Source organism: Ornithorhynchus anatinus, chromosome 16, assembly GCF_004115215.2.
Source record: "Ornithorhynchus anatinus isolate Pmale09 chromosome 16, mOrnAna1.pri.v4, whole genome shotgun sequence".
NCBI classification, from domain to species: domain Eukaryota; kingdom Metazoa; phylum Chordata; class Mammalia; order Monotremata; family Ornithorhynchidae; genus Ornithorhynchus; species Ornithorhynchus anatinus.
In genome coordinates this window covers 30,943,685-31,015,284 of record NC_041743.1, presented here as the reverse complement: position 1 = coordinate 31,015,284, position 71,600 = coordinate 30,943,685, and the positions used below count along the sequence as shown (strand labels likewise).

Genomic DNA, 71,600 nt, shown 5'->3' with positions numbered 1-71,600 from the left:
TTCTCCCACTCCCTTCTGTATCACATTTGCATGTGGTTTTGCACCACCTTCATCCTGCAGCACTTATAGACATGTCAGTAATTTATTTATTGATTGATTTATAATAATGTCTGTATCCCCTTCTGGACCATAAGCTTACTGTGGGCAGGGAACGTGTCAACCAACTCTGTTATAGTGTACTCTCCTAAATGCTTAGTACAGTGTTCCGCATGCAGTAAGTGCTCAGGAAGTATGATTGATGGTGGCTCACGGAAAGGCCTGAAACCGAGTCCTGAGTGGAGTTAGGAAGCAGCCCCAGCCTCAGGGTTCAGCCACCTGTACCGACTTTGTATTGAGTTAGGCAGGGATGCAGGGAATGAAGCTTCATGGTCAGTACTGGAAGGCAGACATCTTTCTAGTTAGAACCAGATTGTCTGTCTGTCTCTCTTTCCCCCACCGCCTGCCCCTTCAACTTTACTGTTGCTGGTGTCCCTTGCCTTTTCTCCTTGGAGACTTGCCCACATTTTTTCCCCATCATCCTGTGGCAGGATGCAGCTTTCATGACAATAACAAGCCATTCGTCTTGTAAAAACTCCGCCGTATCGTCGCCGTACAGTTTGGTAAGAATTCCTGAGATCTTTCCTGTTAACTGTTTGCACAAGACTTGGAAGGCTGATTGATTTTTAGCAAAAGGTCAGTGAAGAAAGCAGGGAAGCTGTGTGGGTGGCAGCATGCCCTCGTGGAAAGAACTCGGGACTGGGAGTGAGGCGATCCTCGGCCTGCTGTTTGACCATGGGCAACTCTCTTAACCTCTCCAGGCCTCAGTTTTCTCAGCTGTAAAATGGAGCTATGACAAGTTGGTAAGCCCAGTGTGAAACAGGAGCTGCTCCCAAAATGATTATCTTTGATCTACCACACTGCTTAGCAAAGAATAAGTTCTTATAATAAATGGCATAATTATTTACCAAGTCCTACTCGGTAGCAAAGAGCAAGTGTCATTTGCCTATAGAAGGCAGGTACCTTCCATATCCAGAGATAGAAGCATAAAATTAGGGTAGGTTTTCGATTAAACTGTAAGCCCGTCAAACGGCAGGGACTGTATCTGTTGCCGACTTGTTCATTCCAAGCACTTAGTACAGTGCTCTGCACAAAGTAAGCACTCAATAAATACTATTGAATGAATAATATGATTCGGCCACCTTCAAACTCTTTTAGCTAGCCTTCAAGACTGCTGCCGTGGAGGAGTTTTGTAAATACTTTGAGAAAATTCGGCAATCCACTAGATTTCACACTGGTAAACTACCTTCCACCCTCCTCCTCCCCCCCCCCCCCTCGCCTTCCAAGGACTTATAATTCCAAAACAAATATGGAGTTGTGGGCCAGGGAAACAGAGACTTAAGCTATGTGTTGATACAAAGCAAAAACATTGAAGTGGGACATAATTGGGAAAACCAGTACATTTGGGAAACAGATTTGGAAAAGCAGCAATTACAACAGGAGGAAGGGCCTCAGAGACTATCTACTGGAGGCAACCACAGTAAACACCATCTCCTAGTTTTCCTGATATAGTCCTCTCTTGGTTCTCTTCCTCTCTGTGGGATCCTTCTCAATCTCTTTCAATGGCTCTTCCTCTGCCTCCCACTACTTAACTGAGGGTGCCTCTCTGGGTCACCTCTTCTCAATCTACACTCACTTCCTTAGGGAATATCATCTGCCCCCAGGTATTCAACTATCACCTCTGTGCAGATGACTCCTAAATCTATCTTGCTAGACCTCTCACCTTCTCTACAATCTCACATTTCCTGCTATTTCTAGAATACATGGATGTCCTGCTAGCACCTGAAGCTCGATATGTCCAAGGCTGAACTCTTCATCTTCCCTACCAAATCTTCTCCTCTACCTAATTTTCCAATCCCATTAATCAAACAACATCCTCCCAGTTTATCAACCCCATAAACCTTTGTATTTATCCTTAAGTCCTACCCCGTTTCCCCCTATCAAACTCAGTCTGATGCTAAATCCCGTATGTTCTTTCTCTAAAACATTTTCAGGATCCGTCCCTTCCTCTCTATCCTAACGGCCACCACTCTGGCCTTAGTACCACCTTGACTACTGCATCAGCCTCTTCACTGACCTCTCTGCCACCAGTCCATATTTTACTCTGCTGCCCTGATCATTTTTCTAAAACATCATTCTGCCCAAATCTCCCTAAGCTGCAAAAACCTCCAATGATTGCCCATTCCTCGCCTTACCAAGCAGCAACTCGTGACATTGAGCTTTCAGTCACTCCTCCAGCTCTCTTCGTATTACTTATCCACTCACTTCTTCCATTATACCCCAGCTCATACTCATTGTTCCTCTCGAGGGTCCTTACTTACTGTTTCCTCCTCTCATCTCTCTGGCTGCTGACCTCTTGCTCACCCTACTCTGCCTCTCCAACTCCCTTTCCCTTCACTGTAACAGACCACTGCTTTTTCCATCTTCAAAGTAATTCTGAAACATTACCTCCTCAGGAGGCCTTCCCTAATTAATTTCTAATCTCTCCTCGTGCTATGTCTCAGCATTTTTATGCCACCTAAGCACTTGGATACCACCATTTATGTACATATATTTATTTTATATAACTTACTCCTATTTGTAATTTATTTTAATGTCTGTCTCTTGTCCTCCCAGCACCATACCGCCCCACCCCCTGACAGATTTTAACTTCTTGAAGGCCAGAATCATGTCCACTAGTTCTACTGTGCTCTCCCAAGCACTTAATGAAATTCTCAGCACATAATAGGTGCTCGATAAATTCTTTTGAGGATTAATTGAAGTGAGTTTGTGTCGTAACATGGCTGAAAGGAAAGCTAGGTCCTTATCTGCCCTGTTCTTTTAAAATCATTTCATCTCAGAAAAGGAGGACTTATATATGAGCCACATACTAAGAAAGATAGGAACGATCTGGAAAGACCTCTTCAAAAAGGAGCACAGAGAGTTAAGTTGTTGTGTGTAGATTAAAGGCAAGGAGAAGTTACAGAAGGTAGAACTCCATCAAGCAGTGCTCCAGAGGAGGGGGAGAGGAACTATTGAGTGTGAGAGAGGAAGATTTTGGAAATAATGGGATTGTGTTAAGAAATGGGGAAATAGCTTAAATGCTAAGAGGGTGGAAACTTCCCAACTGTGGGAAATGAGCTGGAAATACTGGAAATCAGTAATCCATAAGGGCAGCAGCAGCGGCCTGAGAAGTATCCCCCTCTAGACCGTAAGCTCGATATGGGCAGAGAAGGGGGTATATATTAATTCTGTTATATTGTACCCTCTTGAGTGCTTAGTACAGTACTCTGCCAGAGTGAGTGATCACTAAATATGATTGATTGATATTTGAAACTGGGTGGGCTGAGCAGAAAAGGTGTTCTGCATGCAGCAGCCAACTTGTTATTAATGTTGACTTTTGCCTCTAGGCCTGGGTCAAATCACTGGGCTCTCTTGGGACCCTTTAGCAGCCCAAGAAATTAGGACCTGCCACCTTGTAGGGAAAGGGAAAGGGGAGAAGGGGCTTGGAGATCCACCTAACGGCCCCCAACCCACCTCCCCAGAAAACTTCAGTTTCTCTCTCTACCTGGATTTGGTTGCCTACCTACAGAGGTCTGAAAGACTGAACTGAACCAGTTTTTGTTAGCATTCATTACTTTTACCACCTCGTTAGGTACCACCCTCATCCACATCTTGCACATTAAGCAAGATCAATTTTTTTTTAGGCAGATCTGTTCAGAGTAGGTGGGCTGTTATTTATTTTTGAGCTTTAGGGGGGCAGTGTTAGCTCAGAACATCATATTAATTTGGACAGCCCAACTAGCCGGAGAGACTAACCACAGCCATTATATAACGTCTGGGAGCAGGAACTGTCTCTATAATGTTCCTTCCCTGATTGTAACTTTGATACATCCTGTGGACAACATGTGGGCTCTCCAGCATGTTGATATCACAGTGACTCAGAGCAAACCCAAGCCTGCAACTTGCATTAAATATTTATCTCTCCTTTTGGGTCCTTTCCTCCTTCTCTCCTGTTTAATGGTCCGGCTCACCTTTATAGAGCATCAAGCGGAGATTCCCGTTTGTTCTGTCCTTTATCACTTAGACCTTGGAAATCTGCAGCCCTTTCGATTCACATTAAGACAGTGAAGACTTCCTGAGCATGCATCCGCTTCCTCCTCCTCATCGTTTTTTCAATAGATCAAGGGGATTGAGAACTCATCAGAAATGAGGTCATTATTCCTTGGTTCAATTATGTGCCAGGGATATTGTTTCACTGAACAGAAACGGATGATCTGTGGATGCCAGCTCCTTTCCAATTCTGTTTCTTTGCCTCCTGGCGTTTTTGTTAAATGCAGCGGTTTGCAGTAGGACTCCCTTAGTCAGTGAAAACATGTGACTACTATTTCTTTACAATAGTGTATTTCAAGAGATGAATCTTTAATGCTGTTCCTCCACCCAGTTTCTATCCTAATTAAATTCAGAGGAAATCAGATTTATTATACTAGTTAAGCGCTTACTATTTGCTGAGCACTGGTCTAAACACTGGAGTAGATATAAATCAATCAGATTGGACACAGTTCATGTCGCACATGGGGCTCAAGTCTTAATCCCTGTTTATACAGTTGAGGTAACAGAGGCCCAGAGAAGTGAAGCGAATTGCCCAAGGTCACACAGCAGACATGAGCTTTAGCAGTGGATCTTTATGTACATGTTTTAGGCTTTCGCCTCCACCTCCATGAGCTACCTCCACCCCTACCTCTGTAGCCTGACCACTATAGGCTCTAGCCCTACATTGCCATCCCATGAGTTTCTAGGCTATGTAATCCTAGTATTGTTGACTGTTAATTAATCAATCAACCAATTGTATTTATTGAGCACTGTGTGCAGAGTCCTTGGGAGAGTACAACATAACAGAGTTGGTCGACATGTTCCCTGCCCACCACAAGCTTACAGTCTAGAGACAACAGTCTAGATTGTTGTCAATGGCCCACAATAAAAGGCTTCCTTTCCCTCTCTCCCTCTCAGCCCCCGTGGTCTCGCTTTGTCAGGGAAATCCTGCATCCCTATAGTGAGAGTCCTGATTGTATGTTTTCTGACTTGCCTTCTCTAGTAAAGTTGAGGGTGTCTTCTTTAATTTATATCCCTAATTTGGGATATAACAGGTACTATACACCATGGGTTTTCTGGGGACAATTGAGGTTCCGAATACAATAATGAAAATAATCCTACTCTTTTCAAATGAAGTGGATTTCTCTCTACAATAATAATAATAATGATGATGATGGTACTTGTTAAGCACTTACTATGTGCCAAGCACTGTTCTAAGCATTGGGGTAGGTACAAGTTAATCAGGTTGGATACAGTCCCTGTCCCACATTCGGCTCATACTCTTAATCCCCAGTTTTTACAGATGAGGTAATTGAAGCACAGAGAAGTTGTGACTTGCCCCAGGTCACAGAACAGACATGTGGAGGAGCAGGGATTAGAACCCAGGTCCTTCTGACGCCCAGGCCCATACGCTGCCCATTAAGCCACTGTCCAGGAACTCCTACTGAAGTCGAGTCCAAATAAGGTTAGAATTCAAGGTTTCAGAGTTAAGTTTGAGCTTGGTTCTCCAGATTAAATGGCTTCCAGATGAAATTATTCATTTTTCTGCGCTACACCCTTTTTTGGTCATTTCTTTTTTTTCCACAATTTGCCTCACCCATCCAATTGTTTTCCACCCTAAAGTTTGAAACTAGACTGACCAACCAGCCCAATTCAGGCGCATCCAGGTGCTGTCTCCCTCCTTCTGACCCTCCCTTTAGGTTGCATGTTTGTTGGGAGTGTCCTGAGCAGTCTGGGCTGTTGGAGACTCCCAAAATCCTAGAGGAGTAGGGGGAAGGCCAGAAGCAGCATGGCCTAGTGGAAAAAGCATGGACCTGGGAGTCAGAGGACCTGGCTTCTACTCCCATCTCCTCCACTTGTCTGCTGTGTGACCTTGGCCAAGTCACTTAACTTCTCTGTGCCTCTGTTACCTCATCTGTAAAATGGGGATTAAGACTGTGAGCTCTACATGGGACAGGGAAAGTGTCCAACGTAATTATCTTGTATCTACTCCAGTGCTCATTACTGTGCCTGGCACATAGTAAGTGGTTAACAATACCATTTTTTTAAAAAAATGAAAAGAGAAAGAGCAGGAGGGGAGCCAGGGCCAGTCAGCCAGGGGCCTGAATTATAGCGCGGGAGGAGTAGAGAGTCGGTCATACATCACAAAGCCAGCAGGAGTGAGACCTCTTTCTGCACTGGCATATGATGTTTTGGGGAGCCAGTGGCATTCTGAGAAAATGCCCACCCACCTTTTGTCCTTTTCCTTTCCCTGGTTAAACTCCCAGGGAGATCCTGGAAGTTTGGGCCAGGGGACTGTGGGAGTATGAGTACAAGGAGCCTCAGTTTGTCCCCAAGGGCTTATTGAATCTACCGATCTTCTGTCTTCGGCTCATAAGACCCAGTTTGTTATTGTTGCTATTATTAATTACGGTCCCATCCAGTTAGAAAAGTGAAAAATATTCAGCAGTCAAATAACAGGCACAGGCCTCCTTGGCCTCCCCCAGTGACCTCTAGGCTGCTGGTTCTGAGGACCACATCAAAAGAATCCCCTTTCATGTAGGGCTGACCTCCTTATCTCTGGGGTGAGGAGGGAGGATCTCCCACTGAGCCTTTCTAATAAAGTCCTTAGAAATTTTCAAAGCCCTTTACAGCTATTCATTAGGGGGCCCACACAGTACCCCTACAGGGAAGGTGAGTAGTATTAACCCTGTTTTACAGGTGGGAGATAGGGCCACGGGGAGGTGAAGGGAATTGCCAGAGGGAAGAGCTGAGATGAAAACCCAGAGACTGGGTCACTCCCACAGCCAGTCCGGCCCAGCTGCTTCCCATAATCCTCTGGTTTAGCCTCCCTCAGCTTTCCCCGGGTGGAGCATTGTGTTTGCTTCACCCACACAGACACACCTCCCACCTACTTCACAGGCCCTGGGAGAAGGTTTCCGGCTTTAACGTTCAGTAAGCCTTTTGGAGATTATGAAACAGACCAGTGTGTGAGCTGAGGAATCAATTAGTCTTATTTACTCTTGTTACTTGGGCCAGATTTACACCAGCAAATTATCCAAGTAATTTAGGCCAAGATATAGACTCCTTGGCCTAAATTACCCAGATATTTCTGTAAAGAGGGACAAAAGAGGGCATGAAATACTTAGAAAACTGAGGCTGGTCAGTTTTTGGGAGCCTAAATTTACTGGATAACTTGGTGGTAGGTTACTGGCCTTTTTATGGGGATGTGTAATCCTCCCACTCACTTCTGTTGCCCCAGGAGAGCACCCCCCCACCCCCATTGCCCCATGTGAGGATATGGAGATGTGGGATGCTCCAGATCCCAGACCCAATATTTCCTGTCTAACCTCTGAGGAGAAAGGAAAAACATGTGTTCCAGTTGATTTCTCTTCAGAGTCCCCTCACCCAACCAGGGGTGCCAGCTTTCCATTTTGAATGTAGGGGCAAAATTGGAGGTGGGGTTTTGAGGGGGTGGGGATTTGAAGGGAGGAACCAAGGAAAGAGAGGGAATGGAAGAAGGAGGAAGAGTACAGATGGAGAGAGACAAAGGGAAAGGAAGTGGAAGTAAAAGATGCAAAAAAAGGCAAGCCTCCTTCTTTCCCCACTCCATACCACTGGTCGTCCCCAGGCACCAGGGCCAAGCACAAGGGACTCTCTTCACCCCTGCCTCCTTGCCCCTGCATACCCATTGGGTACCCCCAAAGGATCACATAGTGCCCGTTCTCATGGCAGCTGCAGACTTTCATTACCCTTCATTCTCTCTCTTGTTGCGGGGCCCCCAGCCCATGCCCAGCACCTGCTCATGCCACAGAGACCCCAACCTATATTTGTGCCACAAAGATCTAACCCCTTCCAGCCCCTGTTCGCAATCTAACTCTCACTCACCTCCTGCCTGTGCCTCAAAGATCCTAGTCTTTGCCCAATGCCTGCTCATGCTGCAGAGACCCAGCCTCCATTTGTGCCACAGGGATGGATCCCAGACCACCCCAGACCCTGTTTGCACTGCAGAGACCCCAGCCCAGATCCCAGGCCCACCTGTGCAGAGACCCCCCCCCCCCCAACCTATGTCCGGTGCCCGATCAATCAGTGAGATTTATTAAGCATTTGTGTCTTCCTAGCGGGGAATACACAAGCATTAAAATGAATTACAGGTAGGGGAGACCACCAATGTTAAGCATATATACATAAGTGCTGTGGGGGTGGGGACAGAGGGGAGTATCTAGGTGTTCAGGAGGCGTATGAACTCAAATGATGCACGAGGAAGAGAAAATAGGTCAGGGAAATGAGTGATCAGGCAGAGAAGGCTTTCTGGAGGAAATGAGTTTTTAGTAAGACTTTGAAGCTGGGAAGAGCAGTGGTCTCTCAGATGTGAAGGAGAAGGGAGTTCCAGGTAGCAGGGAGGGTGTGAGTAAGGGGGCAACAACAGAGAGATGAGAGACTCCTGCCATGGAGACCTGTTTGTGCCACAAGTGCCCCAGCCCAGCCCCTGTTTGTAGCACGAGTTCTCCCATCCTCCTTTGCATTGCAAGGACTCCAGCCTCAGCTGGCAGGGGCCATCACATCTCTTCCTCTGACTCAATTTCAAATCCAAGGGCGGGGCGGCCTTGCTATGCTACCTTTCCTGCCTGAAAAACCATGTAGGTCAAAGGCAGTGATATCACCCCGACAATAACAAACCCCTGGGGGCTCTGGCCCCCATGACCTCCAAGAAGCGGGCCTCTCTGCTCTCAGCCCTTCACACCACCAACCCCGCCACTGTTTCCAGCTCTTAAAACTGATCAGAAAAGCCCCCAACCCATGTCTGTGCAATCGTACCTGCCCTACCTCTTCCATTATGTTGCAACACCCTAGGAGGCACGGACTGGGGCTTGTTCTCATCAGCTTGCCTAGATCAGGGCACTGCCCATGGTGGCACTGAGCCAGTACTGATGACTGGATGATCGACGGATGGGTTCACGGGATTCCGAAAAGCTTCAGTACTCACATTTCAAACGTGCTCAGCCTAAATGATACAGGGAGGGAAGTCATATTGGAATGAAACTCTTAACCAGATGCCCAGCTCCCTGGACGTACCTTTCACTGAGTTGGAATCATGAAAGCCGGAGGTGTCACATTCTTTAGCGAGTGACCCAAGTTTAAAAGTTAGGTGAGAGTTGAAGGAAGGGTGGGAAGACCCAGGGAAAGTTCGTTCACATGGCCCGGCCCTCCACATCCTCAGTTAGGGCAACTCAAGGGGCTTGGGAGTTGCTGTCTCTCAGTGGAGATGGGGCCCGTTTTTATGTCCACGTTTCCCCCGAAGCGTGGGAACCAGGAAATGAAGCACACTGGCCTTGTTTCCTTGAACTATGTCCAGTGAAATACACCATGTAAACCAACCAGGTCAGACAATGAAGCAGGACTGAACAAAAAGAATTCATTTCTTTTATGATCGAAGGTGCTTGGCTAATCAGGAGGAGACAGTGAAAAGACATAGGTAGTTAGGGCGATCACCCAGATTAGCTTTCTTTTACATTCCTTCTGCCTTTCCCATCTTTTGAAAGGTTTATAAATAGCACCTCGGGGTAAGGACTTCTGGCTGTTGCCAGCTGGGAAAGTTTGGTTCACTGGAGAATCTTCCCAGCAGAGTGGCGGTAAAGCAGCTTATATGTTAGAAGGCTATTTCTGGCAGCTTCCACAAGACCTCTTACTTAGAGGGGCTAGACTACCAGCCGGTTGAGGTTAATGTTAGTTACAGAACACTAATCTGTGCTGCCTGCTCGCCTGGGACACTTATCAGAGGGCTGCCGCGATTGCTCGTGCTAATCTTTGGAGCTGACAGTGCCAGGTCTACGTCTGTCACCCTGGCAGCAAGGCGGAGGGCGGATTGTGGCCCCGGTTCATTTTCCCTCTGAGCGGTTCCTCCTGACAAGCCCCGGCAACAACTGCCAGCTAGGAGAGGGAGAACCGGACCTCTTCATCTGGCCCTTGGGAGGAGTGGGGCTCCGGGCCAATAACAGTAGCAGCCTCAACAGCAGCGTTCAATCAGTCAGTCAGTCGATTGTATTTATTGAGCACTTACTGGATGCAGAGCACTGTACTAAGGGAGAGTACAATATAACAGACCCATTCCCTTCCCAGCCCAATCTGGGGACACAGGTCCCAGTTTAGCTCCAGGCCTGAAGTGTGGGGAAGGATAATCCCTCAGCAGTAGTTATTGAGCACTTTGTGCAGAGTGCTTGAGAGAGTATAGTCGAGCTAGAAGACACAATTCCTACCCTCAAGAAGCTTACAATCTAGTGGGGATGACAGATTCTAAAATAGTTTACAGGTAGAGTGAAGTAAGAGTGTAAAGAGGAGGCCATAAATGCTGTCAGGAGAGGAACCTACAGGTTTAGAGGGTGAGGGCTCAAGTGCACTTGAGACAGAGTAGAGGGGGAAAAGTTGGAGAAATGTGAGATTAGTCAGGGAAGACTTCCTGGAGGAGATGTGATTTAGTAGGGCTTTGAAGACAGATAGAATAAGAGAGTATCATCAGTCTAACTGCAGAGAAGTGGGAGGAAGCTCTAGGCAGGAGAGAGGGTGAATACAGATGAATAAATTCTGGGTGATGCCTGAGAACAGGTAGGAAGGAGATAAAAGCACAAATTTGGACCCATCACGAGGAGGTCATAGCACAAGGGGAAGGGCTCTAGGGAAGCAGCATGGCCTAGTGGAAAGAGCATGGGCCTGGGGCTCAGAAGACCTGGGTTCTAATCTCTCTGGGTCCTGGGTGTCCTTGGGCAAGTCACTTAACTTCTCTGGGCCTCAGTTACCACATCTGTAAAATGGGGGGTAAGGCTGTGAACCCCAGGTGGGACCAAGGCTATGTTGAACCTGATTCTCTTCTATCTACCCTAGTGCTTAGGGTAGCTTAAGTACTTAACAGACACCAAACACGAACACTTTAGTGGAGTTTTGCCCACAACATGCCACTCGTGGTGTCTTGTGCATTTCATCCTTCTGCCAGAGTCCCCGATTAGGTAATATTTATTCTCAGCTCACAACTAGCAAGTCAATCCTGGGAATGATGACTGAACCAATTTTGACCCCAGCCAGAAATGTGAACCAGATTCATTCCAGCTATTTACAAATGAAAAATTAATCTTGCCTGTGTAGACCACTTGGCAAGATAAATAGGACCAGGGGCATAGAAGGGAGTTATTAACCTAAGGCCGACCCCCACCCCTCCCCCACCCACGACTTCCTCCACAGCTCTCCCTTTCTCTACACCAGCTTTCCATCTGTCAGGGAGGTATTGTTCTAGACCTTGACTTCTTCCTGGCCCCATGGCTGGGATGAAAGGGAGCGAGAGGAGGCCATCTGTAACCTGCGACGAGCTCCCGGGACAAGGGGGCTAGATGGAGACCAGGCCCGTTGGCCGGTTCCGTGGGCTCTGGTGAGCTGGGGGAAGTTTTCGGCCTATGGAAATCACCGGGCAAGTGCCAAGCCGGGTTATTGATGCCCCGGCTGGCAGCCTGCTGCTCTGCTGCTGTGGCTTACAAAATTCAGGAAGAAGGGGGTGGAGGGGTGAAGTTCAGGGCTGCATATGGATGGACTTCCTGAGTGGCAGTGTTGGGAAAGTCACTGATGTGCGAGCTGTGGGGGCGACCCGTGGGCAGGTCCCTTGGCTCTGGGATTGGCTTGTGGGTGTCCGCGGTCCCGGGAAAGAGAATGGAATGCATTGACTGGAGCAGGGAGTGGGTGGGAATGGGGGGAAGGAGGGAAGGAGAGCGGCACTCCCTGTGGGATTGAGGCCCTGGCCTGATTCCATTTTTCTAACCCGTTCCCCTACCTCTTCCTCTCCTTTGGTGAAATGGGAAAACAGCTCTCAGGGAACAGGCCTCAGAGAGTTTCTCTCCTACAAAGCTTCCTGTGGGCAAGACTAAGGTACCCCCCCCCACCTCACCCCCAACCACCTCCAGCAAAAGCTGACAATCCAGAGTGGACATGGAGAAAGAGATGGTAGCTACTTGTACTCAGTGTGGGAACCCTGAGCAGGAACTAGGTACGCTGCACACACGGAGTGTGGAGGAGCAGGACTCATTTGGGAAGCATCAAAGTCCTGGTCTTTGTTAATCCCCTCCACAAAGAACCAATTTTGGTCTGCCCGCCTCTTCATAGGAACAATTTCTACTGGGGGTGGGGCGGGGGGGCTGTGTAGAGCCAACTGGAACTCCTTCCCACGGGTTGTTTGTGCCAGAGCTTCAGGCAACCAGTTCCCTGCCTGTGATTCCCACCTCTCTCCAGTAGAATAGCAAAAATCAGTAAATCAAAGAATCACCTGAAAAGCCAGAATTGCCCCACAGGAAGCCAGAGACAGGCGACTCAGTGACGTCTGGCTACCATTTTCCTCCCAGTAGTGGAAAGGGAATGGGGGAGGAGTGGGAATGGAGTCAGGAGATGCATCTCTAACCTGAACCCAGAACTGAACCTTGGCTTCTCTGGAAGTGGTTGGGGGAGAGGCTAGGCTCTGAGAATCTAAGGACCCTCGAGGCGATTATTAGTTCCAAGTCACTCTATCACAAGCCGAGGGTGACTCACAGGGAGCCTGGACTGAACCAGAAATCCAGGCTTGCAGAACCAGAATCAGCCAGTGCCCTGAAGTTCCTAGAGTCTGGGTGTCTCCCAAGCCCAGTCGATTCCCTTGGGACCCACCGCCTAAGGGCCTGGGTTAGAATCCACTGAGCCCAAAATCATAGGGAGGGAACTGGCAAGCCAGCAATTTGTTGGCTCCCTGAGGCCATCCCAACTCCATGTGACTCAACTGAGCGGAAGATCAATGTCGGTGCAAGAAAGCATTGATTTATACCCAGCCTAACCCAGATTTCCTTCAGAGAACAGGGGAGATTGTACAGTTTGGCTTTAAGGACTACAGAGCTTGTCTTCAAACAACTCCAGTGGTTGCTCATCCACCTCTACATCGAACATAAGCTTCTCACCAATGCACTCCACCACCTTGGCCTCTCCTAACTCATCTGGCTTCTCTTCTTCTACAACCCAGACCAAACTTCACTCTTCTAGTGCTATCCTTCTCACTGTGCCTCAGTTTCTCCCATCACACCACCAACCCCTAGCCCACATCCTGCCTCTGTCCTGGAGCACCCTCCCTCCTCAAATCTGAGAGACAATTACTCTGCCCCCCTTCAAAGCCTTATTGAAAGCTCATCTCCTCCACGAGATCTTCCCAGACTAAGCCCCACTTTTCATCTCCCACTCCCTTCTGACTCTGTGTCCCCCGCTTTGACTGTAAACTCATTGTGGACAGGGAATGTGACTGTTTATTGTTGTATTGTATTCTCCCAAGCACTTTGTACAGTGCTCTGCATATATTAAGTGCTCAATAAATATGCTTGACTGAATGAATAGTAATGGAAGGCAGGGGGGTGGGGCGAGGCCTCCCAGAACCCCTTCATAATCCCAGGGTGACTTAGTCTACCCATCTGGGAAATGGGGTTCGCCATCTCTCCAACCCATGGGTGAAGTATGGAAGAATGAGCCATTTTGTGTCTAAAAAAGCTTGGCAGGTACTAAGAATTATTTTAAAGTGCATACTCCAAATAGGATTCTAGATAAAACAGTCCTGAGCATATGGCCCCCCCCAAAAAGGAATTGGCTTGACCTGCAATGAGGAGTGACAGGAAGGGAGGGGAAAGGGAGAAGAAAGACCGAGTTATAGGGAAGAAAATGGGAGTGATCAAAGTGTAATTTGAGAAGCAGTGTGGCCTCGTGGCTAGAGCATGGACCGGGAACTCAGAATAAACTGGGTTCTAATCTCTCCTCTGACACTTGTCCACTGTGTGACCCTGGGCAAGTCACTTCACTTCTCTGTGCCTCAGTTATCTCATCTGTAAAATGGGGTTTAAGACCATGAGCCCCATGTGGGACATGGACTGTATCCAATAATAATGATGGCATTTGCTAAGCTCTTACTATGTGCCAAGAACTGTTCTAAATGCTGGGGGGAAACAAGGTAATCAGGTTGTCCCACGTGGGACTCACAGTCTTAATCCCCATTTTACGGATGAGGTAACTGAGGCACAGAGAAGTGAAGTGACTTGTCCAGGGTCACACAGCTGACAAGTGGCAGAGCCAGGATTAGAACCCATGACCTTTGACTCCCAAGCCCGGGCTTTTTCCACTGAGCCATGCCACTTCTCGTCTATCTTGAATCTACCAAAGGGCTTAGCACAGTGCCTGGTACATAGTAAGTGCTCAAAAAATACCACTAAATAAAAGTGTGAGAATGATCCCAAGTGCTACGTCACTGGTACAAATTAGTACAGGCTCTCAGCCCTGGGCCTAAGAGAAATCATGCTGAGGTGCCAAGCAGGACGTTGACAAAAATGGAAAAGGAGCCCCTCAACATTCATTCCTTCATTTGAGCACCTACTGGGAGGCACAGAGCACTGCGCCAACTCTTTGTGCCCAAGGGCAAAGCCGGCCCTGCTCCTTCATTGCTTTTGGGGTGTGGGGGGTGGGGTGGGAACATAGAAGGAGGGGTGGCTTGCTGGAGATTGCAAGCTGGAGGAGTGGCCCGGGGTAACCTGGGACCCGGATCACTTGTTCTAGGATCCATTATTAATTAATCATTCTTTGAAATGCTTTCCCCAAGCAGCTGACAAACATTCATTAGGCCTCGAACACCCCAGGGAAGCAGGGTAGAGAGGAAGTACCTGCATCCCTCCTCAGGCTTTGGAGCTCCAGGACTGGCCCTAGAGCTCTTTTCCACCCTTCACCCCAGCACCTAGGTTTAGCACAGGAAATGAAGACAGTGATTATTCCCAATTGGAGCTGCCTATCTAAATTCCAAATGAACCCAGGAAAGCATAATTAATGTCATTAGCCCAGGAGGAATTTAACCAGGGACAACAGAGCTCAGAACTCACTCACACCTCTGCTTCTGAGCCTGGGAAGGGGGACATGCCGGGAAGGCTCTTTAATGGTCTGAGCTACACCTTTTCTGGCTGGCCCCTTTCTGTTAACCCACAGACCCCTTCACCAGAGGAAGCCCCAGTGTCCAGAACGAATGATGGGCTGGGTTAGTGTGTCCCAATGTCGTTTCCACACCCTGGAAAATCACTCTTTATTTTCTTCAGCAGTTTGTCAGTCAGTTTTATTTACTGAGCACTTACTGTGTGCAGAGCACTCTCCCAAGCAGTTGGGAGAATACAATATAACAATATTGTATTGTTATATAATAACAATAACAATGTAATAACAATACAATAAGATACAATATAAAAATATTGTATTGTATTTGGGCAGGCTCGTGGTGAGTTGGAGGGGTGTTGTGCCCATCTCCAGGATGGAGAAAGGGTGACCGGGCTTCTAGAGAACTGAAAAGCAGACACTTCTACCTCAGTCTCCTTCACAGTCCCTCCCCTCCCCCATCCTTCATCCCTCTTCTGACTCCCCTCATCATGGGCTTTGTGTCAGATTCTGACTTCCTGCCTGTGTAATTAGCACTGCTCATGTCTTCTCCACTATTCTGTAAATCTCTTGAAGGATGAACTGTGTGGTTCTAATATATATATATATATATATATAATCTATCTATCTATCTATATTATATATCTTCCCTTAACGTTTAAGATGATGCTGTGATCCCTGTATGGGTTGGGGCGAGGAAGAAGATGAGGGGAGTGGGAAGCAGTCTCCACTTTTCATCTTCCCACAGCCCCAGCACAGGAGGACAAAAGAGGTGTTCGATCAATCTGTTGACTGACAGATGGGAATAGGCTAAGACCTATCTCACTTCCTCCCTTCAACCGGCCCCTCTCCACCCCCCACCAGTCCCCCTTGGTTTAACACCCTTTGTTGGGGCTACTCACAAATGCTAATGAATCTTTCACAAATGCATAATTCCCTTTGGCTCCCCTTAGACGGCAGAGTCTCTTCTGGGACTCAGAAGGGAGTTAGCAGCCAAATACAGAGTCAGGGAAAACAAGAACCTGCTTATAGCCAATCTCCAGCGTGTCCTCGCTAACATAAATTCCCAAGAACACCTAAGCCAAAAGTAATATTGAGCCTCACTGCCTGATTCCATTTAGACCTTGGACTTTTGCTTCTTGGCATGTTCAAGCAAAGGTATGAAGCTCCCTCTAGATTGCTGGCTCCATGTGGTCAGGCAATGTATCTACCAACTCTGTTATATGGTACTCACCCAAGCACTTAGTATAGTGTTCTGCACGCAGTAAGCACGTACGCTCAATAAATTAATTCATTCAATCATATTTATTGAGCGCTTACTGGGTACAGAGCATTGTACTAAGCGCTTGGAAAGCACAATTCAGCAATAAAGAGAGACAATCCCTGCCCACACTGGGCTTAGTAAATACCACTGATTGACTGAAATCAGGTGCCCTAGACTCGATGAGGCATAACCTAGTTTAGACTCTCTTTAGTCAAAGAGATGGTTGGGGACAGTAGCAGACTGCCAAAAGCAGATAAAACTAATACGTAACCCTGCCTTCCAAAAATATGGTTAGACCGGCCTACTGGCCAATGCAACTAAGCTTGTACCTTAAAAGAAAAAAAAAATCAGCTCTGGTTAGAGACTCTGTAGGAAAAGCATTTCAGACCTTGAACACTAATTTTCATCTTTCCCTAAAGCAGAGGTGTTTATAGGGGGATGGAAAGAGGGAGAAACCTTAGCTTCCATGTGTGTATTAATGTGCCTGCCTGGGTGTATCTGAGTAGGAAAAAGCAGATCCTGTGTATATGGTTGTCAGTGGCATAGATGGAAGGGTGAATGAGTAACAATGGCCCGCTGTGGGTGTGCTGTGAGTATGGTTTGGATATGACCAAGTAGACCTGCTTTGAGTACACTGGGAAACAACAGTTAGAGGCCATAGTGGCTTAAATTGACACCCCTCTTCCTCTAATAAATAGCTCGCTCCCCTAACCCTACCTAGAGAGCCTAAGACTTCCAGAAAGCCAACCTTAATAGCCCTTATAGTCTGACCCTAAACCCCACCATTTATTTACACACAAAGGGCCTTATCTCTTTCCCCCATGTGCACTTCCCTGAAGCTGCAAAATTCCCTTTTGGCTAAGAATCTAGAATAGACGCACTCAATAAATACTACTAGTTGACTGATGGATGGTTTGTTCATCACTCCCTTCCTTTTCCCTCCCCCCTCATCCTCCCTGCAGAGATGGGGATGGGTAGAGTGGAACAAGGAGGTTGTAAGGAAAGACCGGGGAAAAATAGAGAGACTAGAATGGGTTAGAAGGGAATAGGGAGCTTTTGGCTTTTGTATTTCAAAACCACACTGCTGACGGCGTTCATTCCTCCGACTCAGAGACCATTCGGATAACACATGTGACCTCATACAGTGTATTTGTTTGCTCTTTTTATTTTAGACACGTGTGCATTCACTGCTTCCAATCTGGAAGCACCGAGTGGTTTTTATAAAAGAAAAAAAAGGTAGAGAAAAACACTGTGTTCATCTTAAAGAACACGGTCACCTGCCAATTAACACACGTCAAACCTCCACCCTTGAAAACCACCGAAACAGCCGTCTGTTCCGGAAACATCCCAGCTAAAGTAAACATTTCCCCCCTCCCCCACCGCTCCCCAGACCAGCAGCCAAGGGTTTATTGGACTGGGCCTGCCTGTGCCTGGATGACAAGCCCTGGAGGGCAGCTATGTTCCTTGTGGTCACCTCTCCCAAGGTGAGGACAAGGGGGGAAACTCCAGCACAGTGGGATAAGTTCACCCTGACCCCTTTCCCTTGCATTCTCGTCCTCAGTTTCCCCCTTCCGTGTCCCCCTCCGTGTCCTGATTCAATGCAGCCCAATTCAATGTGCTTAGGCTTTTGACAAAATTGTTTTCAAATGAGCCAATCATTCTCCTTTTATCTCCCATTACCCCAGATTTTCTTTGGCCTGAGAGGGAGGGAGAGGAGGCAGGGACTGTGTCTGCTAGTTTGGTTGTGTTGTGCTCTCCCTGTTGTATGTGCAGTGCCCTGCACAGAGTAAGTGCTCGATAATTATGATTGATCGATCTGTTGATAGGTGTTTTGGAGCATAGAAAAATTTCATTCTGCAGAGAGTACTGGTGTCCTACCTCCATCACCTCTCCTACCACCTTCAGGAACACGGAACAAAAACAGTGGCTGCAGCAGGAGGGATTGGGTTAGAGATCAGGAAGGACCTACTGAGAGATCCGATTGATTTCTGGATAGGTTTCAAGGGCTGTGTGTGTATAATCTCCATCCCTGGAGGGCATTTTAAGAATGAAGCTGTGTGAAGTGCCCCCCTCCTCCCGCTCTGCCCTGACCCACAGAAACCCCTGTAACAACTTTTCAGGGCAAAAGTGGGATTATTTAGGCCAAGGAAAGCCCTGCCAAAACAGTAAGAAGCCCAAGGGGTTGGTCCCTCACTTTTCTGGTTGTTGTCCAATTGCTGTTTCTTTGTTGTTGCATTTTAGATCCAGTCAGTCAATCGTATATATTGAGCATTTACTGTGTTCAGAGCACCGTGCTAAGCACTTGGGATAGTACAATGTAACAATATAACAGACACATTCCCTGCCCACAACCATCCAGCCTCTTGGTGGGCCCCACATGGGACCTGATTTCTCGTACCTTTCCTCCAGCACTTAGTAAAGTGCTTGACACAAAATAAACAGCTAATAAATGTCAGACATCAGTAACTAAGCCGCATACCCATCAGGCCAGAATGGTTTGGATTTGATTCTGTTCTAAGGTGGGAGGATGGACTCAATGACACCCAGAATTCCCTCTCAGTTCAGTGGGTGAATCTGTGGAACCCCTGGCTGGAGAAACTGCTTCCCAGGAAGATGGCATACCTATCCACCAAGAATTGTTTGGCTGAAAGAAAATGGATAAGGAAAGATTCTCAACAACCCAGGTACCGTGAAGACCAAACCAAAGGGAAAGAAAATTTATGGGAGGAAAGAGAGTCTCACGCACCGATTTGATGAATCAATGAATCAATCATATTTACTGAGCGCTTGGTATTTTTTCTGTGAACGAAAGAAGTCTTCAACTAACCTCATATTCCCACTGAGCTATGAGAGCTGGTCAATATGGGAGACTAGAGAGCCAGCATTCCTGGGTTCTATTTCAGCTTTGCCACTGACTCACTGTCTGGCCTTGGACACGTCATGTATAGCCCCACTCTGTCTCAGGTCGCTCCCCCCACCCCCAAATCCATCCGAAAACCTTCTCTGACAACCCCCACACAAGCACACCACGCTGTTGTTTTTATGACTAAGCTTCCGAGAGCCTGTGGGTGGGCAATCCAGAAACCTCTCCAAACTGGAAGAACCCAGAGAGAGACTGGGCACAACTTTGCAGGGCAGGAAACACTTCCAGCAGAGATGACCCTGGAAGAGGAAACCCTAGTACTTGTTTTTCTTCTTTTCTAAGTTTCGTGCTCCCAAGCATTTAGAACGAGTGATTGATTGATTGATTGATTGATTGATTGATTGATTACTCACATGGCTACAGAAGCAGCCATGTAGCTAGAAGCAGCATGGACTAGTGGATAGAGCATGGGTCTGGGAGTCAGAAGGACCTGGGTTCTAATCCCAGCTCTGCCACATGTCTGCTGTGTGACCTTGGGCAACTCCTTCAACTCTCTGTGCTTTACCTCATTTACCTCATCTGTAAAATTGGGATTAAGAGTGTGAACCCCATGTGGGACAGGGACTGTGTCCTACCTGATTGTGTTGTGTTTACCCCAGTGCTTAGAACAGTGCTTGGCACATAGTAAGTGCTTAACAAGTACCATTATTATTATTATCACAGTCACGATCATATAAATGTAGATTTGTGCTTACTGATGTGAATTTCCATTTTCTTTAGTATAAAAATGCACCAAATCACTTATCTTCAACCTGCTCTTCAACCCCAACTGCCTTTGCTTTTGTTGTTCTACTATTGTTGTTTCAGTATTCACCATTTCCCTTAGACTGTGAACCAGGCACTGCATCTGATTGGATTGTATTATATCTATCCCAGCACATAGCACATAGTAAGCGCTTAACAAATACCACAGCTATTATTATCATTTTTCTTTTTTACTATTACTATTGCAGCAGTTCTAGTTTTACTAGGTTAGGTAGGGCTCAGCCAGTCAGGACAGCTGCTTCACCAAGGCACACTCTTCTTCCTCTGCAACACTGTTACTTCCCACCCAGAGGGACTTGAGACCAGAGAGAACAAATCAGAAAGGGTCTGAGGGGGCTACTTTTCAGCCTACTTTAGGCTGCTCCTCCACCAAGAAGCAATTCTAGTCTGTCTCTGCCTGAGTCTCAGAGAAACACCTTGGAACAAAAAAGGTAAACACAATCAGTCTCTTCCTCCTCCACCTCCACAGGGTGATCTGGATTGGACCGAAGAGGCAGGATTTGAAGCGTGGCGTCTTCCTTGGCACCAGCTCTGACTCAGCAGCCTTTTGTTGCCATAGCTTTCATCAGTGGAAACAGGAGGGGGACCCAGGGTACAGATGGTTCCGGCTTCCAGACATCTGAGTTTGGAGCTCTCGGGCAGGGGCACAGGCCTCTGTCGTTGGGCCCCTAGTTCACGTGGCGTTTCCCACCTGGTGAACCCCTGGTTTGCTACCAGACTAAGAGGATCATCCTCGAGCTGGTAGACGCTTGAAGCAAAGGCTCACCTAAAGGCCCGCAGCGGTGAGCCAGACTCTCCTCATGCCTAAATCACGTTCAATCAATCAATAGTATTTATGAAGTGCTTACTGTGTGCAGAGCATTGTACTAAATGTTTGGAAGAATATAGTAGAACAGAGTTGGCAAGAAGTGTTCCCTGACCACAACGAGCTTACAGTCTAGAAGAAGAGACAGACATTAATATAAATAAATTCATTATGGATTTGTAACTAAGTGCTGTAGGACTGAGGGAGAGGCAAATAAAGGAAGGAAATTCAAGGGCAAGGGTGACGTAGAAGGGAGTGGGGAAGAGGAAATGAGGGCTTCATGGTTGGGAGATCTGTCCCGAAACTTTGCTGACTCTTCCCGAGCACGATGGTAGTACTGCTTAGTAAATTACAGAATGTCTCCCAGGGCTGCAACTGAACACCTCTGCCTCCCAAACCCATTCGTTCATTCATTCATTCATTCATTCAATAGTATTTATTGAGTGCTTACTATGTGCAGAGCACTGTAATAAGCGCTTGGAATGAACAAGTCGGCAACAGATAGAGACAGTCCCTGCCGTTTGACGGGCTTATAGTCTAATCGGGGGAGACGGACAGACAAGAACAGTGGCAATAAACAGAGTCAAGGGGAAGAACATCTCGTAAAAACAATGGCAACTAAATAGAATCAAGGCGATGTACAATTCATTAACAAAATAAATAGGGTAATGGAAATATATACAGTTGAGCGGACAAGTACAGTGCTGTGGGGATGGGAAGGGAGAGGTGGAGGAGCAGAGGGAAAAGGGGAAAATGAGGCTTTAGCTGCGGAGAGGTAAAGGGGGGGTGGCAGAGGGAGTAGAGGGAGAAGAGGAGCTCAGTCTGGGAAGGCCTCTTGGAGGAGGTGAGTTTTAAGTAGGGTTTTGAAGAGGGGAAGAGAATCAGTTTGGCGGAGGTGAGGAGGGAGGGCGTTCCAGGACCGCGGGAGGATGTGGCCCAGGGGTCGACGGCGGATAGGCGAGACCGAGGGACGGTGAGGAGGTGGGCGGCGGAGGAGCGGAGCGTGCGGGGTGGGTGGTAGAAAGAGAGAAGGGAGGAGAGGTAGGAAGGGTCAAGGTGATGTAGAGCCTTGAAGCCTAGAGTGAGGAGTTTTTGTTTGGAGCGGAGGTTGATAGGCAACCACTGGAGTTGTTTAAGAAGGGGAGTGACATGCCCAGATCGTTTCTGCAGGAAGATGAGCCGGGCAGGAGTGAAGAATAGACTGGAGCGGGGCGAGAGAGGAGGAAGGTAGGTCAGAGAGAAGGCTGACACAGTAGTCTAGCCGGGATATAACGAGAGCAGCAACCCACACCCCACTAGTCACTCTGCCTTCTTTCCTCAAGCATTCTAGTCCTCCCCTCTACCCAGTAAGCTGAGCGGGGCAGTGGCCCTGGCAGGGAGGCTGACCTGCTCCCTTTGGGAGTCCCATCACAACTCACCCTCTTCCCCCATCACAGAAGAAGGAAGGGAGGCCCCCGCGGCCACAATCCCCACGTGAGGCCATTGTCTAGTTGCCGCGCTATCGACCCAGGCTTGGTTTCTCAAAGATCGCCCGGAAAGGAGACTTCTTTGTCTCCCCTGGTTCATATTCCCAGAGCTTCACCACCCTCTCTGCCTGTAAGGAATCTCCTAGAGCTAATCTTCATCCTACTTGCTGCAATCTAAGCCCATTTCCTCTTGTTAGATAGGAAATGCCACATACATATAGAGTACATTAGTGCAGAACCAGCCAGTGCCCTTTCTTAGCCAGGATGCTTGCTCCTCTCTTTCATGGAACATTTATAGAGCTTGGGTTGGGAGGAGAGTTTCAGGGCCAGGGAAGATTTCCCCATTTGTTTTTTGTTTTTGTCTTTTTCCTTCCTGGCTGTTCATTCGTTCATTCATTCATTCATTCATTCATTCATTCATTCAATCCAATCCCCAGCATCCCAGACAGCCTGGAATCCTTTCTCCTGGCCCCGTTCTTGATCACTGTTACTTTAACGTCATGATTCCAGGCACAGGTAGAGTTATTTCAATAGGAATTGGATATCCAGGGACAAGCTTGGCTGGATCTTTGCCACCCCTGCCTGCTCCCACCTGCCTGCATTGTCTTGCCACCATGTTCGACGAGGTGCTGATGGATCTCTGACTGCTTGGGCTCTTCTTCTCCACCCCTCATCTTGTGGCAGAGCACTAAACTGACTGAAAATAACTTAGCCCAACCGGTCCCCGGCCCTGAGGTACAGTGATTAGTTTGGCATTAGAAGTTTGGCATTTGACATTAGTTTGGTATTTGGCATTAGTGAAGTGCGTGGGCTGGGTTGTAGTAGGAAATCAGAGAGGTGAGGTAGGAAGGAGCAAGTTGATTGAGTGCTTTAAAGACAAGGGAAAGGAGTTACTGTTTGCTGCAGAAGTGGCTGGGCAACCACTGGAGATTGTTGAGGAGTATTTTTTTTTTTTTGGTATTTATTAAGCGCTTACTATGTGCTGAGCACTGTTCTAAGCGCTGGGGTAGACACAGGGGAATCAGGTTGTCCCACGTGGGGCTCACAGTCTTCATCCCCATTTTACAGATGAGGGAACTGAGGCACTGAGAAGTTAAGTGACTTGCCCACAGTCACACAGCCGACAAGTGGCAGAGCTGGGATTCGAACTCATGAGCCCTGACTCCAAAGCCCGTGCTCTTTCCACTGAGCTACGCTGCTTCTCAGGAGTAGGGGAACATGAACTGAACAGTTCTGTGGAAAAATGATCTGGGCAGCAGAGTGAAGTATGGACTGAAGTGGGGAGAGACAGGAGGCTGGGTGGTCAGCGAGGAGGCTGATACGGGATAGGATAAGACAGGCAGATCAAACTCATCTGGCTTGGGCTGTGGCCTGGGCAGGGAGATTGAATGCAAAGAGGGACAGCCATGTGGATCTACGTTAGCTGTCTCCCTCTTATGCCTCCCACATGCTCCCTGTCCACAGTCCTCTAGATGAGTAACGTTTAGGGGTGGGGATAGTGCTGAGGCCATCGCTCCCTTCCTTGAATATGTTGCCCCTCTCTCCTAGCACAGGAAGGGGACATGATGGTTGGGCACCCCTCCATTACGGGAAGTGCAAAAGGCGTCATACCCTCGGCATGATTGACTCACATCTACCTCAATGACTGGGTCTTGGATTTCATCCTGTTCTGTGCCCTTTGGTGAATGGTTGAGCGGCAGCCTGGCCAGGGAGTTTCCATCTGCTTACAGAGCAATAAGGACAAAGCAAAGGGCTGTTGGGTGGAACCAAACCTAATCACCCTCGCCTTATGCAGGGGCTTATGCCATCTCTCTCTTCCCCACAGAAGAGCTGTTGCCTACACAATCTTCCCCAGTCTCTCTCATTTTCCTGATAATAATACCGGTGGCACTTTTTAAGTGCTTACTATGTGCCAAGGCCTATACTAAGCTCTGGGTTAGATAAAAAATAATCAGATTAGACACAGTCACTATCTCCCACTGGGTTTACAGTCCTTAGTCCTTAGAGGAAGAAGAGTAGGGTTTGTATCGTCTTTATAGAGATGGGGAAACTGTGCACAGTGTGGTTAAGTGACTTGTCAAAGGTCACACGGAGGCAAATGGCAGCACCTGGGCCAGAACCCAGATCTTTTTTTTCTGGTATGGTCTTTGTTAAGTACTTACTATATGCCAGGCACTATACTAACTTCTGGAGTAGATACAAGGTAATCAGATTGGACACAGTCCATGTCCTACTTAATCCCCATTTTACAGATGAGGTCACTGAGGCACAGAAAAGTGAAGTTACTTGCCCAAGGGCACACAGCAGACAAATGGCAGAGCTGGGGTTAGAATCCAGCTCCTTCTTCCGACTTCCAGAACCGTGTTGTCTCCACAAGGCAACGCTGCTTCTTCTGACTCCCAGTCCTTGGCTCTTTTCACTGACCACGGCAGGGGGCCTGAATGTGAACAGAAGAAACAGGGTCATGGGTTGCAGTTTCCATTTTTATTATAATGTTTGCTTTCCCTACGTCTGGTTTCTTCAAAGCCTGGCCTAATTTCTCTTCTAGCTGAGGAGACTGAAAGCTAGTACAGAGGGGCCATGGACACCACATCTGGCTTTACACTTTACTTCCCTTTTGTTGGAAAGTGTAGTGTCCTCTCAACCAGGTCAGGGAAGGATGGATTCCCCCTTCTTCTGGGACAAGTCTCTGGCCAAAGGAGACAGAGCAGGACCAAAGTGCAGGAGCAAAGAAGGCCTAGTGGCAAAGTTCCTTTAAGCACACTTCCTTCTTTTGGTTCCTTGTTTGTTGACACCTACACCTCAAGAGAAGGCCATGGGGTTCTTAAAAGGCCAAAAAAGGGCCTCCGCACTGGTCCTGTTACTGTCAAAGAAGTGATCTAAGTAAGGAAGGGACAGTTTCAGTAGTGAGTTCCTAGGAAGTAATGGGTGGGATTAGGGGAAGCAATATAATCAATGACCCCACCAAAGGAGCGCATATTTCCGTAAAACACCAGGCAGCACGAAGGATCCCAAGCCAAGTCTCCTGTCCGAGCTTTGTCAGAAATGCTTTACTCCAGCCAAATGCTTCCAGAAAGCATTGTGGGTTAGCTTGCTTGAGTAAACTTAAAGGTAACTAAAGAAGCATTCGTAATGGCCATGCTAAATAAAGACATGTGATCAGAGCTGCTGACAGTAGGGAGAGAGAATCCTTCTTTCTCCTGTACATCTCCCAAAAGAGTGGGCAATATTTGGTCTGTTTGAAGGTTTGTGGGTGGAGGAATCAGGGGTAATAGGCCTTGCGGAGGATATGGTTCTATCCTTGGGCAAAATGGTGGGAGGGGGTTAACAAAGATTTATTCTGCGTCCTCAAAAGCTCAAATGAATTTATTTTGAAATGCTCCAATGCTGGAGTTAGGGCTAAGTGAAGGGTTGGGAATACCTAGGCACAGAGGGCAGAGAGGGTGGGAGAAAAAAAAAGAGAGAGAGCTAAAGGGAGAGAAAGAATGGGAGGGAGAAAATTTGGAGGAAATGTGCCAGTAAAATTCTCACAATATCACGCACTTCCTGATTCCCCTTTAGATGTAGAACACTGAGTGCCCACCCTAGAACTGATCTTGGCCAGACTCAGGGATTGTTTTATTAAAAAGCCAAATTATCCGGAAGCTAGAGTCTGGAGTAATATGCCATGATTGCTGGCAATTGGACTTAGCACATTTCTTAGCACACATCTGTGCATGTGTGAGGATGAGTGCTTTGCACCAATTATTGGGCAATGCCAGTTTAGTGCTTAGCAGCCTGCAACATGGAATCAGAAACAACAAGAACACTGTTGGGGATATTTTGGCTTGAAGAGCTACAAATGAGAAGCAGCGTGGCCTAATGGACGGAGCACGGGCCTGGAAGTCAGAGGACCTGGGTTTTAATCCCTGCTCTGCCACTTATCTGCTCTGTGTTGACATGATCCCTGCCCTTAACGAGCTTACGGTCTAGTGGGGGAGCCAAACACTAAAATAAACTACAAGTAGAAGAAGCAACGAGCAATCACCACCATCATCAGTATTTATTAAGCACCTCCTGTTTACAGAGCACTGTGCAAGGCACTTGAGAACATAAATTGAAAGTAAATGGCACAGCCCCTCCCTTTAAGGAGTTTACAGTTCAATAGGGAAGATGGGCAAGCACGGATTGCAAACATGTGGGAAGCAGCATGGGCTAGTGGAAAGAGCATAGGTCTGGGAGTCAGAGGACCTGGGTTTTAATCCCTGCTCTACCACTTGTCTGCTGTGTGACCTTTGGCAAATCACTTAACTTCTCTGTGCCTCATTTTTTCCAACTTGCAACATGGGGATGAAATACCTGTCCTCCCTCCTATTTAGACTGCGAGCCCCATGTGGGATGGGGACTGTGTCCAACCTAACTTGTATCTAACCCAGCATTTAGAACAGTACTTGACAAATGTCATATAATAGGATCAAGAATAAAAATACAAACAAAAATAAGCAGGAAAAGAAAAAATAGATATACTCATTAGTACTAAGGCTGGCTGATGGGATTTCATGAGGGAGCAGTGGGATGTGAGGGTTAATGGGAATGCCTCTTGGAGGAGTTGATTTTTAGGAGGGTTTTGAAGGTGGGGAAGGATGTGGTTTGATGAATTTGAGTAGAGAGGGAGTACCATCCAGAAGTAAGGGTGTATGCAATGGGTTGGAGATGGGATGGCAGAGAACAGATACAAATAGGGAGTTATCTTGCAGAGGGTGGGAGGCGGGGCGGGAATGGGAGCAGAAAGGTAAGGAAGAGAAAGACAATGAGAGCTTTGAAGTCCATGGTTAGGAATTTGTGTTCGATGGCCTTATAAATCTAAGGTAGGAATTCTAGGAGAAGGAAAAGCGGGAAGAGTTGTGAGAAGAGAGGACAAAGAGAAACCCTCATAGAGAAATCCTTTGCAGGAGATACAGAGTCAGGAGCGGCTGGTTGAGAAGTCATCTGGATAAAATGAATGTCTTTGAGCCTTGTGAGTGAGTGAGGACTCCCATTAATCCTCACACTCCAGTGCTCCCTCATGAAATCCCATCAGTTATCCTTAGTACTCATGTGTATATTTTTTTCTGCTTACTTTTGTTTTTAATCACTTTTGTTTGTATTTTTATTCGTGTGTGTGTGTGTGTGTGTGTGTGTGTGCATGGGGAGGGAAACCAATGTATTTTAATGGTGTGGGCTTTGTGAAAAACACATCAGTTCAACCCAGAACTATCTTGATTTGCCCACCACGTGTAATTGGCTATCTGTTACTCCATCGATCCTTTCAGTCACCCCTCGTGCAGCAGCCTCACAATCAGAAGCATCTTCATCCAAGCAAAGGACGAACGTATAAATATAGATAAAATAGACATATTGTAACCTTGGACAAGTCACTTAACTTCTCTGTGCCTCAGTTTCCTCATCTATAAAATGGGAGTCAATACTGTTCTTCATACTTACACTGTGAGCCCCACGCAGAACAGGGACTGGGACCAATCTGTCTTTATCGTATCTACCCCAAGGGTTTAGTAAGAACTTAATCAATTTCACAATTATTATTATTATACATGTGTTTACCATCACACAGACATATGTATATTTACAGAGAGAGAGTCAAACCCAACCAGTTTCCAGAGATGTTTGGAATCCAGGAAAAAGCAAATAAACAAGCAAACAAAAACATAAACAAAGAAACAAAAAACCCAAACCTGAAGAGACTAGACTTCTGGTTGATGGAATACTATCTTTTTAAAGTGTCATTCTGAAACTGAGGCTGCCTGATTGTTTTGTCAGGAGAAGCAGCATGGCTCAGTGGAAAGAACCCGGGCTTGGAAGTCAGAGGTCAGGGGTTCGAATTCCGGCTCTGCCACTTGGCAGCTGTGTGACTGTGGGCAAGTCACTTAACTTCTCTGAGCCTCAGTTCCCTCATCTGTAAAATGGGGATTAAAACTGTGAGCCCCACGTGAGACAATCTGATCATCCTGTATCTACCCCAGTGCTTAAAACAGAGCTCTGCACATAGTAAGTGCTTAACAAATACCAACATTATTACTGTGAGAGAACCACCTTGAGTCAAGGAGCGGTCAAGGGGAGAGCTGTCAGGATTTTTTCCACCCCTACAGAAAATAAAACGACTGAGACTTAGGCAAGCTGAACCCAATGTTTCCAGTCAGGACCGGCTGGGAACATGGTGCAGCCCACAGATGTCCATCCTGGGGCGGGACCGGCCCGGGAGCCCCAGCCCAACTGCAACGGTCTCTAGTGTGGCTCAGCAAAGATAAGGAGAAGCTGGGCTGTGAGAGGGCTCTGGCACTCCTTCAGTGACCCTTCAAAAGTCAAAAAAGAACTCTCCTCACAACTCCCTCTACCTATTGACCCTCAATGTGGGGGCAGATAGAAGTCCAACAATCGGCAAGAAAGGAGGGTGTCAGCGTGGCCAGGTTCAGGGTAAGTGAAGCAGTGTGGTCTAGTGCAAAGAACCCAGGCCTGGTTGTCAGGGATCTGGTTTCTAATCCTGGCTCCACCACTTGCCTCCTGTATGATTTTGGGCAAGTCATTCAATTTCTCTTTGCCTCCGTTTCCTCATCTGTCAAATGGTGATTAATATCTGTTCTTTTTATTTAGATTGTGAGTCCCATGTGTCTGATCTGATTACCTTGTATCTACCCCAGTGCTTGGCACATAGTAAGCACATGACAAATACCACAATTATTGTTCAGATAAGGCCCAAGGGACCCTACAGCCACAGACAAAAGAGGACTATACCTGGCTTTGTCCTCTTAGGTCTGGACCCACTTTTGTTAATTGGAGTTGTTATTTGTTAGTTGTTAGTCGTTATTTGGGAGACTCCCAGCCTTGGAGCCTTCTCCTGTTATATATCTCTAGGTCCACCAGGCCTCCAATTTCTCCTCTTTTTCACATCATTTGGGCTTTGGAGAGAACCAACGGGTGTTTTAGGCATGGAGTTGGGGCACCTGCACCACAGGGGTTGGGGAATATATTTAGACTGGTGCTAGTGGGGCTGTGTTAATCGCTGTGTGCTCTGGTAGGTCCTGGGACAAAACATTGGCACAGGGGGAAGACCTGGAAATGCAAAATTGGTAAACAGAAGCCAGGGAACAGGATGTAGCCCCAGAGCGAGAACACCCACATGCAGAACTTGCTGTTTTAGCTATTTTGCATGCTGATACACCAGGTGGAGGGTGATTGGAGTCATCCCCAGAAAATAGCAACTAGTTCTCTGAATAGAACTCTATTATTCTAGTATTCAGAAATTCTATTGTGCTCTAGAATGCTCATAAAAATTCAATTATTGCTTAGTTTATTCTTTTCCTCCCACCTTGAATCACTCTCACTACCTGAGGCCTGTGAAATTCACCCTTGTGATAAATGGGTAGTATGGAGGTACAATAATTGATTGTGAACCAGGAGGACCTGTGTATATTAGAATAATTCATATTTTAATTCACAAACTTCCCCTAATATAAGAAAATGAATGTGCACACTCGTACACACACCCCCACACCCACACACCTCTCTCCCTCCCCACCACCTTCCTCTTATCTTGGTTTAAAGTAAATGAGTATCTACTTGCTCAGCAGAATCCTGGCTGGGGGTCTCCAGATGTTGCCAGGGAGAGTGTCACCTTTCCGGAGCAACTAAGAAGTAAATCACTTAACCCCTCTGTATCTGCTTCCTCACTTGTAAAACGCCTGCCACCTCCTCCCACCTCTCCATTCGGAGGGATAGTGAGAGCTCCCAAAACTGAGGAGATGGGCATTCCCAATTTGGGATCGGTGAACCCACAAAAACCTGGGGATGCCTTATCTTGTATGCACCCAGCGCTTAGCACAGTAGTGGGCCCAGAGTAAGTGCTTAATAAATTTCATCATTAGGAAGGAGACTTTGAGTTACTGTGAGTAAAAGTCCAGGATGGCCGACTTCAGAAACTGAGATTGTCAGTGGGTCTGTTTTTAAATAGGTCACCCTATTCAAACTGAATTACTGTTGAACGTTACAGCTGGTTTCTCTTTTAACCTAACGTGGTTTATGAGATGGCTCCACATTTGCAGCACTTCAAGGCTTTCAGAGGAAATATTGTAGCATAAGGGAACCACGCTAGGTAGTGGGTGTGGAACAAAGCCACCCCCCCGGAAAACTAGCTGCCAGCAGAGATTCTGCTCATCTGGTTGGTCCCCTCCCCTCCCCTCACAGGCCACGCCACCCTCTTCCTGTTCCTGTGGGGAGATTCCCCCTTTGCAATCCTCCTCTCTTTCCCCTTCTCTGCCTCCTACCTTCCTCATCCACCAGCCCTCCCCAACTCGATGGTTAGGTGGCCAGAGCTCCTCCTTTCCCCTTCATGCTGGCCCCATCGTACATGTACCCATCTGAGAAGGGGCAAATGAGTGATAGAGAACAGATGGCGGGACAGAGCCGCCAACAGTAGGGTCAGGGGTAATGTAATTGTGTCACTGGCCCCCTGGGGTGGGGCCATAGAGCAAGAGTCATGCCACCACACCTCGGCAGAAACCCTTTCTTATCCCTACAGAGCCCTACTTGAAGTTTTTCCTGAGTGAAAGCGAAACTATAGTCTACCCTCCCAAGCACTTAGTACAGTGCTCTGCACACAGTAAGTTGATCAGTAAATTGAAGTGATTAATTGATTGATTGAATGAAAACAGGGTCACTCTAGAGCTGAGCCCATGGTCCTAAGGTTTGTCTATTTTATCTCATGCCATTCTTCAGGCATAGATCAATGTGGGTCAGTTATATAGGGAGGAAGGGAGGTGGGGGGAGGGAGGAAAGAAAGAAGTAAGGGAGGAAAGGAGGGGGAAAGAAGAAGAGAGGAAGGGAAAGTTAGAAAGAAGGGAGGGAGAGAGAAAGCGAGGAGGTAGTAAAGGTGAAGGGAAAAGGGGGGAGGGAGAGTAGGAAGGAAAAGAGGGAGGAAGGGAGGAAAGAAAGAGAGGAAGGGAAGGAATGGAGGGAGGGAGAGAGAAAGGGAGAAGGGGGAGGGAGGGAAAAGACTTTGACAAGGCTAGAGAAGAAAAGAAAGGAAGGAATTGTCACATAGAGAGTTTTTAGAACACCTCCCCCAGGTCATCCCTGACACTCCAACCTAAAACGCCTTATCTTTCCCCCAGATCTTGTGATCCTGCCATAAATAGTCTGGGTAAAAGATTAAAGTCAAATTAGAATATGAGGTCAAATTAAATTCACTTTCACTGTCCTGTGTACAGGCTGAATTATCATGGCTCTGGGTTTATTCCAATCCTTAAACTAGACTTGGGGTGATGGTGGTATATGCTGAATCTGTTCCACTCCCCAGCAAGTATTTTTGGAGCCATCGCAGGATTAGAAGAACAGCAGTAGGTATTTGGAGGCCATGTTAGACACCAGGCATGGTCTCTCCCTTCAAGGAGCTTGAAGCCTTTACAAGGGAGACAAGTTAGGCAAACATGCAGCAGCATAAAGGGCTATGCTCAGGTGGCCACATTGGACAATTCTTTAAAAAACAGATGCTTGGGATTTTTCCAAAAGACCACAACCTTCTTAACAACCCTGGAAATACCCCAATCTGGGATCCCACTTCCTCTTTATGGCAACCGCCTCTCGCAAACCCTGACAAAGAACCATAACGAGCTGTCATGGAACAGAAGCCAAGGTGGCATCCCCTGTCCAGGAACCTTAGCCGGGAATAAGGGGGTCTGCCATCTTTTGTCCTAAAAGTCACCTCCATTCACTTTTGATTACACCTGGGCCAAACCCAGGTTTACTCTCCCTCTGAGGGTGTTTTGGTGGGCTGCACCATCAAAAGAGAACACTAGAATTGTGCACCTACCTCATCCTTTCCATCAGCTAATCTATAAAAGAGATTTCAGCATTTTTCCCTGGGAGTAAAGGCTTTAAATTTTAATAAGCTGTAGGGCACTTTCACCGGATGGTATAAGCTGATGCAAAGTTTAAGTGGGGTTAAGAAGGTGGGAGCCTCTTTGGAATGAGGAAAGCTTAAATGATTTGAATTATTTACCTCTTTCAGAAACATCATTTTCAAAGAGTATTACCTCAATGCTTTCAAAATTCAAAGTGCCAAAGAGAAAAGAGGATAAGAGAGCCCTAAGAGTGCAGCCTCAGAGAGTCAATATTTACTGAGCACCCCAGGGTGCCTAGCACACATTTAATGTTTAAAAAGTGAGCATTTTCCCTGCCTACAAGGGGTTTATAATCTAATAAAGTAAATGAAACAAAAACGCAGTGGACATGAAGAATGTATTTCCTGGTGTGCCTAGGAGTCCTGACAGGAGATAGAAAAAAGGCATGATGAGGAAGGTAGACCTAATTTTTAAGCTTCCCACTACGTGGAGGAAAATTTGCTTTTCTAAGGCAGATCATCACTGTTGGCTTCTAAAAAGAAACAGCTTTCATTCAGTGTTTCAAGCTTTTCTTTTATTAACAATAATAATATAATTAGTATTATATTCATTAAGCCCTTACTATATATTAAGCACTGTTCTAAGTGCTGGGGAGATTTGTATCTACAAGTTAATCAGGTTAGACACAGTCCCTATCCCATATGGGGCTCACAGTCTAAGTAGGAAGGAGGTATTGAATCCTCATTTAGAGTTGAAGAAACTGATGCACAGAGAAGTTAAGGGACTTGTCCAAGGTCACACAGCAGATGAGTGTCACAGCTGGGATTAGAACCAGGTCATCTGAGACCCAGACCCACGCTTTTCCACTAGGCCATATGGCTCCTCAAAAACCTCCAATCGTTGCCCATCCATCTCTGCATCAGAGACTCCTTATCATAGGCTTAAGCACTCAATCCGCTCTCCCCATCCTACCTTACCTTGATGAATACTTACTACAACCCAGCCTGCACACTTGATTTCTCCAAGCCAATCTATTCATGTGCCTCAGTTGCATCTCCCTCTCTCTTCCCCACATTCTCCCTCTGGCCTGGAACTCTTTCCACCCTTCAAATCTGACAGACTACCAGTCTCCCGACCTTCAAAGCCCTCCTGAAATCACATTTCCTTCAAGAGGCCTTTCCTGACTAAGCCCTCACTTCCCCATTTAAGTCCTCCCTTCTGAGTCACCTATGCACTTGGGTCTGTACCCCTTTAGCATTTTGATATTCACTGCAGCCCCATAGTACTTATATTCCTATTCTTCTACTCTACCATTCCTCTTATCTGTGACTAATTTTAATGTCTGACTCTCTCTCTAAATTGTACAACCCTTGTGGGCTAGTATCATATCTACTAATGCTATTGTATTATACTCTCCCAAGTGCTTAGTAATAATAATTATGGTATTTGTTACACACTTACTATGTGCTGGGCACCTGTACAGAGCACTGGGGTGGATACAAGCAAATCGGGTTGGATATAGTCCCTGTCCCACGTGGGGCTCACAATCTCAATCCCCATTTTACAGATGAGGGAACTGAGGCACAGAGAAGTGAAGTGACTTGCCCAAGGTCATACAGCAGACAAGCGGTGGGTTCTCTGCACCTGACAAGTGTCCATCAATCAATTGATTGACCTTACAAATAAGTGGAAGAGATAAACACTAAAATAAGTTGCAGAGAGGAGGAAGATGGAAAGGGGGAACCTAAATTGAGACATGTACTAGAGAGACAGAGTGACCTAGCATATTTATCTGTGAACGTCTATTTATATAATGCATTCACTTTGCTGATTGTGATGCCTTAAATGGTGAAGTGTGTGTGTGTGTGTGTGTGTGTGTGTGTGTGTATTCACCTCTGGCATTTTAGAGAGGAAAGGGTGGGGAAACTGAACAGGCTGTGGTCTTTAACCATTTCATTTCATTCAGAATTTCCTAGCTCAGTCTTATGTTAGTTTAGCAGCCCAAATGCCTGTAGAAACCAGTCAACTTTATACAAAGGGGGAAGACAGTCTTGAAGATAGGGTATAATCAGGGTGGCAGTGACTTTAGACAAAGTATGTCAGCAGAATCAATCATTCAATCATTTTTATTGAGTGCTTTTTTTTCATTCAATTCATTCAATCGTATCTATTGAGCACTTACTGTGTGCAGAGCACCGTACTAAGCACTTGGGAGTGTACAATATAAAGGGTTGACAGATATGTTCCCTGCTCATAGCAGAATTCGCCCTAGGCCTGGAAGGTTTCAAAATGTGTGTGAGGATTTATTCTGAGCCTTAAAGTGGTTAACGTTGGGGACTAAGGGGGTAGTGCAAACTCAACAATATTGCCCCGCCATGAGCTCCAGCTAAGAAATCAAGAGGTTCATTCTGTTTCTGCTATTGATTTCCCAAGTGATCCAAGACTGGGTATTTCAGCACCAGCCCATTTTCCCCTCTGCAAAATTGGGGGAAATAAGGCCTGAAGGCTCTGTGGTAAGATAGGTCAATCGTAGATGTTCAGTGCTGTTAGTTTGTTGAAAAAAGGGATTGGGAAATGTAGAGGAAAGAATGTAGGAAAGGATCGCAGGAATAAGGCCAGAATGGTTGACAAACGTTTACAAGGAAGCAGGCTCGCTAATGATTCATATCACCCTCCTAAGCCATGAAACAACACAATGGAATGGAAAAAATGTCTGCTTTTGGCATACTTTCGAAGGCGGGATACAAACTCACGTTCCGAGAGTGAATTATTCAGCCCCAAATTCCGACAGCGATGAACTTCAAATGAGGCATAGGTGCTGTTCTAGGTGATGTCACCCAAACTCCAGAGTTAGCCAAATTCTGCAGTGTGCTTCTCTTCATCTGCTGGGATGGCGTAAGCTACATTTCGTTTCCAGCTCTCGTGGTTCTTTTCCAATCTACGCGTGGTTTCCTAGATTAGAGGAGAGTGGGGTTTAACTCTAGCCCACCTCTCGCCTCGCCTTATCCTATCCCATGGTGTATTTAAGATCGCTGAAGCATCACCTTTGTACCACTCTACTACCAACGTTCTAGCTGGCTAGCACTGCTGCATTATGAGATAAGGAAAATCTCCCAATAGCTCTCTAAGTGGCCCTGGACTACCTTGCTCTTGACTCCTAGTTCAGATAGTGACCCCTTTCTAAGCTGCCCACACTGCAAGTGAAGAGTTCTGCTCACTATTCTGATGGAACATTAGCTATGACAGATTCTCTTCACTTTTGTTTTTATGATTTACCTTCAGCTCATATGGCAATTTATGTATCTTTGACTGTGGGACTGACTCGAGGGTCTTTTAAATCCCTTTTCTTCCCCCTAGGATCAGAATAGCAAAACTGAATTGTTTTATTTCAAAAATCTGGTATTTTGGTCTTCGCTAAGACAACTGGGAACAGTACTCACCCAGACTTTATGCCGGCGGCACAAATGCCTGGTGAGACTAGTCTCCCTACAATGAGTGATAGGAATTTTAGGATGTGGGGGGAGAAGGGGAAGGGGGAGAGCCACCTCAAATTACTGACAGAACAGCCTTCATCATCCCTGATCGTCACTTGGGATGATGTAATGAAACCACCACAGTGTTTCATTCTTATTACACTTAGAAGATTGGATGGTTTGCCTTTTTGTTTTGTTTTGGGTACCTTTTGGCCTGGAGTCACTCCCAACTGGCTCCTTTCTTTCCTCCAGCCAAGCCCTGTGGGTTTTCAGAGTTGATCTGACATGCATATGAATAGAGAAGGAGTTTGAAAAGTGAGGAAGGGAAGCTCCTCTCTGCTGGAGAGGTGAGGATAGGGGGAGAAGATGTGAAATCAAAGACTAGAGGTGTTGAACAACAGGGATGGGGGCTGAGAGGCAGGAGGTAGGAATGGATGAGACAAAGAGAAGGAGAAAATGAGCAAATCCCAAATTCAATCAGGAGCCTGCAAGGCTAGGCTCCGCTGGCTGAATCGGGGAAGATAAAGCAAGAGAATCTCCTCAGAGCTCAGTTAATCCCTTTGGTCGACCCTCCCCTGGCCTCCTAGAAAGGAAGCTATCAGGGCAGCCCTCCCTGCTTTCTGGAACAGCTCTCCTAAACAATTTGATAATTTCACCATACCTGTCCCTTTCATCTTCTAAAGCTCAATTTAAAGGTTAGACCTCTTCCAGGAAGCCTTCCAAATCTGTGCAATCGATCAATCAACCGTATTTTTTGAGCACTTAACTGTGCACAGAACTCTATACTAAGTACTTGGAAGAGTGAAATGCAATAGAGTTGGTAGACATGATCCCTGCCCACAAAGAGTTTACAATATAGAGGAGAAACTCAGAGAAGCAGCATGGCCTAGTAGACCGAGCATCGGTCTGAAAGTCAGAGGAACTGGATTCATTCATTCATTCATTCAATCGTATTTATTGAGCACTTAATCTAAACCAGGCTCCACCACTTGTCAGCTCTGTGACCTTGGGCAAGTCATTTAGCTTCTCTGTGCCTGTTACCTCATCTGTAAAATGAGGATTAAGACTGTGAGCCCCATGTGGGAAGAGACTGTGTTCAACCTGACCAGATTGTATCTACCCCAGCGCTTAGTACAGTGCATAGGAAGTGCTTAATGAAAACCTTAAAAAACAGTCTAAAGAAGCTGGTCAATCCCCAAGATAATTGTGAATCTTCTGAACGAGAATCATTCTTTTTTTCCTTTTCCCTGCATGTGACTGAAAAGTCCTTTTTGAGCCCTCCAAAATCCACTGCAACTTGAGCAGACATTTCCACGGAGAAAGAGTGGTTCACTGGTCTCAATTTGTTGCCTTTTCTGACTCTTTTCTATCACCCTTAGCAAGAAGGAGATCATGTGTGACCTTTGAGAGGGTGGGTGGGCGTAGGCAACTTCCTCAAGAGCTTTGGAGAGGAATGGTAGGAGGGAGATGGGGTGATAACTGCAGGGAGCCGTGGGATCAAGGGAGTGGTTTTTTTTAGGATAGGGGAGACATGAGGATGTTTGAAAACTGTAGGGAAGAAGCCACTGGAGAACAAACAGTTGAAGGTGGTGGTCAGGGAGGGAAGAAGGAAAGGAGCAAGTGCTTTGATAAGGTGTGTAGGGATGGGGTTGGATGCGCAGGTGGAGGGGGTGGATTTTGAGAGAAGCAGGAGATCTCTTGAGATACTGCTGGGAAAGATGGGAGAGTTGAAGAAGGGGAAGGAATGGGGAGGGATTGGAAAGGAGCAGGGGAGATTTTAAGGTGACCATAGCTGATAGTTTCAGTGTTCTCAATTAAGTAGGTAACCAGGCACAAGAGATAGAGGGCAAGGGGGACAGGAGGCTTGAGGAGGGAATTAAACATCTGCAACAACTGGTGAGGACAATAGGCATGAGTGTCAATAAGGATGGTACTACATTATTCCTTTGTGTAGTGATGCCTGGCCATGATATTCCAAGATACTGTATTTCCCAGTTTCTAAAATTAGTTTTGAAGACAACTTTAATACATGTTCTCAAACTTCCTCTTCGGCGACCTTTTTTAATGGTATTTCTTCATCACTTACTCTGTGTCAAGCACTGTTCTAAGTGCTAGGGTAGAGACAAGTTAATCAGGTAGGACATGGAACTCACAGGCCACATGGGCTGATAATCTAAGTATCTAATCTAAAACAATCTAAGAGGGAAGAAGTATTTAATCTCCATTTTACAGTTGGGGAAACTGAGGCATAGAAAAGTTAAATGACTTGCCCAAGGTCCCAGAACAGGCAAGTGGCAGAAATGGGATTGAAACCCAGGTCCTCTGGCTCCCAAACCTGTGCTTTTCCCAGTAGTTCATGCTGCTTCTCAGGCTTTGTTGGGACTAAAATGCTTACTTTAGAATCAGACATTCCTAGAGAGGCCAGGAGCCTAACTTCCTGAGCCTCTGTAATGGTGAGCTACCCAAATACTGCTTCCTCCAACTGGTGCCTGTTCTCCCCACCTTCTTTGGTTGTGAGCCCCTTGTGGGCCAGGGACCTTGTTCATTGATTTTCTTGAAGTTATCTTATTGATTAATTGATTGACTGACTTAAAAGTGTTTTGCACAATGTAAGCCCGTAATAAATAGTAGCAGCGATAACAATGATTTGTCCATTCCAACGAAGCCAATATTTAAAAATAATTCTCAAAACTTTTAGCACTCGCCTATGAGAGGCTGCTCACATTTCTGCGTGTGTCATCCCCCCAGCCCACCATTTGTCATTTTCAAGGCCCTTAAGATGTTCTCTAACTGCTGTCCCTACCTCAGCTCCATTCAGCAATAAGGAGCTCAGAGTTAGTTTTTCAGATCGAATGTCTCAGCCTTTAGCTGTCTATATCTTTAGGTGGCCACAGTGTGCACTTTCACATTTGGCAAAACATTGAATTTCTCTGTCAGTGTTGGTGTTCCGTGAGAGGTGGTTTCCTACGTAGGAGAAATAGTCCACATCCTCCTGTTCAAACCATAAATCTGGATTGGTGAAAGTAGATGAGTTTTTACCAGGAGATATCTGATGAAATATCTCAGTCTTTTGGACTTGATAAGGGCATCAACAGTTGCTGGAAAATCTGTTGTTGAGTGAGTACAGGCTACAGAATCATCGGCATATTCAAGTTCAGTGACTGAAAATGAGGAGGTCATAGTTTTAATTAAAAAACAGTTAAATCTGTGTGGAATTTGTGACCTAGTATTTCCTCATACACAGAAAAAGGGGATTCAGTCCCTGTTCTCTCCTCATAGGGAACAGGGACTGTTTCCAGCTTGATAAACTTGTCCCTACCCCAGTGGTTAGAACAGCGCTTGACACACAGTAAGCAATTAACAAATGCCCCCCAAAATAGTGTTAAGCACCTGAGACTGGGACCTTGGTTCTATTCCTGTCTCTGACCCTTCCATTAACGGTATTTACTCAGCATTTACTATGTGCAGAGCACCATACTAAGTTCTTGGAAGAGAAGCAGTTTGGTTAGAAGCAGTGTGGTCTAGTGGATGAAGCACAGGCCTGGGAGTCAGAAAAGGACCTGGGTTCTAATTCCAGCTCTGCCGCTTGCTGTGTGACCTTAGGCAAGTCGCTGAACTTCTCTGTGCCTACGTCATCTATAAAATGGGAATAAAGACTGTGAGCCCCGGGTGGGATATGGATTGTGTTCAACCCAATTCGCTTGTATCCACCCCGGCATTTAGTACAGTGTCTGGCACACAGCGGGTGTTTACCAAATACCACAATTTTTAATTATTATCACCGTCACTATTAAACAGTTGGCAGTCACATTCCCAGACCAAAACAGTGTGAACATGAGCAAGTCACTTAACTTCTCTGTGTGTCACTTTTCACATCTGTCAAATAGGAATAAAAGACCTGTTCTCCGACCCTCCACTAGACTGTGAGCCTGCCATCTACCCCAGCCCTTTGTACGAGGCTCCTCTAGAGAAAATGTTTAGTAAATATCATTGTTATCAAATCAGCTGTTCATTTAACTCTACTGGGTGGGAGTTTATTAATAAGTCAGATATAACAAAGTAGAAATATTCAAAAAAAAGAGTTGGTTCATTCAATCGTATTTATTAAGCATTTATTATGTGCACAGCGATAACCCAGCCTTATGTGAGATAACCCAGCCTTATGGAACTACTGGGTTGCACATCGAAGAAAGCTGATTTAAACTGCACCACAGGGGTTAATAATAATGTTGGTATTTAAGCGCTTACTATGTGCAGAACACCATTCTAAGCGCTGGGGTAGACACAGGGGAATCAAGTTGTCCCACGTGGGGCTCACAGTCTTAATCCCCATTTTATAGATGAGGTAACTGAGGCACAGAGAAGTGAAGTGACTTGCCCACATTCACACAGCTGACAAGTGGCGGAGCCAGGATTCAAACCCATGACCTCTGACTCCAGTTGGGGAATGTATTTAGACTGGTTCGAGTGGGGCTGTTTAAATCCATGATCAGAAAACCCACTCATTCAATCGTATTTATTGAGCACTTACTATATGCAGAGCCCTGTCCTAAGCACTTGAACGACCCCTTAATGGTGGAACTTTGCACAGCAGACATCATATTTTTTAATGAGAAGCAGTGTGGTTCAGAGGAAAAGCAGGGACTTGGGAGTCAGAGGTCATGGGTTTGACTCCCGGCTCTGCCACTTCTCAGCTGTGTGATTTTGGGCAAGTCACTTAACTTCTCTGTGCCTCAGTTCCCTCATCTGTAAAATGGGGATGAAGACTGTGAGCCTCACGTGGGACAACCTGATTATCCTGTATCTACCCCAGCACTTAGAACAGTGCTCTGCACATAGTAAGCGCTTAATACCATCATCCTGATTATTATTATTATTATTAAATCCTTCATGAGGTCTCCTGGTTGAGGATGCTCCGGCTGGATTTGTTAACTCACTGAAGAATAGAGAGGGGCATATTGTATGAACTAAGCACGCTACCCTACACTCGGTCCCAGTGTGGTGGGATGGGTCAGTATTCATCAGCCTCTTTGGGATCCCCTGGGATTATGAAATCCTCCAGGCTAGGAATTCTGCCTCCTCCCTAACGAGGATAACAACTGAGGTGGAAAGGCGAGTCTGTCGCTGAGGAAGGGCTGGGTGGCAAGCAGATAATAATAATAATGATGGCATTTAAGTGCCTACTATGTGCAAAGCACTGTTTTAAGCGCTGGGGAGGATAGAAGGTGATCAGGTTGTCCCACGTGGGGCTCACAGTCTTAATGCCCATTTGACAGATGAGGTAACTGAGGCCCAGAGAACGAGGATGACGATCGAGGTGGAAAGGTGAGTCTGTTGCTGAGGAAAGGCCGGGTGGCAAGCAGATAACAATAATAGTGATGGCATTTGTTAAGTGCTTACTACGTGCAAAGCACTGTTCTAAGCGCTGGGGAGGGTACAAGGTGATCAGGTTGTCCCACGTGGGGCTCACAATCTTAATGCCCATTTTCCAGATGAGATCACGAGGCCCACAGAAGTGAAGCACCTTGGCCGAAGTCACCCAGCTGACAAGGGGCAGAGCCGGGATTAGAAGGCATGACCACTGACTCTCAGGCCCAGCCTCTTTCCCCTGAGTCCCGCCGCTTCTCCATGGTGTCGGGGGTGATAAGAATAACAATAATAATAATAATAATGTTGTTATTTGTTAAGTGCTTACTACGTGCAGAACACTGTTCTAAGCGCTCGGGTAGATACAGGGTCATCAGGTTGTCCCACGTGAGGCTCACAGTTAATCCCCATTTTACAGATGAGGTAACTGAGGCCCAGAGAAGTGAAGAGACTGGCCCACAGTCACCCAGCTGACAAGTGGCAGACCCGGCAGTCGAACTCATGACCAAGAGAAGTTGGTCATGAGAAGCAGCGTGGCTCCGTGGAAAGAGCCCGGGCTTGGGAGTCAGAGGTCGTGGGTTCGAATCCCGACTCTGCCACTTGGCAGCTGGGTGACTGTGGGCCAGCCACTTCACTTCTCTGTGCTTCAGTTCCCTCACCTGTAAAATGGGGATGAAGACTGTGAGCCTCGTGTGGGTCAACCTGATGACCCTGTATCAACCCCAGCGCTTAGAAAAGCGCTCTGCACAAAGGAAGCGCTTAACCAATACCAATATTATTATCACTATGACCTCTGACTCCGAAGGCCGGTCTGTTTGGGGTGACGTGGGGCGTCGGGGTCGCTCGGCGTCCGGTCCTTCCCCCTTCGGCCCACGTTAGAGCAGGCTGCGGCCCCTGCGGGCGTCACGGGCCGGGGCGGGGGCGGCTCGACCGGGCCCTGCCCTCCCTCGCCGACCGTAATCGACGCCCCCGACGGGCCGCAGCCTTTCTTTTCCACCCTCTGAAACGACCGGGCGGGCATGATGCGGCGGTGAGTGTCGGCGCTGACGGGCAGGAGGATTTTTGCAAGCTTCCTCAACTTCCTCTGGCGGCCACTGACTAACCCCCGGCGGCCCAACAGCGGCGCGCTCTCCCCTCCTCCCTCATGGCGGCGGCGGCGGCGGCTCGTCCTTCCTTCCTTCCTTCTTTCCTTCCTCCCTCCGGATCCCCGGAGGCTTTCTGAAAGCTTCCTCTCTCTCCAACCGACGAACCCCCCCCCGAGCGGCGCGCTCTGCCCTCCTCCCTCCTGATCCCTCCCGATGGCGGCGGCGGCCGGTCCTTCCTTCCTCCCTTCCTCCCTCCCTCCCTCCGGATGGCCCCCGGGCCGGGCCTGCCGCCCCATGTGAGTGGCAGTGGGCGGGCGGAGGGGGTCTCCCCCCGCGGGAGGGGGCGGGTCCTGCGGAGGGAAGGGGTGCGAGTGGGCGGGGATGCCCATGTATGGCGGGAGAGGCCGCGTCATTCGCCTAATATGGGCAGAGCCGGCAAGGCCCGGCCGGCCTTTCGGATAAATGGCGAGCGGCGAGCGGAATCCCCGGCTTCGCGGAGACGCGTCGGCGGGGCGGGGAGGCCGAGAGGCGGTCCAGCGACAGGGCCCGGGGCCGCGCACCCATCCCCTCCCCTCCCCTCTCGTCCCTGGGTTCATTCAGTCCCCTCCGGCCGCCCCAGCGGCTCCTCCTCCCCCCCGCCCGTGTCCGGCGGCGACGGGCCCCGTCCCTCGGCTCGGCAGGATGAAGGTGACCTCCCTAGACGGCCGCCAGCTCCGCAAGCTGCTCCGCAAGGAGGCGGCGGGCTGCCTGGTGCTGGACTGCCGGCCTTACCTGGCCTTCGCCGCCTCCTGCGTCCGAGGCTCGCTCAACGTCAACCTCAACTCGGTGGTCATCCGGCGAGCCCGGGGCGGCCCGGTGCCCGTCCGCTTCGTGGTGCCCGACGAGGCGGCCCGGGCGCGGCTGCTGCAGGAGGACGGGCCCGGGGTGGCGGCCGTCATCGTCCTGGACCAGAGCACCCGGCACTGGCAGAAGCTGCGGAAGGACAGCACGGCGCAGATCGTGCTCAGCACCCTGCTGTCCAGCCTCCCGGCCGCCCCCAAAGTCTGCTTCCTCAGAGGTGAGGCCCGGAGTGGGGACCGGCCGGGGGATAAGGAGGGCTGGGGGACCGGGGGGGCGGGGGACTCGTAGGTCCCGGGTTCTAATCCCGCCGCCGCCACTTGTCAGCCGGGCGGCCTTGAGCCAGTCCCTTCACTTCTCTGGGCCTCGGCTACCCGTCCCCCAGATTGGGGGTTAGGAACGTGAGCCCCACGTGGGAAAATCCGATGACCTTTCATCTGCCCCCAGCGCTTAGAACAGTGCGTGCCACATCGTAAGCGCTTAACAAATGCCCTTATTATTACTAAGTCCTAAAGGTTCGGGGTGAGCAGAGTCGCCGCTTCAAGAGTCCCCCTCCTCCCAACCCTTTTTCCCGGGGACGTCGGAGTGGGCGAGATGATAGACCGAAGGGGACAGGATAACTGTTCAGGAAAGCCGGAATTGGGGGCGGGGAACACGGGACCGGAGGGCCACAAAAGATGGTATTTCTTAAGAGCTTACTCTGGGCCAAACGCTGTTCTGAGCGCTGGTGTAGATACAAGGTATTTAGATTGTCCCACTTGGGGCTCACAGTCTTCATCCTCCTTATACAGATGAGCTAACCGAGGCCCAGAGAATTTAAGCGACATGCCCAAAGTCCCACAGCTGACAAGTAACGGAGTGGGGCTCGTTGCATTAAGCCAGGTTGCTCCTCTGGGAGAAGCCACGGCAGTTTCATCCCGGTGGGGACCGGGGCCTGGACTCTCCTCTGCCCCGGAACCGCCGCCATCCGCTTTCGACGGTTTGTTTCCTCGAAAGCTCCCCTCACCCCTCTCCTCCTGGGCCGGATGGGCCGCATTTCGGAGAAAGGACTCACTTGCCCCTCGGGGGCTCAGGTGGACCGGGGTTGGGGTGATTGGGGGGGACGCCACCCGCGACAATCGGTTTGCGCAAGAAACTTCGGCGGCGCGGACAGGGTGTCTCGATGAATCATGTCACACTCTTCCCTCCTTGCTCCCAGAGCCATCCAATAACAATAATGGCTTTTATTAAGTGCTTACTATGTGCCGAGTGCTGTTCTAAACCCTGGGGGGGGGGTAAATACAAGGTGATCAGGTTGTCCCACATGGGGCTCACAGTCTTCATCCCCATTTTCCAGATGAGGTCACTGAGGCACAGAGAAGTTGTGACTCGCCCAAAGTCACACAGCTGACAAGCGGCCGAACGGGGATTTGAACCCATGACATCTGACTCCCAAGCCCGGGCTCTTTCCACTGAGCCACGAGGTGTTTTCGGGGCGAGTCGGGTACCCCGGCTCCGAGCTGCGGCTCCCTGAGACACACCTAGCTAGTGCCACCGGGAAAGATCCTGATCAGACTCCCCGGGTTAGAGTAGAGCGGTGTCTTCGTTCCTCTTAAAAACGTGAAACCTGAGGAAGTAGTCACTCCGACCTCTTGCAAAGATCTCCTCTCTGACCCTCTCGCCTTGCTGCCGCCTAATATGTTCTCTCTTCCTCCTGAAAAGCGCTTACCTCCCTCCCCGCTTACCCCCCGCTCCTTTTCTTTTTCCTCTCTTCCTCCCGCCCCACCTCTCCCTGCCTTACTCCCTTCCTGGCTCAGGAACCTCTCCAGGACCCATCTTTCCCTCCCAGGAGCATTAAACAGAGATATCTGGAATTGCAGCACTGCCCACCTCCCTGGCCTGGTGGGAGGGGTGGGATGGAGGAAAGAAAGCTGGAGATGATTGCCACTGAGTTCACTCACCTAGAGAAAGGTACCATTACCCCTGTGATGATGCCTGAACCAAGAGAGATGGGGAGGTATGACACAGAACATCAGCCGCCCATTCTCAGACGGTGACAGGAGCAGGCCTGGAGCTTCATGTGCGCGCTGATGCTCGAGGGGCCTGACAGTGACAGTGGTATCATTCATGAATCGGAGAGGAAGCCACATCAGGGCCCCAGGATACCACTTCTGGTGACGTGACTTGAAACCGATGACGTATGTCTGTTCTCTTAGTTTTCAGTCCGATGCAAGTGCCTTTACTTTATGATCTCCCTCCATTTTAATTTCGCTCACTATAAATTTGGGTTTGGAGAGAGGTAGAGAGACAGTGACCACGTCCTCCCAATCTCCCAAAGAGTTAGAAACTAAATTCCAAGAGCCAGGGCCCAGATTTGATCCAAAGGTTCAGATAAAAGATCTTGACAGTTAAATAGTGAGTTGGAAGCCTCTGCCTCAAAGCCAGTCTCCCATCAGGTCAGAACACTGACTCTCTGCCAAAAAATTAAGCCATCTGAGCATCCCGAACTCCAGCTGTTTACAATTGGCACTCCTGCCACTCTAGGCTAGTGGCCGGCACTCAGAGAGGAGCAGAAGTTCTTCCCCTTCTGCAAATAAACTGTTTGCAATCGGATCCTTTTAACTGAGCACATTCATCAACTGCTCCTAAAGCAAACAACCTTTGCAATAAGTTTTGATCCTTCTACATCAAGACAGTAAACATGAATAGGCACCCATCTGTTCCAGGCCCCTTCTGTTCTGGATGATGTTCACCTGTCTGGAACAGACTAGAACTCCTAGCCGGTTTTCTGTAATAAGGGTAGAACCAGATTCCTTCCTCAGTGAGTGAGGCTCAGAAAACAAATGGAGGTTTTAGGGACAACTTCACCAGAAATGAGTGGCTATGGATTTCTAGAGTTACATCAGGGAAATAGATTTCACAAATGGCACCAGCAGTGTTTCTTCCAATATTGTTGCTCTCTTTCTTGTGTAGATTTTTAAATCCATCGTAGGATTTTTAAGATTCAGGAATTTTAAAAGGCATAGCTTTGCAGGAAACTCTTCCTTGGCCTGTCTCCATTCTGATCCCTCGGTCTCTTCAAACCCAACAGTGCTGATTTAGTACAGGAAACTGTTTGAAGTGACTGTGGTTTAAGGGAGACCATCTTTTGGCTCCTGATTCCAGAATAGGACATTCTAATCCCACCCACTGATCAGAAATGAAAGCTCCCCACAAGGTTTCACTGTGGTGGAATTTCACAGAATTTCAACTCTAAAGAAACCGACTGGCCTGGGAGTGGGTGAGGAGAAGGAACTGAGAAATGTGACTTTGGGCTGAACTTGGCGGGAAAATGCTTTACTTCCTTTCTTAAATAAGATAAAAGGCCCAATGTGCTGTGGGTGTGATTGTTTCCCTTTGTAATACCTGGAAAATTCTGTGGCTCCCCGCTATCAGTTTCTAACAGCCAAACTGATCTGCTCCCCCAAAGCCATCTTGAAAACTGTCATTAATCCAGCCCCTAATATCCTCAAACCCTAGTATTGATCTGGGCTCCAGACAGGAGTCTTGTCTCTTAAATCATTGGAAAACGTTCCATGCACCATTATGCTTGCCTGCAGCCTTGATGCAGGCGTTGGGGAGAGAGTGTATCTGAAAGATTTCTTACCCTGACACCCCAAGTTCCCCCATTTATCCATTTCTTAACTAAGGTTAAGTTAAGATGCTGGGGTGCTGTGTCAACAACATTCAGGATCTGTCTGGATCCAATCCAAGCCCTCCCTTCCACCCTGCCGATCCCTAGGCCGTGAGCATAAATCTAAAGGTCGGAGGGGGGGAGCGGGGAGGAGGGCAGGTTTTCTCTCTTTAGATCCTCACTTAGAGGTCCTAAGATTCAGCTTTGGTTTCCTAGACTGCTCATCCATCACCCCAGTTAGATCCAGAGAGGCCCTGCTGATGCACCGGTCTGGAGGAGGTGTCTTGGAGGAAAATTTGAAAACTGTGGCCAGTCAATAAAATATATCCCAAGAACCTTTGTGTATAAACCTTTAAGGCGCTGTTTGCAGTTACCAAGCCTCAAACATGGTCCCTTCCCCAGGAGGAGACAAATCAAATATAAACACAAAAACCAACATAACACAGGTGGCAGAAGCATAAAACTACTTAAAACACCCATGTAAATATGCATGACAAAAATAGAGAAACATTTTAGGGAGGTCAAGGCATAGGAAGAGGTTCAGAGAGTGGCTGGACTACTTGAAACCAGCTGGGACTAATCTGGGAAGACTTCCTAGGTGAGATGAGCTTTAGTAGAGTTTTGCAGGAGCTCGGCTAGCTGGAGGCAAAATGAAATCCTACAGGATCCTGCCCTCGCACTTTTCCTCCTAAGATCTGTTCAGGAGTGGATCAGTCAGCAAACATCCCTGCTGTCCTGACAAAATGACATGGATCAGATTCATTGTTGATGACCACAAAGTCCAGCCCTTCAGTGGGGATGAGTAATATGGCATTTGCAGAAGTGACCTCAAGGGAGGCTTGGGCTTCGTAATGGGAGGTGGGGAAGGAGAGAGTGAGCTAGCTGGAGGACTGATGATGGGAAGATGACTCATTTTAGGAATCGCTGCAGCTTTTGCGAGGCCAAGGCAATCTATTATCCATTCAGCTGATGCAGGTAAAAGTCGGTATGGCTCTGCTTTTCTGCCTTTTTCTTTTTGAATATCAGGCTAAAGAAAGCACCCTCAAAGCATTAAAATAGCAAAATACCAAAAAAAACCAACCTACAACAACAAAAAACCAGTAGAATCTGGTGACCAAAACAAACATGATCAGAGTGATATGGAAAGATGCAGGTTTCCAAATTCCATAAATAGGAAAAATACATCTGAGCAAAAGTAGGTTTGGAGGAGGGACAGAATTGCTTGGCAGGGTGCCTGGCAGTAAAGGAAATCATAGGAAAAGTGGACCACTTTAAGAGGCACCCTTTTAATGCAGTTTTCCATAAAAATGACATAGTGAAGTTTCCTTTAGATGGTTTAGAGTCAACAAGAAACACTAGTTCATTCCTCTAATAGCAAAAAACAGAAACTAAAGGGCTGACTTTTGTTTCTCAGAGGAATATGCCAGAACCCCATCAAGATTATATACTTAAACTCTGAGCCGGTTGTAGGGTAGGGATTGTCACTATTGTTGCCGAATTGTACTTTCCCAGCGCTTAATACAGTGTGCTGCACACAGTAAGTGCTCAATAAATATGATTGAATGATATAAGCTTGGACTCAGATAACCATATCTCTCTCCAGTCCTTGATTCTTGGGAGTGAATTTGCTCTCAAGGGACAAGTTTCCACGGGCTTTAAAAGAAAAAATGAAAAGAAAATGTGAAAAGGGCATGCCCTTCTTCTCTTAGGATGATACTGAGGATTTCCAGCCCTGATTCATATTGACCAAGTGGTGATAAAGAGATGAACCTACTACAGAATTTCCCTGCCCTTCAGGTTCTATCAAACTTCAGCTCATATCAAAATCGTCCTCCTTTAGCTTTGATGTAGAGCTGTCTGAGCTAGAAACAGAAAAGATTACCCTTAGGGCAATTTGATTTGTAAAATGCATATGAGATGATTGCTTCTAATTCGAAGGGAGGGAAAGATCATCAAACCTGGTCTGAACTGGACAGAACACGTGGAGCACCTTGGTTTTCAGAACCTGCTGTGCTAAATTTCCTGCTACTTTATTGTCAGGTCTCTAATCGGGTTCCTTCAAAGCATCTTCATTCCCTCCATGTCCTTTGTGATTTCATTTTATTCATCATCCAATAGCAAATGGCTCTCCTGTGAGTGAGTGTGTATTGAGATTATTTTAAATGAATTCTGTGCATATCAATATTGTGAGAAGCTGGTTTGGTCCAGGACTTTTTATTAATCGAATTTTGTCTGTTGGCAATGCAGAGTGCCTTTGTTGTTGTTGTTGTTCTTGTTCTTGTTAGGTAAACATGAAACCCTGGGTCCTTAAGTTTCCAGAAGGGATTTAGTTAATATTTGCCAGAGGCAAGAGACTTCCATTCACAGCTTAATCTGCCCTCAGTAAACTGAACAAGTTAAAAATTGACTAGCTGTACTATATTTTATTTCTTTGAAAGCTCATTTCTTTTTAAAATTGATGTGTGGTTCTTGAATGAAACTGCTGGATAGTTTTGATTTTTTTTTTTAATGTCACTGTTCGCCGGTGTACAGCCTGGAATCTTGACTCTGCAGGAGTCGTAAAGCATTGATCTGAAAAAAACAAACAAACCTGGAGATGACTTAATTAGGTGTATTTCCTGATGTAGGCCTAGAGAACTAATGCTTGCGTATGTTGTTCTTTTTACTAGGGGGATATGAGACATTTTACTCACAATATCCTGAGTGTTGCGTGGATGTAAAACCCATTTCACAAGAGAAAAGCGAAACTGAGAAAAACCTCATCAATCACTGTGAGAGGCAGAACATTAGCCACAAACCGGCTTATGACCAGGTATGTTTCAGGGGGAAGTCCCTCCACTTCCTATATCTGGCTCCTCTGCCCCATAGACTCTTCCTGTGCTTATCTCCTTTGTTATTTATTGATGGGTTGTAGCTTCTGCAAGCTAATAACTGTCAAGTCCCATGCTCTGTTGCCGAATTGTACATTCCAAGTGCTTAGTACAGTGGTCTGCACATAGTAGGCGCTCAATAAATACTATTGAATGAATTAATTAATGCTCTTGATATTTCCTGAACTAGAGAACAAAATGATTCTGTTGTGTAAATAGGTAGTCAGCTGACATTTATTCTGTAATTTTGATGAGGAGTAACGGAGAGCCAGGCATTTCTGCTACACATTCCTTTTTTAAAAATCCCTTGGCTTTCTATTCCCCTTTGGCTACCGGGTTCTCATACCTGTCATCTCATTCATCCTCTTTTATTCAAAAAATATCCTCGAGTGACAGCCCTGTGAGGTGAAGCAGGAACAGAGGTTGCCTCTCTATTTTAGAGGTTGGGAAACTGAGGCAAAGAAAAGCCAAGTAACTAGCTCTGGGGCCTTCAGAAGACCAGTGGAAGAACCAAGCCAAGCCAGTTCTTCTGCCTCAGTTCCAGGCTCTACCTGCTAGATTATCTTTCTTTGCTCCTCACTTGCGGGTCCTTTAAAAAAAATATATAATTTTCAAGTCAGCATAAAAAGGGCTTGTGGTTAGATGGTACCTAAAAAGATAGGAAGAGGATTTGAAAGCATTTCTATAAAGTGGAAATTTCCTGACTGAGATATAGCACATTTTTTAAAAATGCTGGCATTAACATGTGCTTTTAAACGTCCCTGGGGTTAAGCCTATTTGCAAGTCCTGAAACAAAGAAATTCCCCACAGTAGATCCTGGGCCGAGACATAAACAACTTCCCCAAGCTTAAGCCCCTCAGTAGGGCAAGAGTAAAACCCACAGTGTTTTTGGGTCTGTCTTGTAGAGAGTGGCCAGTTAAAAGGAGCCCAAGTATGCTGCAAAGCAGACAGGGCAGGAGGAAATCTCGGTGAAGTCGGTCAGTCAATCGTATCTGTTGAGTGCTTACTATGTGCAGAGCACTGTTCTAAGCACTTGCGAGAGTACAATACAACAATATGACAGGTACATTCCCTGACCACAACAAGCTTACAGTCTAGAAGACTAGAGAAAGTTTCTCAGTGCTTCCCACCTCTTTTGTTCTGAAGCACTGCGACCTAGGAGGGGGTTTATGGGGACTCATACCTCTTGGTCACAAACCAGGTGGAGTGAGAGGGCAGGAAGAAGTTGGATAGTGGAGATCAGACTATCCCTAATGTATTGGGTGAGTCTTTTTCATTCTAAATTCTGTCCGTACGTGAGGACACTCAGGAGGGCAACTACACACACAGTAGAAGCAAACATGGTGGAAATTTGGAACTGACACATACCAAAAAGGTCACCCATTATTTTATTTTACATACCCTGGAGGAGATGTAGGCCAAGCAAAGACTACTTTTATTTGACACTGGACCCTGCTTTAATTTTCAACTATAGTGAATATCCCATATCGGGGCTTCAACGTGATATGAAAAGCCTATCCTGCCATCGACCTCTGGCCCATGTCCTACCGCTGTCCTGGAATGCCATCCCTCCTCACCTCCGCCAAACTAACTCTCTTCCCCTCTTCAAAGCCCTACTGAGAGCTCACCTCTTCCAAGAGGCCTTCCCAGACTGAGCTTCCCCTTTTCCCGCTGCTCCCTCTGCTCCCTCTCTGCTCTCCCTTCGCCCTCTGCTCCCTCCCCCTTCCCAACTTCACCTCCCCTCAGCTAAGCCCCCTTCCCTCTGCTCCTCCCCCTCTCCCTTCCCCTCCCCTCAACACTGCTCATTTGTATATATTTTTATTACCCTATTTATTTGTTAATGAGGTGTACATCCCCTTCATTCTGTTTATGGTGATTATGTTATCTTGTTTTTGTCCCGTCCCGTCATTGGGCAGGGATTGTCTCTATCTGTTGCCGAATTGTACATTCCAAGGGCTTAGTACAGTGCCCTGCATATAATAAGCACTCAATAAATACTGTTGAATGAATGAATGAACATTTCTCCCTCCCAGTCATGGGAAGAAGATTCTGCCGCTCAGGCCTCTAGGAAGCTGGGGCTGCTGAAGGATGTTAAGGAAGAGGAAAGGGTAGCAAGGGACCCCCACATCCTGTTGGAGTCTTTAACCTACCAAAATTTGCCATCTGGTGAAAAAGACTGGCTGCAGAGTGCCCTCTTTTGGCCGGTAATTATCAGTGTGTAACCAGAGGCAGCCTGACTAGATAATCTGATATATTTGGAGGCCCATTTGCCAAAAGCCCTCCAGTGGGGTTGACAGGGGGAGTGGATCATAGCTAAGTGAGAAGGAACTGGAAAGCTCTGATCCCTGTGTAGAAAGACTGGGAAGTTGGGCCAAGAGTCCTTGCATTCGATCGGAGATCCCAGGAAACACTTTTGTTCTTGCAACACCAGAAACTACCCCCAAGTAAACATCTAGTTGCACATGGGGTTGCTTGCTCCATCATCAAGTGGAGGAACTCGTAATTTCCAAAAAGTAACTGGATAACTGACCCTGAATGATGCAGAAGGGTGAGAAAATGACCACATTTAGGGAGTTTTCTCCAAATGACTGACTCACCCCTCCATGTCACTTGAGCTGGAACTTTTAACCAAGTTTGTTCTGTTTAGATTGGTGTGTAGGGGGGTTGTTTGTTTTTCAAATAAGAGGAAGAGAAAACAGAACTTGCCTGTGTTGTGAAAGCATTAAGTGCCCGCTTGGGAGACCAGGTCTTGTGGGAATTCACTTGGGGAACTCTCTGGTCTTATAAACGAGCGTTTCAACTGTAGAGGAGTCAGGGTGATGTCCTGGTAATCTCCAGGGCTTCTGTGGTCCTTGGAAACCAGGCAGGGTTCTTTTCTGCCTTGATGAGAGGAGCCACACGGGCAATTCAGAGGGAAAACATCAAACTAAATCACATGTGCATGGCCAAAAGGAGGCCAGTTCCAGAATCTCTTTCGATAATGGAAGCTGATATTGGGGAATTAGTGGCAACCTGCAGGAAGCTGGATAATCAGAAGTCAGAGATAGCAGATTCTCTTATGGTCTATAATGTTTTGCTACAAGTTGATTCTTAATTCTGGTAGTAATGATAGGAGAACCCTCCTCTTCCTTCTTGTATGTAACCTCTAGGAAATCCGTTGAGACATTTCCCAAGACAACAGACCTAATGGAGAGTAAATGATGGGAAAAGTTCAATATACAAAGATGCTTTGAAGGATCTGTCTTTCTCTGTCTCTCTGTCTCTCTCTGTCTCTCTCACACACACACCTGCTTCTTTGCGCTTTTCTTCTGACTTTGGGAAGGTGATCAAGACAACATCTGTAAAGAACCTGAGGAAGTCACAGCTGTGTTCATAAACCTGGCATTTGTCTGATTGTGTGTTCAAATCTACCATTTCCATGTTGCTGTATTCTCATGAAGGAAATAAACTTTTTATGAGAACAGAATGGTAGCTGTCCCTTAGAATTTGGATTAGCTTTTAAATCTACTCCTGAAGAACACTACTGTTTTTTCATTTGCTCTTCTTCTAAACTGGTACAGGCCATTTGAGGGTGATATTGATAGAAATCACATACTCTAGCAGTAAAGTTGGGTTTCAGCTCAAGGTGGAAGTAGATCTTGGGTTTTCCCCACCAAGTTGGGTTTTGTGAGGCTTCCAGGCAGCAGTTGATTGGGTATATGTTGAGTAGGTAAACCTTTTGGGGGAGTTTTGCCCACTTCGTACCCTGAATAAAAATCAATTCTCCTGTCAGCCACCTGGAAGAAGGTGGATGGGGTAGTGGTTGTGGAGGTGGGGAAACCCACAGTGCTTTGCATATCAAAGAATGCTGGGTGATGGCTACAAAAATATATTTTAAAAGAAGGAAATACTCTTTGCGCTGATAGCTTGAGTTTTATTTTCTTGTCTCACAGATGTGGACAAGAAAATTAAAACCTTTTCTGTGTAGGTTTTTCCATTATGATGATTCAGAGGCCAGAAATACTAGGATAGAGAGCTATCCGATACGGAATCCCACCTACAGAATTGCTCACTAACTAGTTCTACCATGGAGTCAAGAAGTAAATGTCCATTTGTTTCAAAGCAAATAAGTCATTTTTCCCCTAAAGAAAGAAGACTATTATATATGTTTTGGTTGCTGTTCTTTCTCCATCTAGGGTGGTCCTGTTGAAATCCTCCCGTTCCTCTACCTTGGTAGTGCCTACCATGCTTCCAAGTGTGAATTCCTAGCAAATCTTCACATCACTGCCCTGCTCAATGTCTCCAGGAAAAGTTCAGAATCCTGCACGGAACAGTATCACTATAAGTGGATCCCAGTGGAGGACAACCACATGGCAGATATCAGCTCCCATTTTCAGGAAGCAATAGACTTCATTGGTATGTTCAGTCATTATCTTGTAGTTTTCTGATTTGGGTTCTTTTGGGCAAACAAAATATGTAGCCTTTTTTTGTCTGTTTGTTTAAAGAGGTCCTGGCACCAATTTTATTCAGGGAAAAGATTAATGAGATTAAAATCTTAAAAGGGTTGGGGAATAAAGAAAATTGCTGAAATGAGTTGGCAAATGGGATTTTTATGGTTATTAATAGGAATTTTAATTTGGGAGATAAATGGATTAATATAATTTTATGGCAATTCTCACTATACGACAAATTTTGCTATCACTTATAGCTGAGAGGAGAGCAAAGAAACAAACAACCTCCCCCAAATCTTTGACTCTAATCTACATAGGCTGGGAAATTTGTACAACAAAATAGAAAAGACTAAGAGATCACTAAATAATGCATTCAACACTGAAGTCGACACTTTCCCTACAGTTGGATTTCTGGAATCGAGTGAAAGGGTTGACTTCGTATTTTCCAGGAAATATAATGATACCTTGATTTTTGACATTCATTAGTCCATCTTTGTCCCCATAGCATCCCTCGGAGGTAGGAAAGGCAGGAATTATTATCCCCATTTTGCAAAAGGAAAAATGAAGGGAAAGCTCAGGTGTGAAGAAGTTAAAGTGACTTGTCTAAGATCACTGGCAGGCAAGTGGCAGAAGTAGTTCTTTGACTTCTAGACCTGCATGCTTTCCACTACCCGGCACCTCAGTCTGGATTCCAAGACCCCAGTGAATTTAATCATGTATTTCAAAATTGATAAGTGTTGTATCCTTTTTTTAAAAAAATCTAATATCCTCATAACATCCCTGAGGAGATATTATCCTTCCCATTTTACATATTAGGAAGTTGCAGTACAGAAAGGTTGAGGGATTCGATTAAGGCCACACTGTGTAGTGGCAAAGCCAGGGATTCAAGCCCACATCAGCAGGACTGAATCAATTTGACCTAAGCATCTAGAACAATGTTCTACTCACAAAGAGCCCTCAATAAGTGCAATTACATGGATGAATGACTTTGAAAACAAACTCTGAGAGCAAAGGGACCTGTATTTAGGATTGGAGAACAAGTGGGGTTCCATATCCAAGGATATTCAATCTATGAGAAGCCCTCTTAAAAAGAATGCTTCATTCTCCCTCATTTGAGAAAAATGACTGTTACACCCATCATTGAAAAGAACGTAATGCAAGTCAAGTTTATCTCAGAGGAAGCTGGAGAGAAGAAGGTGCAGAGGAGGAGCAGCATGGCTCAGTGGAAAGAGCCCGGGCTTTGGAGTCAGAGGTCATGAGTTCGAATCCCAGCTCTGCCACTTGTCAGCTGTGTGACTGTGGGAAAGTCACTTAACTTCTCTGTGCCTCAGTTACCTCATCTGTAAAATGGGGATTAAGAGTGTGAGCCCCACGTGGGACATCCTGATTCCCCTGTGTCTACCCCAGTGCTTAGAACAGTGCTCAGCACATAGTAAGCGCTTAACAAATACCAACATTATTATTATTATTAAGGTGCCCGATGGGGCAGGGGCGGAGGGACTGCTGGAAGCCACCACATTTACAAGTTGCAAGAAATCATTCAGTGGTATCATTTTGGTTGCTCAGAGGCTGGTCAGCTTAATTGTGATTTCAGAAAAACCAGAAACTTGTTTTCAAACAAATTGATTTCTATTCAAAGAAATCTCCCCTGAGGCAAATCACCAACACATCTCATTCTTATCTGTTATCTGTAATGTATTTTAATTTCTAGACTAGACATTCCTTGTGGGCAGGGATCATGTCTGTCAACTCTGTTGTACTGTACTCTCCTGAGTGCTTAGTACAATGTTCTGCACTCAGTAAATAGAAATCGATAGACTGGGACAGTCACTGCAATATTTTGGTACGAATTGGGCTTTCTAAAAGAAGCCTTCAAAGTTTCATAAAGCTGAGAGAGCATGGTGAACCCCTCTCTCTGGTGGGTGGTTAAACCACCAAGGGCAACCAAATGTCACCAAGGCTGGAGGCACCTTGCTTTCCCTCAGCAGCAATTTCTAGAGAGGATGATGGCTCTGTGTGAAGAAATTTTTACCTATCACATATTCGCTAGGAATTATTTTGGCCTAGCTTTGCCTCCTAAGTCTATCGTTGAGTTATCTAACTAAAGTCTTTAATCAGTTCATTAAAACCACCTCTGTACTTTTCAATGGGTCTATTACCGTGCATATTTGTAATATAGATATGGTCTGTACACCTAAACCTGAACATTGTTTTGAAATACTTGGAACATTTTTCCCAGGCTATTACCCAGACCTAGGGAGGTTTAATGCATCCTAATTAGGGTGTGTGGCGAGCAATACCTTGAGTGCTACAAAGGGAAGTTGCAGGATAGTAACACCTGTAAAGTACCCTGTGGTTTAAATGGGTGTAGTGAAGTTTGGGTGGAGACCTGGGCTCCAGTGTTGATCCTAATGAAAAACTGGTCCTGCTCCCTGGGTCTTGCTGGTACTTGTGAGCTGGAACCAGGCAATTTGAAAAATTAGAATACAAAGGGAGTACAAAATCAGACCACGCTCATCCCCACTTTGTGTGGAGAAGCCTGTCCGTTCCCCGTTCCAGGGTTTTCCCTGCTTGTCTTCTTTCCATTTGGTGTTGTTGACTTCTGCCTTTTGGCCTTTGAGGGAAACTCCAGCAGAGGACCCAATTGATCTGTGTGTTTTACTTTGGCTGGATGCTGACTCAATTGAAAACTTTAACATTTCTTTTAAACGTTTGAATAATTCCCCCTATCTAATCTGTGGGGGAGGTAGTGGGTACTTGCCTTCCTGGACTTATTTGGTCTTCCGGAGGAACTTACTTCCGTTGGTTTAACCATTTCCTCCCCCAAAGCAGAAGGGGCCCTTGAATTTTGTAGTTTCATTTTAGGGAGAGATTTCCACCCCCTCCACCCCGCCGCCCCCGCTTTTCACTTCTCAAAGGGCAGAAGGCCTCAGCAATTATCATCTTAAGCTCTTATTTTTTGTCCCCCCCACCCTGCCACAGATAACGTTGACTTTACACCACTGAAAACATTTTTGAACTCTAATAACAATACTTGGGCTGGTGACTTAACTCAATGACTTCCATTGTTGGTAAGATGGTAGTTTTCAGAAGCCATTTATATCCTCCGTCAAGTCCAAGTATCACTTTGCTAGGTTATAATTAGAGATCGTACACTGTTTATTGTACATTGGGTGGTGAGAGCCCCGGGGATCTGAGCAAGACATCCCAGCCCAGGAACCAAATGCCAGGCAGGGAGCCAAAACCGCTCACTGACAGGCAAGGCCAAGGCAGCAACTCCTAGCCCAGACTTCCCCACCCAGTGCTTCCGGCCCAGTTCACTATCCCAGACCCATCAGTGGAGGAGTCAAGGCTCCCAGTCTCTACACCTTCCCGTCACCTGTGAGCTCTGCTCTTGGAGAGATGGCGCAAGGGCCGATGGCATTTCAGAAGACTTCTCTCCATCTCAGGCAATTCCAAGCGACTATTCCAGGATCAGCCATTATTGACCACCGAGGAGAATTTTCTGTTTTCATTTTGAATCCTAAATACGGGCAGTTTTTACAAATGTAATTTAGGCAATCCCCTCCTGAGTTCAAGTTTTGCATTAGAAGTGGCCTCCGGGTTGGGTCGTGAAGAAGAGAGACAGAATTACTATGCTAATTGTCTGGTGTTCTCCATATGGGGTAGTTCAGTCCAGGGGATCTACTATTTCAGACTACTCGTCCTGTCCTATGGACCTAACAGTGGCAGGAGAGAGAGACGTATAGGCTCATATCGGTGTGATCTATGTTGCCTTCGGCCCAGAGTGCCAGGCTGCCACTCTTTGAGGGCATAGGAATTTGGGGAAAGTGGGCAGACGTGTCCTCTGAATATATAAGTGTGGCTCCTCTTCTGCCCTGCTCTAGATCAGCCCTGTGTTTGCTCTAACTTGATGCCGTGACCCGTGTCAGGATGACGACTGACATATCTGCCTCTCATTATTCCTTTCCAGACTGCGTCAGGCGAACTGGAGGCAAGATCTTGGTCCACTGCGAAGCCGGAATCTCCCGTTCCCCCACCATCTGTATGGCTTATCTCATGAAGACCAAAAAATTCCGCTTGGAGGAGGCATTTGATTACATCAAGCAACGTAGGAGTATGATCTCACCCAACTTTGGTTTCATGGGCCAGCTGCTGCAGTATGAGTCAGAGATCCTGTCTTCCACTCCCAACCCCCCAGTCGCTTCTTGCAAAAGGGAGGCCGTGTCTTTCTTTGCAGAAGAACTGACTCTAAGCCAAGGATTTGAAGGCTCTTGTTATACGTTTCCTACCTCGGTGCTGACCACAGTGCCCATCCGCTCTCCAGTCCATCAGCTGAAGCTGAGCCCTATCGCCGCCTCGTCATCGTGCTGAGACGTGGGTTCTCTGGCCCCAACTGTGATTTTTAAAATGAGGACATTTCATAGATGTGCAATACTGAAGACCTCGCTGATTTCATCCCAACCAGAACCGTGGCAGTAGAGGCTTCGCTGTCTATAGGAAACAGAAACGCTTATATGCCCAACCCGGGTTTTTCAACAACTGGACTGGCCGTAGGGACACGGACTCTTTTCAGTTTTACCGTGAAGACACCTAGCCATCTGTGTTTCACTGATGTGCGTTGACTACTGTACTTCCAGACCAAAAGCTTCCCAGGGTCGGGACTCCCTGTCCCTCAGGACTGCTTAATCCCATCTCTTGCCTTTTTCTTGTCCAAATGTCGGCAATAAACGGCTGCATTGCGGAAGAACAAGCAATGTTGGCCGGTGGGGTGGAGGTGGAAGGGAAGAAAGAGGTGAGGAGAGAAAGGCACGAAATAAGCCAATTCTTTTTGAAGGAAGCACAATTGTCATCTTACCCTTCTTAGGTGGCAGGGACTGGAACTTTGGCTGCATCTGCCTATTTTTTGCCTGTTGCTTCAGGGTCTAAACTGATCACCAGCTGGAATCAGGAAAATAACTCTCTCCACATGGGATGTAGGACTGCCCCACTTGATACATTTTGTGTGGCTGGCTCACATCTTTCTCTGGAGAGTCTCACTAGTTGCTGCCTGAGACAGACAATCAGAGTAGCAGAGTAGAGATCTGTTGCATTTTAGCAGATCACTGAGTTTCTGCATTTCCCATTGCTTTAGCTTTAAAACTCCCAAAACATTTGGGAATTTTAACTAAAGACACTGGGCCAGGCTGGTCCATCTTATCCAGCACCTTTCACTGCATGGCCCTCTCAATACTTGAATGTCTCTCGACACCACACTAAGCAAAGCAACTCTTCCATCGTTTTCAAACAGCAACTGCTGGATCTTAGACCAAAAATTCCCCACCACCCCCTATTTTAAAAGTGTTACCTACTTGTATCTTGTGGGCCAGTGGCATTGAAATTCTGCGTTTCTAGCTTGCCGTTGTTGTACGTACATATCTGTGTTCACTTTGTGTTTGTTCTCGTGAAACTTTCATTTTCTATCCCAGGGGGGTGTCTTTGAGCTGTTTGCTTCTGTAGTTCCCAGATCTGCAGGGGCTTCAACACTGTAGTTCTCTTCGCATCTGTCAGTTATTTCTACAGGGGGAAACGGCAATAATTTCCTGAAGCAAATACGTGACTGTGAAAGAAAGATGACATGTGGTTGTGTGTTTTTTATAGTGTAAAATAAAAATTTAAACAAAAAAAATCCTTTGTTTAAATATCATTGCCCTGACTAGTGTCATCATCATCAATGGTATTTACTGAGCACTTACTATGTGCCAAGCATTATAGTAAGTGCTTGGGAGAGTACAACACAGTTGGCACACACTTTTTTTTAAATGCTTTTTTTAAAGTCTTTACTATGTACCAGACACTGTACTAAGTGCTGGGGTAGGTACAAGCTAATCGGGCTTTGGACACAGTTCTTATACCACGTGGGGTGCACAGTTTTAATCCCCATTTTATAGATGTGGTAACTGAGGCACAGAGAAGTTAAGTGACTTGCCCAAGGTCACCCAGCCGACAAGTGGCAGAGCTGGGAGTAGAACCCAGGAGGCCGGTAAGTCATCAAGGAGGCTGATATAGTAATCAAGGCAGGATAGGATAAGTGCTTGGATTAATGTGGCAGCACTTTGGATGGAGAGGAAAAGGGCAGATTTAAGCAATGTTGTGAAGGTTGAATAGACAGGATTTAGTGGTAGTTTGAATATGCGGGTTGAATGAGAGAGAAGAGTCAAGGATAGCGTCAAGGTTACGGGAGTCTGAGACCGGAAGGATTGGTGGTGCCATCTACAATGATGGGAAAGTCGGGGGAGGATAGGGTTTGGGTGGGAAGATAAGTACTGTTTTAGACGTGTTAAGTTTGAGATGACAGGAGGACATCCAAGTAGAGATGGCTTGAAGGCAGGAGGAAATAGGAGAGACTGCAGAGTGGGAGAGAGATCAGGACTGGAGATGTAGATTTGGGTGGTATCTGCATAGAGGTGGTAATTGAAGTCACCGAAAAGAATGAGTTCTCTAAGGAAGAAGGTAAAGATGGAGAATAGAAGGAGACCCAGAACTGAACCTTGAGGGACACCCACAGTTAGGGGTTGGAAGGCAGAGGAGGAACCCGTGTAAGAGACTGAGAATGAGCTGCCAGAGAAATAGGAGGAGAACCAGAAGAGGTCAGTGTCAGTGAAGCTCAAGTTGGATAATGTTTACAAGAGAAAGGGGTGGTTGATAGTGTCGAAGGCAGCTGAGAGTTCGAGGAGGATTAGGATGGAGTAGAAGCCATTGGATGTGACCTCAGAGAGGGCAGTATATTTGGCGTGAAGGGGACAGAAGCCAGACTGGAGGGGGTCGAGGAGAGAATTGGAGGAGAGGAATTTGAGATAGCAGGTGTCGACAACTCACTCTAGGAGTTCGGAGAGGAATGGTGGGAGGGAGAATTGGAGGGAGCAGTGGAGTCCAGGGAGGGTTTTTTTTAGGATGGGGAGACACGGGCACATTTGAAAGCAGTGTGGAAGAAGCCACTGGAGAGCCAAGAGTTGAAAATGGCGGTTGGGGAGGGAAGCAGGAGAGGGCAAGTGTTTGGATAAAGGGCAAAGGAATGATGTTTGATGCACAGGTGGAGAGGGTGGATTTTGAGAGAAGGCAGGAGATCTCCTCTTGAGAGACTGCTGAGAAGGACGGGAGAGTTGAAGGGGCAGGTGGAAGGCACAATGTAAATGGATCACACCCAGATCAATTTAATATTCAGCAATATTCAGCTTCCAGTTGCCTTGGTACTTGAAATTGTGCCATAACAATGCAAGACACGGACCCTGCTCTCAAGGGGATTTGCCCGGAGTGTGTTCCTAACCAGAAATCACTCAAATCCTCTCTCCTTCAGAGTCAGGACTGATCGTACACAACCAAGGGACCTGAAGAATCCGCCAGTCTGGGGTGATCACTGCCGGGCTCGGTTCTACACGAAGGGGAGGCAATTAAAGAAATCCTGCTGCTTAATCACCTTGGCCCCCAGATGATGCTTTCAGGGTCCAATCATGTCCCAACCAGAGTCTGTTTTAGTACTAGTATCTATTAAGCACTTACTGAGTGAAGAGCACTGTACTAAAGCACTGGGAAAGAGTAAACAGGAGAAGCAGGAGCACCTAGAGGAAAGAGCATGGGCCTGGGAGTCAGAGGACCTGGGTTCTAATTCCAGCTCTGCCACTTGATTGCTGCGTGACTATGCCTCAGTTACCTCATCTGTAAAATGGGGATTGACTATGAGCCCTATGAGGGACTTGGACTGTGTCCATCCTAATTATCTTATATCTACCCCAGGACTCAGTACAGTGCTCGGCACATAGCAAGCACTTAATGAATACCATTAAAAAAAAAGAAAACCACAGACCCTGTCCCGCAAGGCTCTCCATTCTACAAACATTAAAGCAGCAGAAGTGACAAGGACAAATACACAATCCACAAAATAGAAACAAAAGAGTCCTGTGGTTTGCCCTGGAATTATAAGGCTGGGGTTATTGTCCCAGTCTCATACTTCAGGAAGGCCCCAGATGAATTTCCTCCTCTCTAGGCCTCCAGCAGCTGTTAGCTTGGACTGTGCTTCTGCCATCAGGGGGGTGCTGAAGGGCACATCCCAGCTGATCTCAGAGATGTTGATGGGTTGGTGTTACAACTCGGGCTTTAGCTGTCTACATTTCTGCCAGTGCTGCAGGAGATCCTGCCAGCCTCAACTTGGGCCAATCCACAATCTCGCCATCAGGGAGGAAGGAGGTGAACTCCACTGGTATGGGATTCCAACCGCTAATCAATCAGGGCTATTTATTGAGCATGGTACTAAGGACTTGGGAGAGTTCTAGACAACAGAGTTGATAAGACATGTTCCTTGCCCACAACAAGCTTACAGTCTAGAGGAGGAGGCAGATGCTCCTCTCCTTTCCCCTCCTCTCCCCTCCCCTCGTGCCCTCCCCTCCTATTCCCTCTGCTCCCTGCTGATTTCTCCTCTCCTCTGTGCTCTCCAATAGCCTCAGACTGCCACCCCACAGGCATGCTGTTGCTTGCTGCACATTTTATGCTGCTGCTTTGAGTCAGAGATGGACCAGTTTAATCAGAGCACCATTCACCGCGTGATCAGTTCCTTTCTACCTGAATATGGTATCCGGCTTCCTTTCCTCCCTGAGCCACTGTGCAGTGCTGTTCCACGCCTAAACTCCACCCCAGACACTGCGTCTTTCAGAATTGAAAAGGCATTTCCTGTTGACAACTTGCAAAGCCTTCTAGAGAAGCAAGGTGCTGGGAAGAGATTAATCTGGCCTATTTCCATGGGTGGAACCTCCTCTGGTCACTCAGTTTCATCCGCATGGACTTTGGGTTCCTGAATGCCTAGGATAGTCTCTGTCCAAAGAGAAGCTTTTCAAACTTCTCAAGACAAACTTCAAAGCACCAGGTGGGCCTGGCCCATGGTTGTCTGACTCATAATGGCCATTCTGGACCACCTCCTCTGCTGGCACTGTGGGGGAGGGAGGGATGGGGAGATCAAGTTCGTTCTAGGAAAAACTAGATTTCCTGACCACGGAAGAGGGTCTTGGCTCTGGATGATGGCTAAAGGGATTTTCCAGAGGATGCCTGGAAAAGAGTGGGAGTGGCATGGGTCGGTCATTGCCTGTGTTCCCGAGAATCCCCTGAAGGTTGAAATGCTACTCAGACGTCGAACTGGTCACCTGTTCCGTTTTGGGGGGCAGTGTTCCACTGTCCATACAACCAGAGGCATGTGGAGGAGAAGGAGTTGGCTTTTGAGAGCTGCTGGAGTGGTGTTTGGAATGCTTAACCCTAGCTCATTCAATTTATCGAGTGTTTACACTATTGCAGAATCACTGTTCAAAGTGCTTGGGAAATAGTTACAATAGAGTTAGCAGACATGATCCCTACCCTTAAGGAGTTTGCAATCCAGTGGGGAAGACAGACATTAAACCCTGTCTAGTGAACTAAACCCCGTTTAATTCTCACCCTTGTATTCTTTCCAAGTATTTAGTACAGTGCTTTGCATAAAGTAAGTGCTTAATAAATAGTATTACTACTGGCTGTTACTATTATGAGTGCTATTACTACCGAGAAGCAGCAGGGCCTAATAGAAAGAACCTGGGCCTGGGAGTCGGAGGACCTGGGTTCTAATCCCTGGTCTGCCACTTACCTGCTTGGGCAAGTCACTTAACTTCTCTGTGCCACAGTTTTCTCATCTGCATTAAGGGGATTCAATACTCGTTCTTCTTCCAAAGTTGCAAAAGTGGCAGTGGGGCTCAAGAAGGAAGCCAACACCTCCTCTTTTAGCCATGAGGCTGGGAGAGTGGGAGAAGATGAGGCCCCCTCTGGAGAAAGCAGCAGGAGAGACTTTGCGCTCTGGAGAGAGCCAGGTTTCTTTGATGGCGAGGAGTGTTGCTGGGGTCAGGAAAAGGACAAAGATGAAGAGAAGCTTCCCTGTGATGGAGCGGGGGTTCCACAGGCTTGGTTGAGACTTTGGGAGTGGTTCTGGGGGAAGAGTTGGCTTGAGGGGTGGGGAGAAGTTGGATGGGAGCGAGTTGATGGAGGCCCGCAGCCCAGCCCCAGAATCGGAGTAAGTGGCCCTCAAGGCTGAGCCTGCCAAGTCCATCATGAAAACCCCTCATCTGGAACAATCATTCCCAGGTCTTCCCTTCCCCTCTTCCCTCAGTACTCTCTTCTACACACAACCCCTACTGCCATAGCCAAAAGACTCCTCCTCTCCATTTCTGCCCTCTGATCTCCCACTTCCCCTCTCTGAGCTGTGTGACCTGGGGGCCTCTGGCCAGGGACCGCTGAGCTTGGGAGCTGCCCCCCGCCTCCCCCCCCGCACAACTCCCCAACCCGCTTTCCACCAAACTCTTGTCCCAGAAGCCTGACAGCCCAGCTCTGGACAAACAGGAAAACTGGGCCCCCAAATCAAAGGTTACCAAGCCACCCAGAGGATCAAGGAAGAAGGAGGGGAGGGAAAAGCTCCTAGGTGTTTAAATAATTAAATTTCTGAGGGGGGAAAGCAATGGATCTAAGTGAAAATAAAATAAAGTTGGGAGCTGCACCTGCTTAAAATGGTCTGAAATGGGCATCATCTCATATGTCCTAAACAGGAGCCACGTTGGGAAGGTTGGAATTATTTCACTGCCCCTGTTGATCCAGACTCTCCGAAAGCCCTTGCACACAATCTCCACAATCTTCCCAGAAGGAAATTCAATCAATCACAACGCTGAGGTGAAGTCAGATTCTACCCTCACACTGGAGAAGCAGAGAAGCAGCGTGGCTTAGAGGAAAAAGAACAGACCTGGGAGTCAAAGGACCTGGATTCCACTCCCGATTCTGCTAAATACCTGCTCTGTGACATTAGGTAAGTCATTTCACTTCCTCTGTATTTCAGTTCATTCATCTGCAAAATGGGGATTCAATCCCTGTTCTCCCTCCTTAGACTGTGAGCCCCATGTGGGTCCTGATTAACTTGTATCTACCCCACCATGTGGCACATAGTAAGCACTTAATAAATACCACAGTTACTATTATTATTCTGAAGAAAAATAGATCTGGCTTTACTGAACAATTCAGAATTAAAGAGCTGGAACAGGATGATTACTTCAGGTTGGCTGCAGGACTTTTTGCTCAGTCCCAACTTCTTCTCAACACCCTAATTTCCCATTTAATGTCCCAAGAAGCATCCCCACTGAGCAGCCATCCCATGACCCCAACAAGCTGTTCCACCCTCCTGCTTCTTTTCTGTAGTGAGGGTCAGCTGGGCCTTCATGAAATCCCCTGTGGGTGGGCTGATGGGAACACTGCTTTCTAGGGAAGCAGTGTGACGTAGTGGATAAAGCATGGGCCTGGGAGCCAGAGAATCTGGGTTCTAATCCTGACTCTCCCAGTCTGCTGTGTGACCTTGGGCAAGTCACTTAATTTCTTTGTGCCTCACTCTCCTCATCTATAAAATGGGGATTTCATACCCACTCTCCCTCATACTAAGACTGTGAGCCCCATGAGGGATCGGGACTATATCTGTCTTGATTAACTTGTATCCACCCTAGTCCTTAGAACAGTGTTTGACAGAAAGTGCTTAGCAAATACCATAAAAACAATTCCTTTCCTCTAGGCCATAAGCCTGACGTGGGCAGGGGATGCGTCTCCCGGATCTGCCATTTTGTACTCGCCCAAGCACTTGGTCCAGTGCTCTGCACACAGTAAGCTCTCAATAAATGAGATTGATTGACTGATTGATAGCACTCTCCTTACATGTTACTGCTTCCATCTTCCCTTGAAGGCCCTCCCTTCCCCTTTCCTCTATTCTCCCTTTATCCCCCTGCACTTTCCAGCTGAGAGGTAGCAGCAGGCTGTGGATGATGGTGGTATTCTCCCCAAGTCCCACCTCACATGCGTCACCTCATTCGCATGACACCCCCCCTCGCCTGCTTCATGCTTGAAACCCTGATACCTCAATACCATCTGTGGTAATGGCTGCAGTTGCCAAGCTCTCAGCCAGGCTCTGAACTCATCCTCCATTTGGTCTCACTGCTTTTTGCAGATCCTTGGCTTCTAATGAGACCATTTGCCAGGAAGCACCCTGGGCCTTCTGCAATTTTATATCAAAGGAATAAGCGGTGTGGACACTCAGTCAAATCATGCCAGCTGGACCAAAGGCAAAGCTGTCTTGGTCTTCCTGTGGTGATGCAGGAGCCAATTTACAGAGCTTCAGAAATAAGGAAGCAAGACTTTTGCGGGGGAGATGTGATACCACCATACTCGGTTTCCTGACATTTGCTTTATCACATTAAAGGCTTTCTCAGAGGTGTGAGTAAGTCCTCTAAATAAGGCATATGAAAATTGCTCATAAGACGAGTTGAGTCATTGGGGTAAATCAAATGAAGCACTGCTGCTGGCGTTTTTGCTGAAAATCCCATTTTGTTTAATATTCACCCATAAATTATAGATCCTTTCACCCTGATCAACTTCAAAATGATCAGCTTGAAAAATAAAGGGTTCAGCTATGGATGAGGTGTTAAGGATGATGCGCTAAATTCAATTTTCCCCTGCCAGCTATGATAAATTTCTCAGCAGGCCGAGCTATGTACCCTATCTCAAGCAAAGAATATATATTTCCCACGATAAATTTCCTTGCCAGGAATCTAAGCACTGGACTGCGGTGACTTTAATTGAGTGGGACACGTGAAGAGGTGAGAATGGGGAGATAAAAGAGGACACGATATCAAGAAAATGAGGAAAGAAAGACGGAAGAGATTGCCACTTTGTATACCAGATAGAAATGAGCAGTACTTATTTATGGTTCCTAATGGGTCTGTTCTAGGCCCTAAATTACAGCACCTAATTTTAAATCTGTGGCTTATTTATAGTGGAGCATCTGATCACTCTCTTCATTTGTAAAATTTATTAAAATGTATCCAGAAGGCTGTAGCTTAAAATAGAGATTTCTGAAAATGCAGATCCATTTTCTTCCATAAATTATGAGTATGTGTTTACTTAAGAAATACAAACTTGGGTTTTTCACAGAATAACAGACCAATGAGACCTCGATAATACCCAACTGTGGCAGTTGGTTCCAAAATAAGAAAATAGAACTTCTGATGCAACAGAGTGCGGGAGTGAGGAGAGAAAAAAGCTGGATCTTGATAGAAAAGGGGAAAACCTTATTTCTTAAGATGACTTCACGTCCTCAGCAACTGACTGACCTGTTTAGATTTTTGATTTCACTATCCAATCCACCTAAAATCCCCAAGCACCTTCTCATCTTTTCCCAATGCTTCTGACACCTCTCCACTCACTTTTTGCTTCACTGACCTCCCCAACTAAGAAAATAAACAACATTCCTTCCAGTCATGCTTCCAGGGAGAAGTGAATAGCTAGAACCCTGAGGAAAGAGAGGGAGGTAAATGTGGCAACTACCAAAGGAGTATGACCCACAGGAACTCAGCTTCCCAAAGTTCTCTACTCGTCTCCCTTCATTAATATCGGTTATGTCCAAACAATGACCATAAGTTATGGTTTTTATTAAAGCACTTACTATGTGTCAGAAACTGTCCTAAGCATTCGAGTAGATACAAGCTAATCAGGTTAGACACAGTCCATGTCCCATATGAGGCTCAGTCTTAATCCCCATTTTACAGATGAGGTAACTGAGGCACGGAGAAGTTAAATGAGTTGTCCAAGGTCACACAGGACACAAGTGGCGGAGCAGGGATTAGAACTCAGGTCCTCTGACTCCCAGCCTCGTGCTCCTTCCACTAGGATCAAATTCCCATTTCACAGAGGAGGAAACTGAGACATGGAGAAGTTAAGTGACTTGCCCATAGTCACACAAGTGGCAGGGCAGGGATTAGAATCCAGGTTCTCTGACTCCCACGCCCATGCTCTTTTCATTAGGCCATGCTGCTTCCCTATTGAGTCTGACAAATAACCAGGGAACCCCACAGAAAGTTTTAAGGCAATCAGAACAGGAAGAGAAGTATTAATTCTACTCTACCCTAGAATAGGCCAGGATTGAACAGTCAAGGAGTTTATTTCATCCATCCATTCACCCAGTTGTATTTATGGAGAGCTTACTGGGTGCAGAGCACTGTACTAAGCGTTTGGAAGAGTGTAATACAACAATAAGCAGACCCTTTCCCTGTCCACAATGAACTTACAGTCTTACATTTGGTGTGTTGTTTGAAAGAGCAGTTTAGGTTGGAACTAATGACTTATGCATTTGACTTACTTTGACTTCAAGTTTGATTTGTTATGTTTGAGCCACCTCTCCTTTCTTGAAGTTGCTTCAAGACTCCACCTTAGCTGCCTCTAATTTGTCCAAATCATTAAAGGGCAGGAGTGGAGCAGAGAATTGGTGTGTTCTTGGCCTCCCATCCCACCATCACCCACATTGCATGCATACACAAATACAAAATGTTCCTGCCTCCCCTCTCCCTCGTGTGTGTGTGTTGAAGTTACTCATGGCTCTGAATAGAGCTGGGCACAGATAGCCAGTCCCGCCATCGGTCCAGAAACTTCAGCTGAGACTTCCAAACCACTGGACAGGAGGAGCATTGCCTGGGCAGGACCTTCTGGAAGCTCCCTGCTGCCACCACTTCTCTAAATGTGGGTAAAGTACAAATGGCCCCTTCCAGTTTGGCCTTAAGTGGAATCTTGGGCAGGATGGAAAGAGCACCGTACTGGTAGTCCAAAGAACTCAGTTGTCCCAGCTCTGCCACTTGCCTGCTGTGTGACCTTTGGCAGGTCACTTGGCCTCTCGGTGCCTTAGTGTCCCCATCCATAAAATGGGGATAAGATGCCTGTTTTCCTTGAACCATGAACTTCATGTGGGACAAGAACTCCAACCAATCTGATCATCTTGTATGTACCTCAGCACTTGGTAACATCATAAGCGTTTAATGAATACCAACATCATCATCATCCCTTTAGAGTGTTTAATACAGTGCTCTGTTTGTGTCTGCTGTTATATTGTACTCTCCCAAGTGCTTAGTATAGTGCTTCGCATACAGTAAGCACTCAATAAATATGATTGAATGAATGAATTAAATGTGCTACACATAATAAAGACTCAATAAATACTGAGGGAAGCAGCATGGCCAGTGTATGTATGGTAGCACAGACCTGGGAGTCAGAAGGACCTGGGTTCTAATCCTGCCTCTGCCACTTGTTTGCTGTGTGATCTTGGGCAATACACTTAACTTCTCTGTACCTCAGGTAATTCAGCTCTAATGAAGGCAAATGAAGAACAGGGACTGTGTCCAACCTGATTTGCTTGTATCCACCCCAGCGCGTAATACAGTGCCTGGCACATAGTAAGTGCTTAACAAATGCCACAATTATTATTATTTTTGAAGTTTGGACAGACAGTGTTCTGTCAGAGATGATTTAGGACCCATTCTTCCTGAAGTTAATTTTTATTGATAACAATAGTAACAAATACAACTGACTGATTGACTGATTGATAATTATCATCAGAAAGGGGCCCAAGTCACACCTAACAACACCCTTCATCACTGTTTGACTTGGTATTGACCTTAAGGAAAATGAGAAGGGGGAACCATGGGAGGCAGAAAAGTAGGGGCTATGTCCAAGGCAAAAAAAGCAGGGTGGACTGTATCCAACCTGACAAATCTGTATTTACCCAGCCCTTAGTACAGTGCCTAGCACATATTAAGCGCTTAACAAATACCTCAAGTATTATTACTGTTAATGATAATAATAATAAAAAGCTAAGACAGAGTTCATCCCTTAACTTCAGGAAGAATGGGTCCTAAACCATCTCTGACAGAACACTGTCCACCCGAACTTCAAAAAACTACAGAGAATCCCTAACTTTCATGGAAATATGTTCTCCTATACCCAGTTCTGAAGATATCACCTTAAATGTCAGGATTTGAGAATCATTTTAGTGCAATCCACTGAATTTACTTAGTGCCTTGCTTTCCAACTGTTTAAACCACTGTATCCCTGTGACCTCTCATTCTCAGATCCTGAGATGTTATATGACTTGTCTAAAGTTCCTGAGCACTGTACTAAGGACTTGGAAAGTACAGTTGTAATTTCCACTTGTAAACTGTAAATCCCGCCCCTACCTGAAAGCCCCTCCCGCCCACCTCCTCAACGGAAAACCAGTTTTGCTTCTTCCTTTCCCAGGTGATGGGAGGGCACCAAAGTGCAGACCCCAACTATCTGCAGGCTTTAAATAAGATGAGACTCGTGTGTTGGTTTACCATCTCTTGATTTTCCTCCCTGGCTCTGTCTCCCTTCCCCTTTTGAGAGAACAAAGGATCCTCACAGTAGAAACAATGCCTGCATTGCAGGAACCTTGAGTGATACCTAAAAGTGGATGAGGAAATAAGGCCAGAAAGAATGGCAGAATCTCCACATGCACCTTTAGCATAGTATGGACACCCCGGGATCTAACTGGGTATTTAAAATAAAGAAAGAGAGAGAGGATGGGTAGGCTTGGGGAGGTCAAGAAGTCAAAACGAGACAGACGATTGAGGGTCTATTTGTGGTTGAGAACTAAGCACTAACCAAGCCCCAAAACAGTCAATACCCAGAGATTTCTTTACTGTGTAGAGCTTACATTTTTACCATTATCATTGAATTCACTTTCTGTGACCTGCATTTTATCCACCCACCTCTCTGCTGGCTTCCTGTTTATTCCAGAGTTCCCTTTAAAATTGCCCTCCTCGCTTTTCAAACTTGCTTGGGCTTCTGTGCTTGTCCCAATTCCAGGATCCTTTCTCTCCCTTATGTCTCCCAACTCGCACAGCAAGTATTAACAGGCCTTTTTGCGGCATATGCTTTTATCTCCCACCTCTCTCAAGGGATTGTCCAGACAGCAATCCTCCTCTGTTGCTCTCCCACTTTTGCACCTGTCTTCTGCTTTCTCTCCCACCTCGAATTTCAGCAGCTCTTCCTTCCTGCTACCTGGTAATTTTGTTCTCCCTCTGTAATTTGTTTTATGACCGGATGCTTCAATTTAATCACCACAATGTATCTTTTCACCATTATTTTTGGTGGCTTATGAAATCAACTACTTTATATCCTTTGAATTAAAAAAAAAATGGGGACTTGGTTTTCATTGTACCTCAAATAGCATACAACTCAATTAAAGGAAGATCAGCTTGACCTTGGTGTAATTGATCTTTGACCATCCCTCATTATGTATCAGTAGTATCAGTGAATGGTATTTATTGAGTGCTTACTGTGTGAAGAGCACTGTACTAAGACCTTGGGTGGGTATAATACAATAGAGTTGGTGGACCCCTTCCCTGTCCACAATGAGCTAAAGTCTAGAACATAAGTAGTTATAGTGGTAATTGTATTTACTTTTTGAAGGTATTGATTAAGCGTGATGTGCCGGACACTATACTAAGTGCTGGGGAAGATACGAGATAACCAGGTTGAACACAGTCCTTGGCCCACATAGGGCTCACTGTCTTAATCCCCATTTTACATATGATGTAACTGAGGCACAGAGGAGTTTTGTGACTTGCCCAAGGTCAAGCAACAGACAAATGACAGATTCAAGACTAGAACACTGACCCTTTGGGTCCCAGGACTGTACTCTTTCCACTAGGCCATGCTGCTTCTTGTACTTATTAAGTGCTTACTGAGTGCAGAACCCCGTACTAAGCATTGGGAATGAATACCCAAGTAGGACTCGGACATGGTCCCAGTCCCTTGGCAGCCTCACATTTAGATGAGGATGTCATTAGATGAAGCTGCCATTTTCTAGGATTGTCCTATTGATGACTACCGAGGC

The 71,600-nt window shown here is 46.6% G+C and overlaps 1 protein-coding gene across 2 annotated transcripts; it reads left to right on the top strand.

The window, feature by feature from the left end:
- The first annotated feature begins 42,457 nt into the window (after positions 1-42,457).
- On the top strand, positions 42,458-59,513 carry DUSP5 (dual specificity phosphatase 5). 2 transcript variants are annotated; one of them, XM_029081154.2, is made up of 5 exons: positions 42,458-43,113; positions 44,595-44,843; positions 49,215-49,357; positions 53,591-53,810; positions 57,819-59,513. In XM_029081154.2, the coding sequence occupies exons 1-5, from the start codon at positions 42,519-42,521 to the stop codon at positions 58,217-58,219; spliced, it is 1,608 nt and encodes a 535-aa protein (XP_028936987.1). In that variant the 5' UTR covers positions 42,458-42,518; the 3' UTR covers positions 58,220-59,513. The 2 variants fall into 2 exon arrangements, with proteins under 2 accessions (XP_028936987.1, XP_001512829.2); XM_001512779.4 differs by lacking the exon at positions 44,595-44,843 and having other exon boundaries at positions 42,461-43,113.
- The last annotated feature ends 12,087 nt before the right edge of the window (positions 59,514-71,600 follow it).

Coding starts and splice junctions, on each gene's coding strand:
- DUSP5 (XM_029081154.2), top strand. CDS start 42,519: ATGGCGAGCGGCGAGCGGAATCCCCGGCTTCGCGGAGACGCGTCGGCG. Junction 43,114..44,594: donor CAAAGTCTGCTTCCTCAGAG/GTGAGGCCCGGA, acceptor CCTCCTGAAAAG/CGCTTACCTCCCTCCCCGCT. Junction 53,811..57,818: donor GGAAGCAATAGACTTCATTG/GTATGTTCAGTC, acceptor ATTCCTTTCCAG/ACTGCGTCAGGCGAACTGGA.